The 72,089-nt window shown below is 34.7% G+C and overlaps 4 protein-coding genes, 1 non-coding gene and 3 pseudogenes across 6 annotated transcripts; 3 read left to right on the top strand and 5 right to left on the bottom strand.

Moving 5' to 3' along the window:
• Positions 1 to 21,098: 21,098 nt before the first annotated feature.
• On the bottom strand, positions 21,099 to 21,877 carry LOC148543859 (uncharacterized). The gene is made up of 2 exons (XM_088498742.1): positions 21,756 to 21,877; positions 21,099 to 21,639 (listed from the first exon to the last, which is right to left on the bottom strand). Exons 1-2 carry the CDS (start codon positions 21,875 to 21,877, stop codon positions 21,099 to 21,101), a joined length of 663 nt encoding a protein of 220 aa, XP_088354868.1.
• A 15-nt stretch (positions 21,878 to 21,892) lies between these two features.
• LOC148543858 (uncharacterized) lies at positions 21,893 to 23,559 on the bottom strand (annotated as a pseudogene).
• Positions 23,560 to 27,570: 4,011 nt separating this feature from the next.
• On the top strand, positions 27,571 to 31,478 carry LOC107619706 (uncharacterized). Of its 2 annotated transcripts, none has more exons than XM_016321999.3 (6): positions 27,571 to 28,552; positions 28,811 to 29,006; positions 29,095 to 29,211; positions 30,254 to 30,347; positions 30,666 to 30,735; positions 30,883 to 31,478. In XM_016321999.3, exons 1-6 carry the CDS (start codon positions 27,902 to 27,904, stop codon positions 31,060 to 31,062), a joined length of 1,308 nt encoding a protein of 435 aa, XP_016177485.1. In that variant the 5' UTR covers positions 27,571 to 27,901; the 3' UTR covers positions 31,063 to 31,478. The 2 variants fall into 2 exon arrangements, with proteins under 2 accessions (XP_016177485.1, XP_016177487.1); XM_016322001.3 differs by having other exon boundaries at positions 27,585 to 28,552; positions 30,296 to 30,347; positions 30,883 to 31,476.
• A 6,256-nt stretch (positions 31,479 to 37,734) lies between these two features.
• Positions 37,735 to 38,316, bottom strand: LOC107615125 (uncharacterized). Its single transcript, XM_088498741.1, has one exon. It carries the CDS (start codon positions 38,314 to 38,316, stop codon positions 37,735 to 37,737), a length of 582 nt encoding a protein of 193 aa, XP_088354867.1.
• A 7,988-nt stretch (positions 38,317 to 46,304) lies between these two features.
• On the top strand, positions 46,305 to 49,554 carry LOC107615126 (pentatricopeptide repeat-containing protein At1g03540 pseudogene; annotated as a pseudogene).
• Positions 49,555 to 52,920: 3,366 nt separating this feature from the next.
• LOC148543857 (secreted RxLR effector protein 161 pseudogene) lies at positions 52,921 to 53,565 on the bottom strand (annotated as a pseudogene).
• A 3,230-nt stretch (positions 53,566 to 56,795) lies between these two features.
• Positions 56,796 to 57,116, bottom strand: LOC148543856 (uncharacterized). The gene has a single exon (XM_088498740.1). The coding sequence runs from the start codon at positions 57,114 to 57,116 to the stop codon at positions 56,796 to 56,798; it is 321 nt and encodes a 106-aa protein (XP_088354866.1).
• A 9,301-nt stretch (positions 57,117 to 66,417) lies between these two features.
• Positions 66,418 to 66,525, top strand: LOC148543855 (small nucleolar RNA R71). The gene has a single exon (XR_015901057.1). It is a non-coding gene; the product is annotated as a small nucleolar RNA R71 (small nucleolar RNA).
• The last annotated feature ends 5,564 nt before the right edge of the window (positions 66,526 to 72,089 follow it).

Here is a 72,089-nt window from a genome sequence, read left to right as displayed (position 1 = left end):
AGTCTCAATATCGGAAGTCTAGTGCTTCAAAGTCCCAAATGTATGCTCATGAACATTTATGCCAATTATATCAAGTAGATATACTAACAGCACATAACACATTTACAGAGAATGCACAGAAGCATAGTCAGTCTATTCCTCAGGCTCTACAGGAACGAACTGCTCTGATACCATAATGTAACACCCTACCATACAGAGACTTATGCTTAAGTCATAATTCAGAGATGGCAAGGTATTACGACCTCTGAAATAAAAATTTAGTACGTATAGTAGTATGAATGATTGATTATAACTAGGAGCCTTGTAGAAAAAGGGGTAGACAAAAACCGCAACTCGAAAGCGCAACACTCCGATCACTAACACAACGAGCAAAAGATAAGCTAACGCAAGATCATATATATAAAGAGTATCAAAAACAGGAATATCAAGACTCAAAATCTGGCGGCGAAGATAACCGGTTCGAGCATAGCAATATATACATATGATAAAATAAGGAAACTCCAAAGGAAACCCAAAGGGACACAAATACAGAAAACCTATTCTCCAAAAATCCCCTCTAGAAGGAGTCATCACATTTTGTATTATTTAATGGAGATAAAAGTATCTAAACAAGATATATAACCCAAAACAGAGTCCCGAGAACAAAGGATCTTCGCTAATCCAGAAGTCTCCAGCATGCCTCAACGAGAAGCCTCGCGTCCTGCATCTGAAAACCACAAAATCCGCATGGGTGAGAACCAGAGGTCCCCAGCACGGTAACAGCTTCCACATATATAATACATAATAATAGAGGAAAGCCGAAGGCAATCCTAGAACTTCCTTCAGATAATATCAAAGCTTATAAACAAGCTAAACCGTAAGTGGCAACTGACTAAAGATTCTTCAGTCTAACTAATACTTCCCTTTCCAATTCCTTCAGACCTCCCAACCACCAGCAGGAGTATAATATAGCAAACACAGTTATATCAGACAAGAGATTTACAAATAGGAACAGATAAGGCATTTAGGCAATTAGCAAGTAATATGCAGTCAAATAGGCAATCTCAAACAATTCATGTAGTATGCTTATGATGCATGCCTGTCCCTAGTGGCTGATGATATCATCTGTCGGTTATAGAGCCAACCCGACAAGTCCTGGTAGCTAGCCATTGGACTGTCCCTCTGTCGTGCATCCCCAACTCGAGTTATACTCATCATAAACTTGATCATAATCATGATCCATATCCATCACCCTCACTGGTGAATATTTATCCATCACCATCACTGGTGAATATTTATGGGGGCGAGCTCATCCGGGCCTTTCACAGTGCCCGGCCACACTTACGACATTGGGTTAACAGAGCTTCGAGTCTCAACCTGGAGCACATGGTGGCTAGCCATTGCTACTACCCAGGGAAACCCTCATCTCCAATGGTGGAAGTGCCAACATTCACAATTCATTCAACAGCATATATGCATTTATACTTAGCCATAAACATGGCTCCGCCGCCACACGGCATAATCCAGCCATCCGGCTCACGGTTAAATCCATAACCAGCCAATTCATTAACAATTACGGCCATTCGGCCCATGGCATAACAAGCACTTCCACCGCCATCCTCCACATCTCACATAATCATCTTTGATCCTCATGGATCATTCATTTTTCCCTTGCTTCACTCGCAAGTTACCACATTCACTAGCCCTTTTCCTCATGCTAGGCATATCATAATGATTTAAGACATAAGTGGTGAGATTGGAGGCTTAGAAGTATGAAGTTTGGCTTTTAAAACTCAAAAATCAACTTTGGGATGAAAACAGGGCCACACGTACGCGCACTCCACGCGCACGCGTGGATGATGCTTTCTCGAAGAACGGCGCATACGCGCCAAGTGCGCCTACGCGCGAGGGGTCATTCTGCTAAAAATTTTCTAAGTTAAAAGCTGCAGAATTCACAGATTCAACCCCCAATCTTCCGACGGTCATAACTCTCTCATTTTAAATCATTTTTCACCCGTTCTTCGAACGGCATGGACATCCCGGATCCAATTTCATTTCTAAACAGAATTGGCACAAATCAAAGATCCGTAGTCCAAGTTATGTCCCGTCAAACTATGCCCAAAAACCATATTTTCATTCAAAACCACAAAGTGCCATTTTCAAAACAAGCCACTTTCAACTCTTTTCAAAATCAATTAAAACATGCCAATTTCATCCCTTTTCTTTGAAATCAATCAAAGTGTACCAAATTCAACAACAAGCCATCCTCAACTCACGCATTGACATTTTACCAAAATTCTCAAAACTACCTCCAACCATTTTAACACTTCTCAATCAAAAGGCCAAAGGATAAACACAATATTATGTCATACATCCTTCTCATCCCAATTTCTAACAATATCAATTTTCAATCAACCATCATTATACATAATCATCATACTCACCAACAATATGGCACCACCCATCAATTCAACCTCAATCATTCATCAAGCATATATCACAACATGCATTTTCTCACATATCACACAATCAAGGCATCAATATTCATAATCACACATATGATCACATCATATATCTCAACCATTCCACAACATCATCAATTCAATACCTATCTTAGGGCCTCTAGCCTAAGTATTTCCTACCACATTACATATTAGATACGGGAAACCGAAACCATACCTTAGCCAATTTCCCAAGCTCAACCGGAGCACTTCCAAACCACTTGTCCACAAGCTCTCAAGGTATCAACACCTCCAAGAATAGATTTTATCACACAAAACCCTCTTCCAAGCTTTCCAAAATCACCAATCAAGCTCCAATATTCACATATACACAACCTAAGCCACAATCATCATACCCATACACAACATCTCAATGCCCAAACCTCATAGAACAACAAATTACACTAGGGTTGAGAATCTTACCACACCCAAGGTCCAAAGAGACAAGATTAACCTTCTCCTTCAAGAGAGTTGGGTCCTATAACATCAAAGAACCCAAAATCTCAACATTTTTACTCATGAAACTCGAAATCAAGGGCTGGAATTTCGAACAGTAAAACGTGGCTTACCTCAAGATTAATTGTATGGGTTTTGTAGAGCTCTCCGCGGTGAACGCGTGGCCGCAAACGGAGCGGCAATCGGAGCTCTAGATCAAAAGTTATGGTGGTTTGAAGATCAAGTGAGAGATAGAACTTGAGAGTGTTCTTCCCTCCATGGCCTCCATTTCAGCGTGTTTAGTGTCTCAAATGAGGAGAGAGAGTGCTGAAAACTAGGGTTTTGGTTTAGTTTAGTTGGGCCAAGGGCCCACTTTGGGTCCGGTTGGCCCGGTTTGGCTCGTTCGGTCCAATCTTGGTCTGATTTCTATAAAATTGGTACCGAAATTCTCGTCTCAATTTCCTCTATCATATTAAGCCATAAAAATAACATTTTTGGCTTTCTAGAATAAATTCTCATTTATGGGTTAATTAGCCGTTAATTAACCGGATCTTACACTTTTGATGAGCGGGCCACTTCCATGCCTAGGAAGTACTTCAAGTCCCCCAAATCTCTAATTTTGAATTTTTGATCAAGTAGTTGCTTGATTGAATCAATCTCAGCAAGGTCATTGCCTGTCAAGACCAAGTCGTCCACATAAACCATGGTGATTGTAACCCCCTGAGCTGTGAGTTTAGTGTACAAAGAATGATCCGATTCTAATTTGGGGAAACTAGCCGAGCTCAATGTTTCAGTTAATTTCAAATTCCACTGCCTACTAGCTTGCCGCAGACCGTAAAGCGATTTCCGCAATTTACACACTGAGTTCGCTGCCAGTTCAAATTGTTGAAGCCCTGGCGGAAGTCTCATATAGACCTCTTCATGTAGGTCGTCGTGCAAGAAAGCAATATTCACATCTAGCTGCTTGATATGTCATTGTTTTGCAGCCGCCAAGGCCAAAACCACTCTCAAAGTTGACATTCGAACTACTGGGCTGAATGTGTCAATGAAGTCAACACCTTCAATTTGTGTGAAGCCCTTTGCAACCAACCTGGCATTGTATCTTTCGATGGTTCCGTCAGGGAGGAATTTAATCTTGAACACCCACTTGCATCCTATAGCTTTCTTGCCCTGAGGGAGTTGTGATTTGCCAAGTTTGATTTTTCTTCAGAGCCTCAAGTTCACTTTGTATAGCTTCTCTCCAGCAAGGGTGAGTAGCATCTTCCTCATAGTTACTAGGTACAATGTTTGCAGCAACAGCCAAAGAAAAAACCTTGTTTTGGATTGAGTGCATCATAGGAAATATGCTGCAAAATAGGGTACCTGCCAAGAGGATGAGTGGAGCTAGAAACTGAATTGCTCACTTTACAATGATAGTCTTTGAGATAGGCTGGTAACCTTTTAATTCTTGTATATTTTCTAAGTTCAAGTGGCTGTGGATTTTGATGTGATGCATGTGATGTAAGATTTTCTCTTTGTTCAGCAAATGTGTGCTGAATGTGCAGGTTCATTTACGGTGTGATCAACAAATTTAGAATACAAATTTGATGGTGTTTGAAAACGTTGATAGTTTTGATGATGTGTAAGTGGAATATGAGTTTGAGGCATGTGTAGTTGATGCGAACTAGGAGCAAATGAGTCAGTGTAGTGAGAATCATAAGTGAATGGATCAAAGTTGTAATTTTGCTATGAAATTTCATTATAATTGTGCATATCAGAATCATCATGGGCACAATATGGAAAGTGCTTTTCATAGAAAATAATATCTCTAGATGTGAAAATTCTTTTGGTTTTCACATCAATGAGTGTGAATCCTTTTGTTCCTTCTTTAAAACCGAGAAAAGCACATTTTTGTACTCTCTGGTACAATTTAGTTCTTCCATTTGTAAGAGTTGATGCATAGGCGAGACAACCAAAAACCTTTAAATTGGACAGATTAGGTATTTTGTTGAAAAGAAGTTCAAAAGGTGATTTGTCATTGAGAAATTGGCTTGGTAATATATTGATGATATGCATAGCATGTTTTACAGCAAAATTTCAAAAATATTTAGGCATAAATGAGTGGAATAGCAATGCTCTAGCCACCCCCAAAATGTATTGGTGTTTTCTCTCCACTATCCCATTTTGCTATGGTGTTTCAACACATGAAGTGTGGTGCACAATGCCTTGGGATGCATAAAATGATTGCATAGTAAACTTAGGACCATTGTCAGTCCTTAGGCACTTGACAGTGTGACTAAATTGAGTTTGAACAAATTTTATAAAGATTTTAACCAAGTCTGAAGTTTCTGACTTTGCTTTCATACAAAAAATCCAGATGTTTCTACTTTTGTCATCAACTATGGCCAAAAAATATTTGTGAGCATTAATGGAGGGGACTAAAATTGGTTCCCAGATATCAAGATGCAGCAAATCGAAACAAGCATTAGATTCAGAATTGCTATAAGAGAAAGGTAAGCGTTTTTGCTTTGCTAAATGACATGAGTTACATGGGTTTATTTGCTTATTACAATCAATGAAGGGATGTGTTTTGTGCATTACATGCAATCTATTTTGAGGGATATGACCTAATCTAGAATACCAAAGTGCATTTATTTGAACTGATGATGCAGTGCAAGTTGCAATGGTATTATTGGTGTAAAGTGCTACTGTGAAAGTGAGCGGCAGCTTTGATGAATTATGCGTGCTATGATTATTGTGTGTTGTAGAAACAGAATTAAAAGGTTGGCTATCCATTGTATAGAGACCGTCAGCACATTTAGCTACTCCAATCCTCTTTGAAGTAGCTTAGTCCTGAATCTCACAGATTTTATCATCAATTAATATTTGACACTTCAATCCATCAGTCAATTTTGAAACAGAAATCAATTTGAATTCAAAAGTTGGAATGAATAGCACATTTGAAAGAAATAATTGATTTGAAAATCTAATGGTGCCAATGATGCTACTTGTCGTGTGGCTGCCATCAGACATTCTAACAATTATAGGTTTTACTTGGTAGTGTGAATAATAATTATTTATGTCAAAAGTGACATGATCAGTGGCCCCTGTGTCTATGACCCAGAGGAAAAATTTTACAGTAACAAAGGATGAAATATTGCTACTGTATTTTAAAACAATAATTTTACCTTGATTCATGGGAGTAGCGTTTGGAGGGTGTTGAACCTGGGTTGTGACTTGAGGTTGCTGTTGAGTTTCTTGTCCTTTGAGAAATTTCATCATTGCTTCTTTTTGGAGTGAATTGAGATCTTAACTTGGCTCCTCATTAGCTTCCTTATGGAAATTGCCCAGACTAACTTGGATGAGATCATCATTTCTCTTCTCAGCATGTGGTTCAACAGTGGTGAAATTGATGCTGTCAGTTTGTCGTTGCCTTAGATGGGGTGGCAAGCCATGCTTTTTGTAACATGTAGCAATGGTATGTCCTGATTTGTCACAGAATGTGCATTACATTCTGGTGCCTCTGCCTTTACCATTGCCTTGGTATCTCCCTCTGCCTTTGCCTCTCCCTCTATTTCTGTCATCATCAGTTGGTTGATAAGGAGGTATTGATTTGTTAAAGAAGATCTTTGAATCTTGGCAATCATTGAATTGTCTTTCCTGTTGTGTCAACATGGAGAAGGCAGTGTCTATATCAAGCATGGGAGTCATCAACATTAGTTGCGATCTGACAGCAGTATACTGGTCATTCAGACCTCTCAAAAATCTTGTTGTGTAATCCTCTCTTCTGAATTCTTGCATCACATTCAGTCCACATGTGCATGATTGTTCACAATGAGTGCACTCTGGAATTGGCCTGAAATTCTTCAAGTCTTCCCAAATTGATTGTAGCTTCGTGTAGTAAGCAGTTATAGTGCCATCTCCTTGCCTGAGTTGGAAGAGCTCTTCTTGTAGCTCAGCAACTCTGAACTTGTCACCTTGATAGTACCTCTGTTTCAATTCTTTCCACAAGTCTGAGGCATTGTTGCTCCAAATTACACTTCCTGAAATTTCTAGGTTGAGGGACACAGTTATCCATGACACCAGATAGGTGTTGCACTTCTCCCAGGCTTCAAATAGTGGATCGAGTTAGTTCGGTTTCACAATGGATCCATCGATAAATTTCAACTTGTTCTTTGATTTCAGAGCTAAAAGCATGCCTCGGCTCCACGAACTATAATTGCTTGCATTCACTTTAATAGGTATGAAAGGATTACCCGGACTTTCACTCGGATGGATGAAATAGGGGCTCGCTGGATCTTGCATCGGATTCACAGTAGTTCTTGCCACATGAGCTTGAATGGCAAAGATCTGACTCAGAAAATTTGCAATTGATTGTGCGTCCATAGGAATGGCTGGATTTGATTGATTAGTTGTCATCGTCGATTGGGGAATTGATGTAGATTCAAGAAATTGAGAAATTGAAAAAGAATTAGGTCTAACAGCTTCAAAACGAAAAGCAAGAAAAAGAGGAAGGTAATCGATGAATCCGGTTTGGTTTCAAATTCAGATCTTTCACCCTCGGTCTCGTTGATCAGAGCTGCGATCTCTCCTCCACGTTCACCGCCCCATGTGAAATTTTGTGGTTGGAGAGATTTGGGCTCTCATCAATCTCTGTCAGGTGAGTCCAAAGGTGAAGGGTGAAGAACTTGGAGAAGGGAGTGAGAGAGAGAGAGATGAACAGAGGAGGAAGGTGCAAGTGAAGAAGAAACTGTTAGTGAATTGGAATCTGGATAGGGGCGGAGCCACATATAACAAAAGGGGGGCCATGGCCCCTCCCAAACTTCAAATTTTTTTTATAAATTGTGTACAAATTTTATTTTAGCCCTCCTTAAAAATTTTATTTTAGCCCTCCTTAAAAATTTTATTTTACTCATTTTCTATTACAAGATTAATTTTTGACCCCTCTCTCAATTTCAACCTAGCTTTGCCCCTAAATTCGGAGAAGGAGAGAATTGGAGAAGATGAGAAAGAGAGATCTTGAAAAAGATGAAAGTTGTGTTCATTTATCATCTAATTCTGTATTATATGCTTATCTTTATATAGTTACACAAAAGCTAATTAACTTAATCTGCCTAACTAACTTTGCTAGCTGACAATTCTAACTGACTAATACTAACAGCAATAATTAACTAACTAATTCTAAGTCTGTTATATCATGTTACAGTTTTCGTTGATAAAGACGAATTTACTTCACGTACTCTAATCAATTTTATCACCATTTTAAATCTTTTTTTGTTGACGTTTTTAAATTTTTGAGAAATACCTCTGGTCATTTAAATATATATACACGGGCGCCAGCTAATATAAAAATATCACTATGTATTTATGTATTGTTATGCACATATTTTTTTTTTATAAAGTAATTAACCAAATAAAATAATCAAATTTTTTATGAATACAAAAAATCATCTACCATTATATTTTTATAATTTTATTCGTATTTTAATTATTATAAATGTAAAACTAGTTCAATTATGTTATTTATGTAGTACTATGCAGCGTTACCTCTTGAAGTAACCTAATGCCATGTAATAGTTGCTAGTATGATATTTACGTTTATTAGAGAAATAATATTTATCTTTTTATTTTTTACCAATCACTTTTAATATAAGTCACCAAAAAAAAAATCACTTTTAATATAAAAAACAAAAAAAAATACAAAATAAATAGTACATAAAAAATACTGCAAATAAGATTTTTTGATGTTTATTTGTAACAGATACTCTTAATTCATGAATTAGGAAAAATTAGGTCAATTTAATTCTAATATAATATGAGAGTTTATATATATATATTCACCAAAACCCAGAAACTTTGAAAGATGTAGACAAAGTTGGTAAATTTGTACCAACTTTGTTTACTGAAATTAGGGTCCTTTGTCCACGTAGATTATATTATTCCTTTGAGAGGTTGTTGAATAAGCCGGACTTTTACCTAGGAATCTTGCTTTGTATACTTTAATTTAATTGCAATGCGCTGCTAAACCCCACTGATTTGATTCTACCACTTGATAATGATATTTTATTAGGCATGCAGCTATCAGAAGGGGGAAATATCTATTGTTTACATCTTTGGGGAGGTAATTCAATGGTTTTAATTAAACTTGAGTTTTCTTTAATTCACTAACAGAATTATAAGAAATCTTGTAAGACAAAGTATGTCCGAACATGTTAGAATAGTTGACATTATTAATTATACTTCCAACAACGATTACTCTCTATACATACTCAGAATTCAACCCCAAAATTATTAGTTAAAAACAAAGAATTATATTCCACCATATTCACTCATGTATGTGTCGGTGACGAGTGTAGTTGATAGATAATTATTAATTACGAAATATTTAGGACCAAGGGTCATAGTTAGCAGAACCAGTCCGGACCGGCCGGTTCGACCAAAAAATCAATGAACCGGATTTAGTATCGGTCTGATTTGATATTTGAACCGTACAAAGTATAGAACCGGAACGAATCGGTCAAACTCGGAGTGAATCGGTGAGAATCGGTCAAACTCAGTAAGACCGGTCTGATCGAACCATTTGAAAGGCAAATTATCCAAAATGTGTGATATGGGGTTCGAACCCCTATCTGTTGGAAGATCAAAACCTCTCCTTGCCGCTGAGCTGTGTTGAATTTCATTAATATATATGCAAATTATAATGTATATAGATATCTTTCATCAAATAGTTTACTTTTATTTATTTTATTTTAATTTTAGTTATAAACTCACTCATTCTTAAATTAATTATATTTTTATTTAACAATAATTATAAACTCACTTATTTTTTCTTTTCATAATTATATAATATATTAATATTATTTTTAATGAATACATATAGCAATTTTTTATTTTACTTATATTCAATTAATTTTAATTTTAAAGTCACTCATTTTTAAATCAATTATATTTTATTTAACTATAAATTTTATTAATATATATATATATATATATTAAAAAGATAAAAAAAATTATTAACCATAATTTATTTTTTCTTTTTATGATTATATGATATCTATTAATATTATTTTTTCAATAAATAATTGTATCATATAATAATAGGTAAAGACTCACATGCAGTTATCTTCATATGAAGTTAATAATTGAAAATCGTTAGATGATATTTATTTAAACTTGTCAAATCATCTAACTGTTTTTAAATATCAACTTCACATGAAAATTAACTGTATGTAAGTTTTTATTTATAATAATATAATAATACAATAAATATAAATTAATTAATAAAGTATTAAAATTTGAAAATAATTATTATTTTTATAAAAAAAAATAAAAGTACATAATTACTTAATTATACCGGGTTAACCGGTTCGATCAGTGACCCACCGGTTGAACCAGTAATCCAGTGACCCAGTGACCTCACCGGTTCGATCACCGGTTCGGTTCTGACAACTATGCCAAGGGTAGTTTTTTTAATGCCGTGCTATCTTTTAATTTGGCAAATCAATGATTAATCTATCGTGAATTTAAATTTTATTTAAATAATTTTTACTAATCAATAAATATTTACTTAAATAGACGAATGAACTAATTGACTAACTCAAATTAGTTAATCAAAAGTAGTTATAACATGTCTTTCGTAACTTTTGTTTATATTCATTAATTAATACTAAAATAATTACATAATATTAAATATAATAAATATATAATTATAAATATTAAATTAAATAAAATAATTTTTGTTCATATCCTGACCCCTAAATATAGTCAGGTTCAAAAAGAATAGAAGTTCACACAAAAGATCATGTCTCCTCCACACTGGTCTGAGATAACGGCAGTTCAGTTTTAGTATCTAAATAAGTAACTAATTCGTAAGATATCTCTCATTTATCTAAAAGGGAGATCTCAACAACTTCCCAAGAAAAAGGGAATAATTATCCATTAGCAAAGGTGAAACTACTCTAAAAGATGGTTATCTTTTCTACTATAAATACTAACAATCTCAGATATATTCAGGTCCGAATCTACTAAAAATTCTGCTTAAAACCCTTGCTAACTTAAGCATCAGAGTCCCTTGCAAGTACCACCCCCACCTCTTCATTAGGAGCTCTGACGGCGACACCGTAACACTAATACAAGTCGGACGTTGCCTCAAAAGGAGTCTAGATCTCACGTCTAAGCTCAAAAGTACCCAGTTTCAAGTAATTCCAGGGACCTAGAAGTCTACACTCAATCATGTCGGACGATCATTTTAAAGACAAACACACTGCGTCTGAATCGGAACCAGAACCCCATAACGATGAGTGAACACTCATGATACCTTTACAGCGTGAAGGAACAAGTAATCCTAATGGAGAAGGAACATAAAAAAAATTTTCAAAATTGACGACTACAATCGAAGGTACATTCACCTGAGAATGAAGAGCTTCCGCACCCAACTGAAATTGTAGGACTCGTACACGGGCATCACGGCCGACTGGAACAACTCGAGCAGGAGATAGGGTGACAAAGAGAAGCTGAAAGAGATTTGTGCAAGGAGGTACGACGTTGAAGAGAACTTGAGGAAAAGCACTTTTGGAGGAGAACATCCATTCATAGAAGAGATCATGCGGGTCAGGGTTCATAGGAATTTCAAAAGCCTCGACATGAACCTCTATGATGGCACAATCGACCCAAGACATCATCTTAACAATTTCAAAAGTTGAACATACCTAGTCGATGCGTCCGTTGTGACTCGTTGTAAGGCGTTCCTAACAACATTAACCAAAGCAGCAATGAAATGGTTTGATAGCTTAGCACCTAGGTCGGTGACTTGTTTTGATGACCTGACAAAAAAGTTTTTTACCCGATTTTCAATTTAAAAAGACAAAGTCAAGCATACTCCAAGTCTCTTAGGGGTAAAACAAGAAGTCGGAGAGACTCTCCAAGATTACAAGAAAATTTTCAACAAAACTTGTTTAGAAATACAAAATTTGTTTCCGGAAGCAGTAATAATGGGGTTAGTCAATGACCTTAGAGAAGGGACATTTTCTCAATCCATATCAAAATGGCACCCGACGTCTTTGTATGAAGTACATGAGCGGGTAGAGAAGTACATCAACATGGAGGAGAAGTTCCGACTTAGAGATCTAGTTTCAAGGCCGAACCCTCCTTATCAAGCTCGAGATAAGGATAAAGAGACAAAGAAAAAGGAGAAATATAGCTTAAAAAAGTCTCAAAGATACCACAACTACTCTTCGCTCCAAGTTTCTCTTGTTGATATTTACAGAAAAATCTGTCACACCAAAAAATTTTCACCTCCTCAATCCATTGAGCACAAAAAACTGAAAGTCGGATGGAATATTGTGAGTATCACAAACTATATGGGAATTCTACCAACAATTGTTATGATCTGAAAAATATTATAGAAAATTTGGTCAGAAAAGGCCGGCTAAAAAGATACCTCGCGAAAATGATGGAGGTCGGCGAGATCGGCCACCACAAACCCCTAATAGACACACACACATGATAAATGGAGGATTTAGGGTTTGAGGTTTAGGATTTGCAGGAGGAGAAATTACTAAGTCCTCTCGCAAAAAACATCTTAAGGAGATATATCAAGTCGGTGAAGATTGTGACACTCCTAATTTACCCAAAAATTCACTCACCAAAGAAGATGTTCATGAGGTAACACCTGGTCATGACAATCCCGTTGTAATTACGATGATCCTTGCTAATGCAAACCTCCATAGGACTCTGGTGGATCAGGAAAGCTCAGCTGATATATTGTTCAAACTTGCTTTTGATAAATCCGGGTTAGAAGAAAAGGAATGGAGGGCTTATTCAGACAACCTCTTTGGGTTAGGCGATACGCCGATCCGATCTCTTGGTTTCATCTCATTGCATACTACTTTTGGCAAATGCATGAAATCAAGAACCTTAAGCATTGACTACATTGTGGTTGGCGTGACATCAACCTATAATGCCTCGATAGGTCGGACTACACTGAACCGACTATGTACGGTCGTTTCTACACCTCACATATGCATGAAGTATTCAACTGTAGAGAGAATTGCTACTATAAAAAGAGATCAAAAGTTAGCAAGAAAATGTTACAATGAAAGTTTGAATCTAAAGGGCAGTATAAAGGGTAAAGAAGTCAATACTATTGAGTTCGGCGGCATTCGAACGCGGGAAGAACTACATCCACAACTCGAAGGAAAAATTAAAAAGGTTCAAATTGGAGATCAGGCAAAAAAGACGACGAGCATAGGGGGTAACTTGGATGAAAAATTAAAGGCAAATCTCGTTTGCACTCTTACAACAAAACTCCGACCTCTTCGCCTGGAAAGCATCTGACATGCCTGGCATACACCCCGACCTTATGTGTCACAAGCTCACCGTTTATCCAGATTCCCGATTTGTTCAACAAAAGCGATGGAAGCTTGGCCTTGAGAGAACACAAGTTAGAAAAATAAGTGCAAGCTGTACTAGAAACCGAGTTTATAAAAGAGGTAAAATATTATAGTTAGTTAATGTGGTCCTTGTGAAAAATAAGAATAAAAAATAGAAAAGGTATATTAATTACATCGAACTCAAGAAATAAAGTCACAAAAATAGAAAAATGTTGAATAAGAAGGGAGAGGAGAAAATAGGGAAGGGAATGATTGCTACATGCAAGCTCAGTCACCACAATCTCCACAAGCTCAGTCGCAACAAATTAATATTTGTTGTTGAAATGATAATAGAGGTGAAATTTTTGTGATGTTAGGGAGATGACAAGGTGGGAGCAGTAGGAAGGATTGGGGTTGGGTTGGTGAGGAAGGGATACGAGTGAATGGTCGGTGTTGATAGGTGGGTTAGAGTGGCAATTGGAGGTTTACGGTCAGGGATGGATGCCATTGGGGGGTTACGTGGTGATGTTTTTAGGGTGGAATAGGTCCACTTGGTATTGTCAAGGCTAATGATGTAATTAAGTACTATTATATTGCTCTTACATATAATTGGTGCATTAGACAATTTGATTTTGATAATTTTTTTTAATACAGCATTATCAAAAAATGTCTATATGCAACAGCCAAATGGGTACAATTCATAGCAAGTTAGCAACCATCTAAAGTGTGCAAACTACAAAAAGTCATATATAGCTTTGAGCAAGCTCCAAGGACTAGGTACACCACTTTGGCTAATACCTTGAAAGACTTAGGCTCCTATAACACAGCATCTGATATAGCTTTGTTCATTAGAAAATTTTCTAACTCGGTTGTGTATATGTTGATATATGTTAGTGACATAATTGTTATAAGATCTAATTCGAATAAAATTGATGTATTAATACACTAACTGAATGCTATATTTCCATTAAAAGATCTTGGCTTATTTCATTATTTTTTGGGGCTTGAAGCACATTACCTTTTTAACAAGAAGCTATTGTTATTAACTCAAACAAAATATGCACATGATTTGTTAAGAAGAGTAGGAATGGAGAATTCAAAACCTATCCCAACTCCGATCCTATATATGATGACTTCTCTTAAATTAAGTAAGGATGATTCAGAATTATTTGAAGATCCAAAAAAGTATAGGTCAGTAGTAAGAGCTCTACAATATCTTACTATTACAAGACCTGACCTATCATTTGCAATAAATAAAGTCTCTCAATTCATGCACTCACCTACAGTTCAACAGTAGAAAATGGTCAAGAGAATATTGAGCTACAATGTACAGTAAATGAAGGTATAATATTCTCTAAGTGTATTGATGATAAGATTATTTTTTTTTGTAGCTGCAGATTGGGCATTAGTCTTGATAATAAAAGATCTACTAGTGGATATTGTATTTAATTAGGAATCAATCTCATTGCATGAAAATGTGAAAAACAAGCCAAAATCAGTCATTCCACCACTAAAGCAGAATACAGGGCATGTGCTTTAACTCAAACTAAGATCATGAGCATCTAAGAATTGCTGAAGGAGTTTAGAGTACTACAGAGTATATCGCCTATCATTTATTGTAATAACAATAGTACTTGTCTCTTAGCTGCCAATCCTATTCTAATAGATGCAAATATTTGGAGATGAGTTTGCACTTTATAAGAAAATTAGTCAACAATAAACAGCTGTATGTAGTGCATATTTTATCATAAGACTAAGTATTAAATTTATTCACCAAGTTTTTGGACATCACTCTTTTTGAAAAATTCAAGAGCAAACTCAAACTAGGGTCTAAACTCTCACCAAGTTTAAAGAGAGGTGTCAAAGATAATAATGTAATTAACTAGTAAATTAGTTAATGAAAGATAGTTAAAAAAGAATTATATTATTCTGTTGTGTCTTGCTTGTGTGGCAAGGGTCATCACAGCTCAGCATACTTTTATATATATATATATTTGGGTGAATATGTGCTAGTACAATGTGTAAAATACTTAGATAGATATTTTCTTTTCTTTAATTCGTATTTCAAGTATCTTTCTCTCTAAAGTTCTGTATTCTTGATCCTTAGTTAGTGTTCATCTTTTTCATAAAAAATTCAGAAATTAGTGTAAATTGTAACAATTATACAAATAAGGTGGAGAGATAATTTTGGTTTTGGAAAACTATAGGGGACCAACTCCCCATCTACCAACTTTTATACAATACAATCTAATAATTAATTTAATTTTTTTTTTAAATTCATAATTTTAACATATCAGCCCAAATCTTTCTCCAATCTAACCCTAATCTCACTTTTCACTAAAATTCAAAAAACAACCTCATACTCATATCCCTTCCTCTCCCACTAGCACCTTCTTCCGCGGCAACCCCTAACTGCCACGTCATCACTCGCTCCTGCGTCTTCCCTCACCCCGACATTAGTCGGCATTGCATTCTCTACCTCTACCGTTGTTGCCCCTGCACGATGTGCCGAACATGCTGTCCACGAAGCCACTGCCCACATTACGTCTCTGTGATTGCCACGTCCCATCCCCTCTGCCACTGTCGTCACGCTGTGCCTTCTTCACCACCACGCGAAACCCCCCTCCTTGTGGAGCTACCGCTGTTGCGTCGCGCCGTTAGTTGCAATGCTTGGAATGCGTGATGTGGTTCGCATCTACGCCGCCGCTATGGCCTCCACCCTGACGATCCTCCGGGCAGTGCCGGTGCCCTCCGCAGGACCACCGCGGCATCCTCCCCCTCACAATCTGCATCGCCGCCGTCCACCGTAGCACGCTCCCTCTATTTCGTTTTCACCTTCTCAATCCGATTAGAGGTACCTCCATTAAAAAATAAATACATAAGAAGATACATTCGGGAGACACATCTACAAAGACACTTCCATTAGAGACAGTCATAAAAAGGACACGGTCCAATAAAAAAACACTTCCATTAGAAGTTCGGTACAGCGGTGACGGTGACCTTCGTGTGGAGCCGCAATGGTGACACTGGGCACAGCAATAGTAAAAAAAATAGGAGAAAGTAGTAAAATATAATTCTAATTATGGTAAATTTGAGTAATTAAGGTGTGTTTTTTTTTGTTTGATTGGCTTTAAAATCCAAACCAACAAAAATTGACCGGAGTTGGTAGAACCCTTTTTAGTTAGTAGCGGGATTGGTTCTTTTTATTTTATAATTATTTGCACTCGGGGTAAATTGGTTAAAAAAATTAATGTTTGGTAGAAAGAGTCATTTAAAAATAATTATAATGTTAAAATTAAATTAAAAAAATATTAGAGATAATTTTGATTTTAGATAAAAATTAAAATAATACTTTATTATTCTAATTTTAAATGTATTTGACAACTTTTTTTAATATTTTTTTTTCAAAAAATATAAACGTTTGACTCTATCTTATAAATCATCTTTAAAAAGAAAATTCATGTATCAATCCATAATTTTTTTATATCTTTTATATACTTGACAAATATAAACGAACATAATATATTTTTTTAAAATATAGATAAACCAAAATTTTGAGTGATATAAAATTTTACTACAATTACTATTTAATTTAACTCACATATACACACACCCGTGTATATATATATATATTGCCAGTAGTGACGGATCTAAAAATCTTATAAAGGAGGGGTCAGAAAAAAAAAATTGAAAGTGCTATATTAAAACTGAAAATTTTAATAAAAAAATAATTATATATTTTAATATTATTTTAAATTAAAATTAATTTTAAAAAATTATTTATATTAAAATTTTTTTTCATAAAATTTTAATTTTTGTCCTTATTAAAAAAGATATAACATAAATAATATAAATTTATTTCTCTAATACTTTTAATATATGTATTTAAAATAAATTAATGAATATAATATATAAAATATATTTATATTAATAAATAATTTACTTAATATATTTTTATTTTAATATCATAAAAAATAAAATTTAATCTAATTTATTTATATATATTTTCTTATTACATTCAATTAGAAATTATTATAAAAATTAAAATATTTTTATATAATAATAGATAAAAAAAAATTACAAAAAAAAAGTTGAAAGAACAAAAAAAAAGTAAATTTAAAATACATAAAATAAAATTTAAATCTATATTTTAGAGTATAAAATATTTTTTTTAACTATTGAATTAGAAGGTATATTATTAAAAGTTTTAGATATTATATCAAATATATTTTAAGTTTTAAAATTTAAGGAGTTCATAGCCTATGGTCCATAGCCCATAGCCCATACTTTTTTTTGTGGTAATAGGGGGATCACAGATCCCAACAGGAAAGAAAAGAAAAATAAAAGAAAACCAAGGACAAGCTTAGCAGCCCCTCAATCTGAGGGCGCCTATGCTGTCGACATATAAACTGTGAACAATCTCAGAGGGAGGGAAATAAAAAATCTGGTGTCTGATAGGAAGGTTTTGTCCTATCCTTGCAAGGATGTCCGCAACACTATTAGCCTCACGCAGGATATGCTTCCACGACACTTGAGTTAAGCGTCTTCTCAGCACCTTAATATCATCTAACAGAGGAGAGCAAGGGTGATGTCTCGGGCAATCTGCCTTGATGAAACCGATGGCTATCATAGAGTCGGATTCTATAACAATACGATTATAACTGTTGTCGATAGCGATTTGCAAACCTTTGATAATACTCCACAATTCCGTATGCATAATAGAGCAGCTCCCTAGGTTGCAAAGCAAACCCTTTCACAAACTTTCCAAGATTGTCATAGACAACTCCACCACAAGCAGCGTTACCATTATGAGCGTAGAAGGACCCATCCACATTAATTTTAAGGTAGTCAGCATCAGGTGGGTACCATCGGATTAAGCTGTCCGGTTCCTTGGTCATCTTACGAGCCAAGCCTTGCTTCTTCATCATCTTGGTATATTCTCTACACCGAGACTTGATTTCTTCAACAACCTTTACAGGTTGAGAATTGGCGCCATCAAAAACAAGCTTATTTCTCTCGTACTAAATAGAAGAAATGGCCATGCCAAATTTGTTTGCCCACTCCTCGGTGCTAGCCAAATTCTTCAATAACCAATTCCTTCTATCTTGTTGGAAGAAGTTTCTATCATGATCTTGATAGGTCAGCCTTTTCCATATTTCGGTTGCAAATGGACAATCTCGGAGCACATGGAGGACCGTTTCGTTATTATTGTTGCAGCAGGGGCATCCAGGATCATTAGTCATATGTCTTCTCTTCCTTTCAGCATTCGATAGGATTGCGTCGTGGGCCACGAGCCAGAGGATAAATCTACCTCTTTCCGAGTCTTTCCATTTCCAAACCAGCTTGAAGAGTTGATCATTTAATCCATCATATCCTTTAATCACTTGGTAAGCTGTTTTTAAACTAAATGCACCATCCGGGGTTGCGGCCCACGCAATGTGGTCCTCTTGCTTCCATGGAGAGGGCGGAGACATGAAAATGATCTTATGTACCGTATCTTCAGGAAGCTATTCCTTCAGTTTATTTATGTCCCAAGCACCTGAAACCAAAAGGAAGTCCGTTAATGAAGATCCAAACTCTGAGTAATTAGTTACCTGTGGAGTTTGTTGATCTAGTCGCCCAATACTAGGCACCCATTGATGATTCCAAAAGTTGATGTGGGATCCATCTCCTATCCTCTAGATGGAATTACTTTCAATTGCTTCCCAGGAAGAACATATGCCTTTCCAAAGGTTAGAGTCATTTGGTTTCCTAGTCACATTTGGAACAATGTCATTTCTGCACCGATACTTAGCTCTAAGTATCCGAGCCTATAGTGAGTCCTTCTTTTCGATAAGACCTCATCCTGCTTTCATCATATACGCACGATTAAGATCCTTAGCGTGCCGCACTCCTAGTCCTCCAGCTCTCTTAGGTTCACCCAATGTTTTCCAATTCAAGAGGTGAACCTTTTTTGAGTTTTCAGTTTCTCTCCAAATAAAATTCCTGCATTTACGATCAATAATATCACAAGTAGATATAGGAATAAAGGCAGTTTGCATAGTATAACTCGGAATAGTAGAAAGGACAGATCTCACCAGGGTGGTTCTCCCAGCTAGGGAAAGGGATGAGGTTTTCCAGTTGTTTAGTCTTGCATTAATCTTTGCTTCCACCTCTTTATATGTATTTCTTGTGACTCTGGAATGGATGAGAGGGACGCCCAAATATTTACCAAGGTCCTCCGTTCTCCTGAAGCTTAAGAATCCACTTATTTCTTCTCGAATACTATTTCCCACATTCTTGGAGAAAAAATTCTGGTTTTGTCGTTGCTGATCTTTTGACCAGAGCTCAAGCAAAACGCATCCAAAATCTTCCTAATGACTTTAGCTTGTCTCATGTTAGCTTTCGCAAAGAGGACAAGATCATCCGAAAAGTAGAGGTACGAAAGTTTTGGGCTGTTTCTGTTTAATTGAATAGGTTTCCAGAAATCATGTTCTACTGCCACATTTATCAATTGGGATAGTCTTTCCATGCAAAGGACAAAGATATACGGAGAGATGGGGTCGCCTTGACGGATGGCCTGAGAGGGATTGAATTCGTCTAGAGCTTCTCCATTCCAAAGGACTTTCATTTTCACAGTTGAAATGCAACAATAAATTAAATTGATAATATGATCCAGAATACCTATATCAATTAGTGTGTCTTTGACAAAGGACCACTTCAATCTATCATAGGCCTTTTCCAAATCAATCTTAATAGCCATCCACCCTTTTCTGCCTTTTTTGTGCCTCATGGAGTGAATAACTTCTTGTGAAATAATAATATTGTCCGAACTCTGTCTCCCTGGAACGAAGCTGCATTGATTTGGGCTGATAAGCTTGTCCATAATCTTTCTCAGGCAGTTAGCTAGAACTTTAGTAATCACTTTGTTAGAAACATTGCACAGGCTGATTGGTCGCAATTGTTTTAAGTCCGGTTCCACCTTCGGAATAAGGGTGATTAATGTTTCATTAACTTCTTCCACGTTGTTCGGATTTCGGAAAATACCATCAACTAGCATGCAGAGGTCCGAGCCTACCTTCTCCCAAAAGTTCTGGTAGAAAATAGCTTGGATTCCATCTGTACCTGGGGCCTTCAGGCTGCCCATGTGAAAGATGGCATCCATAATCTCTAGGTTGTTAAAAGACCGACCCAACATCATCAGATCATCATTGGAGAGGGGGGGGGGGAGTTGTTGTTCAGTACATAAGGACTATCCGGAGTGTCATCGGTGAAAAGGTTACTGTAGAAGGATGTTGCCATACATTTCAGAGTTGGTTTATCAGAAACCCAGCTGCCATCTGGCCCTTAAAGAGACTCAATTTTATTTTTCCTCCTTCTTGCTATGGTACTTCCATGGAAATATTTTGTATTACGGTCACCAAACTCTAACCATTTACATCTTGACTTTTGGTACCATAAAACTTTTGCAACTCTTGGAGAAAAGTGTTACTTTCGAGATTCATGCACGCTGTAATCCCTTGTAACCTCCTTATAATTCTGCTCTTTCTTTTATGGATGTTACCAAAGACTTCAGAATTCCATGACTTAAGAGACCTCTGAAACTCAGTGATACAATGGGACCAAGAGTTCTGGACCTTCCAATTACCTTTTACCCATTCAGCAAAATCTGGATGCGTTAGCCAAGCTGCCAGAAATCTAAACGGTCTTTTGCCCTTGTTTATTGAAGGAGAAGGGTTGAGTTGGAGACAAAGAGGTGAGTGATCCAATTTGAAACTGGGTAGGTGTCTGATCTTCGATTCAAGGAAGGTGTTATGCCATTCCAAATTACAAAGCGCTCTGTCTAACCGCTCTACTAGGTTACCCCTTTTCCAGGAAAGAGCCAGCCACAGTAGCCTAGATCAAAGAGGCCACAATCTGAGATACATGTTTGGAATTCAGAGCAGGCACCTCTGGAATTGCTTCCAATACTACCTTTCCTTTCAAAATCATTGAGAATAGCGTTGAAGTCGCCAATGAGACACCAGGGTTGGTTAATGTTGCTGCTTAGATCGCGAATCTCATTCCAGAGAGCTCTTCGACTCGCCTTCTGTGGGGTACCATATATGGCCGAGAGGAACCAGGGTGGTGACTGCCCCTGCTTCAATTCCATGTGCACCATTTGAGAGCTATGAAAAGTGATATCCACATTCCAGGCAGAATTGTCCCAAATGCACCATATGCCACCAGAAAACCCTCTAGCATCCTCAATGTAAAAATTATCAAAACCTAATTTTTTACAAACAGTTCTACCACGATCTCCACTGATATGTGTTTCCAACAGAATACAAAAACTAGCATTATATTCTCTTTTAATATCTTTAATAAGTGCCGGAAAAGTTTTACCCCCTGCTCCTCTATAATTCCAAGCAATAACATTCGTGATGACTTCAGAAGAAAAAAAGAAGGGTAGAAACATACCCAAGTTCAATTTTGGGTTTTGACCCCGGCAGCCATCATCGGCGAGTCTAACATAACATCATTTTCATGTCTCGATGAGTTGCTATCAGCGTTACCCATATACTCCGGTAAGCTGTCCGGTGGTTTTTCCTTCCGCAGAAGGCCTCCCTGGTTTCTCCGCGCTCCTTCATTCATGAAGCTCTTCGGCAATTAGGAGAGGAAACCATCTCTTACCACGTGCTCCTCCAGCACATTCTTCGCAATTTTTGACACTTCGTGGGATTCATTTTGTTCTTGCTGTAGTCTCCTCATAGTATCGAGCATTTCGGCTTCCATAGCCACAATTTCACTATTCTTTGTTGCTGAACGTTGTTGCAGGGGCGCTTTAGATGAGCTTGTAGAGATTTCCCTTTTTCTTGCAGCATCTTTCGCTTTGGGCTTGTGATTTTTAATGATACCCGATGGCCCATTAGAAACAATCTGCTTCTTTTTTGAGTTTTGTGGGTTTTTGCCCGCTCCGAGCCTTAATACCCTTTGGGCCATTTGGGTTTTTGACCCACTCTCCTTGGGAACACTAGGGAGCCTTGGTTCATCTTGCCTGGTCCGTTGCTTTTCGCTAGCGTGGATAGTATTACTATTTCCTTCAATTTCGGCATCCTCATATAGGATATTGTAGCGCGATCCTGTTTCATTTAAATGTCCCGTCTTGGTATCTCCTCCTTCCCTAACTGTAAGGGATTCCTTTCCGATGACAATTGATTTCTTCCCTATAATTAACCTTTCTAATTTTTTCCTTATTTGTCGTTTCACCATCATCCACGGTCCAAAATATGGTGGCCTTTGATTACGCTGAGATTCCTGCGCTATATCCGTACTTTTCATATTGATTTCGTCCATCAACGCTGTTGCAATTTTCTCACCTGAGTTAACCCCTTCGCCGGAATATTCCTCCGCCCGGTGATTATTGTCATCTGCAAGGTTCTCACTACATTCCTTCGATCTGTGGCCATAGAGACCACATGCAAAGCAGATAAGATGAAGGCCTTCATATTCAACATTCAACGTGCTGTCCAGCACCGAGATACGAGAATCAATTTTTTCGTAAGATCAATTTCTACACAGATTCTCGCAAATTGCCCCCGGGAATGGATGGACGTAGCTCTATCAATCTTAAGCATCGTTCCTAATGCTGAACCAACTCTCCATAGGAACCGATGGTTATAGAGTTCGATAGGTAAATTCGGAATTCGGATCCATACCGCGATCTTCTTTACTTCTCTTTCTGATTCCAAGAAGAAAGGTCTCCACCTTTGGACAATCAAGTAATGTCCAGCTATCATCCACGGCCCTCCTGTGAGCGCGAAGGAGTAGTCCTCCTCATGTGAAAAATGAACCAAGAAATAGTCACGATCCATATCAATGACATTAATCTTACCTTTCTTTACCCAGTCCCTTCCGAGGCGTTGCTCCATGAAGCCGAGATTTACTCGCTTTCCCAAAACTTTGACAATGAGTGAAGCATGCCAAGGCTTGCACCAGTCATCGAATTCTTCCTTTGTCACCTTGATCTCAGGACAAGGATCAAAGGGTTTATCTTTCCTTTGCAAATTTTCCTCGTCCATATACCAGCGATCCTGCGGATTCGGCTCGCTCTCATTAGAGTTCAGAGAGCGCGGGCTTGAATCTTCATCCATAGTGCCTGGGGTTACCAAGAGGGAGTCTCTATATGAGACTTTTGGCCTTGTCGAATTATTTGTATCATTCCCTTTCGTGGGATCCATACTCTCACCCGGTTGATTAAGATCAGTCACGCGAGTTTTGACCTTTTTGGTACTTCGTTGCATTAGGTCATCCTCCTCGTCCATAATCCATACCATACTAGTCTCCCTAAATCTGTCTATCATTACCGAATGAAAAACCGAGACGATAACTTTATTATTAATTAAGATTCTAATTAAGTCCGCCCAACCTAAATAAAGTACTTAAAAGAGTAAAAGTCTCCCAATGAGAATCTTTTATGTTAGAAATCAATTAATCAATGAACTATAATAAACTGAATGATATAGATGGATATATATAAACTCTACACTACATTGGTATCTTACAATAAAATATAACAACGAAAGCAGTAAATATAAACAACCCTAGCTAGTAGCTAAATTCTATTCCATATAGCATAGGATCTAGGCTAATTGTCTAATACACACCGCAGCTTATTATGAAGCACAAAAACAAATTTATGCTTAATTACTTTTGTGGTATACACATGCATGTGCCTAAGCTATGAAAAAGTTTTTCGTTAAGTGTGTATTAGCGTTTTCACATGCAAATCCGGCGGTCGCTTTTTTTAATTTTTATATCAATATAATTTATTAAATTTTTATTTATTACTAAACACTTTTAAAATTAAAAAAAAAACAAAGAATATACTACTAAAATAGTATTTAAAAGTTTGTAATACTGACAAAAAAAATTCTAAAAAATGCTAATAACAAATAAGTTTTTAAAAATTTAAAAACAAGACAAAATAATTAAATATTAAATATATATTTTAAAAAATAATTTTAAATATTAAATTTTGATGCAAATTTTTGTAATTATTATAAAAAATAAGTTATTTTTATCCTTAAAATTTAGTATTTTTTGTCAAGTAAATTTAAAAAACAATTATTGTGAATGATCATTTTTTTGAAAAATACAAAAGAAAAATTTAGAAATCATATTTTACTCTGAATTTTTATGTGGACCTTTTAAATATTTATTCAAATGTTGTCACAAAAATTTAAATATAATGAATAAGTTGTTTGCTAAATATAAAAGTTTGTTTGTTACTTGCAAAAAATATAATATTTATTTATTGATTCTTTTTATCGTATTTTCAAATTATTCAAGAAGTTATTTTGTCGATAATTTTTTTTAAAGATATTTTTATTAATGGCTGAATCTTTTGAGTGTCAAATTAGTAGTTAATCCAAAAATAAAAAATATGTAAACAAAATAAAAATAGTACGTATTACAAAACGTACTTGAAACGGACTTATGAATAATGAATTTTGTTAATAAGGTCGGAGGTAGAGCGTAGATATTTAAGATAGTTTTATATCAATTTTAAAATGACGGATAGAAATAAGAGACTCTGACATTTAAGTTAACAAAAATTTAAGTAAATTATGTATAGAATGAATTAGATAATACATAAATTTAATAAGATATTTATAGAAAAGAGTGATGATTTGATTATCACTTTTGAATTTTTCCTTTATAAGTAGTGGACGATTTTCTTTCCTTAATGCATGGGAAGTTATTTCTACATTGTGTAAATATTTTCATGTGGATAATAATTAACGGAGATAGTGATGAGGAGTAGTATCTTCTCCAAATTGAGTCGGACACAGGTCAAAATATCTGTGTCGAATAGCTTAACTCGTGTCTCTTAAGAGGCACCTTATAATTAGTGGGTATGAAATGCTCCTTTTGATTAGAGCAAGTCCATTTTTTAGTAGACCAACTTGTTTAAATTATAACCATTATTATTTGGACCATGATATAAATTATAAATAGTACGTATAATATTTTTATTTTCAATAAAATAATTGACAATATATATATATATATATATATATATATATATATATATGAAAAGAATAAATACATCTAGAAAATAGTTATAAATTTTTTATTATTTTATTAAAAAATATTATATGTACTACTTTTGTTAACAACTCTTTTTGTTTTTTATTTTTTAGTATTTAATGTGATTGATAAAAAATAAATAAATAATTTTTTATATTATAGAAAAATATACACAAAAAATATAAAAATATCATTTTTTTAATAAATAGAAATAATTTATTTTTATCTTATACACTAAATTGATAAAGATATCTTTTATCATTGTAATAAGTTGAAAACCTTCAATGTGAAGAAGTAGAAATACGTGCTAGAGTTGTAAACATTTGTTAGTGGAATTTAAGATATGTATGTTTTGAATGTATCTCTTCATTTTTTACTTTATTTCTGTAAGGAGTCATCACTAATAGTAAATCCTTGGGTCTGAAGAGTTATCACTAATAGTAAATGCTTGAATCTGAAGAGTGCATAAGTAAAAGGTAAATGACTTGTTATCAAGAATACCAAGAAATGCACCAAATTAAAATAAAAACATAAAAAAAAAAAAATTGGAGCATCAGCACTAAAAATAATCCTTTCCATAAAGAATAAAAATAGGGGAAAAGATTGTCCATGTGATTCAAGTGATATAGGATCCAAGAATGACAATGGTAAACAAATATGTCTAAAGAACAATCAATGGCAACAAGGAAGTGACATAACATAGAAAGCTGAATATTTGTATCCATCTTTTTTCTTTTTTTTTTTTTTTAGCTTTTGATAATGGAAAGTCTATTATGGTTGCTGAACACTATATAATGAGAATTTTTGTAGTTAAAGTTCCATTGTGCTTTAAAGACGAATATTAAAATTAGTTAAACTTTCTGGTAATTTCTGATACCCCACTACTTTGCAAGATGCAGTGCTATAGGTATTGAGACAAAATAATTTTTTAGACTTATAAAATATTTTTTTCTTTTTGGGGAAAGAAAGATTCGGCCATCTATCTCTATATATTTATCATCCCTATAGGTGGCTAAAATATTTCTTCCAAATCCATTGTAAGAATAATTGCAGATTTATTATTATGTGAATTTATGCTGGTATCTTTATCTAACATTATTAAATTATTTCACACTCTAGATGGCCACAACAAGAAGATTCTACTCCAACTCCTAATACGATTAATAATTAATAATTATATTACTACTTCGTATTAATTTGTTTGAGGCCAGTTGTTAACAGTATCCGTCAACCTTGCAATTGTTGTCCCAGCTTTGACATTTTTCCCTTGTCTTGATTAAATTGTTGGCATCAGAATTTTTCTTAAAAGAATTTGATTAAATCGTTTGATCTCGTTTAATTCTAATAAAAGAGATAGAAGTCTTTTCATGATGATTTTTTCTATAAAAATATTTAGAGGATAATAAAAAATTAATCTAAAATCATTTAAAATTTTTATTTTAATTTCTATTTAGTATAATAAATATATAATTATAAATATTACATACATAAAATTATAGATATTAAATTAAAGAAAATAATTTTAAATTATTATCTCTCTAACACTATGAAGCACGGACACTTCGCTGAGTTGCCGTGTCCGCGTGTCGGACACATTTCGTACACGACACTCACGGACACTCTTCCAACATGCGTGCCTATTGTGTCCAACCGTATTTTAATAAAAAATTCTTCTCTAGACATGCTTGGACACACCTAAATACCATCACGTGTCGGTGTGTTCAGTCTTATTCTTAATATATATTCTTGAAATAAATTTAGATATAGTATATATTATTATTTATTAAAACAAAAAATATTTTAAATACTTGATATGATTAAAATGAGATATTAAAAATAATTAAAAAATTAATTTATATTTTAATATTAATAAAATATCAAAATATCATTACAATTTGTCTAAAAATACTTTATATTTTATATGTATACGTGTCCCCATGTCTTATAACATTTTAAAAATTGCGTACAGCGTATCCCGTGTCATATCATATCCCGTGTGCGTGTGAGTGTCTGTGTATCATACCTCTAGCATTATAGTTTTACCAAGTTGTATAACTTGTGGTTGATTTTTGAATTTTGATTTAAATACATTTGAAGGCAACATTAGACCATAACCTATTTGTTTGTTGGCAAGAGAGCTTTGTTCGTTTCGATGTTGTGTACTTTGGTAATGTCAATTTAATTATATTATTCAATTCTATCCTTCCTTTTAAGAATAATAGGCTAAGGACATTGCATGGTAGCATTTAGACAAATTAGATTCAAATCTTATTCCATAAGCCATCAGGAATATAAAAAAAAGAATTTTATGCCATAAGGCTTCCAATTCAGCACTACTATTCTATTAATAATTTTCATTTTCCCACTCTCTCCCATTCTTGTTCTTGTTATTCTCTTTTCTTTCCTTTTTTTTCTTTACTTCCCCTTCTACCACTTGTTGCTCCTTAAGAGTGATGATCAACCTTTCTTAGAGTCATTTATTCTACCTAAGAAAGTTTGAAAACATTGGAACGAATTTTTTGTTTCCTTGAACCTTTTTCTTGCTATCCAAGTTCAACTATTGGTTTTTTTTTTCCCCCCTTGTAAATGAATGAGAACAAGCTTGATTTTCATTCTGAATATGGCAACCGTTCTTCTTGTCAATATTTTGGTATTAGACAACAACCTTGGAACATGGGACCATGCAATAACCAACCCCTCGGCGCGACTTGCGTCAGCGTTGGAGTTGGCAGAGGAAGAGGAGGAGGAGGAGGAGAACAAGAAGTAGTACTACCATACTCGGCTCAAGCCAAACCATCTAGCACCATCATAAGCCGATTCGAGTCGCCGGCTTCGGCCTTTTACGCGACGGAAATCTTCATGGGGTTCCCACAATATGATTCCCATCAAGTTGGTAATCCATCCAATTTGATGCCTCATCAACTCTCCATCAAGAACATTAATAATGATATGGAGTTCCCTCTCTATCAATCTTCAAAGGAAAGCCTCTTCTTTGATTCATCAGTTAATGACCAAAATAGCCCCAACAACTTTGAGTTGCCAAACACCTTGCAAGCAATAAAATCTCAATTGAATGGTGATCAATGTAATGGATCACCTGAAAAATCTAATAAAATTCCATGTGGGAATTTTCCTGCCAGCAATTTCCTTCCTATTGAACAACATAAGTTGTTCAATGATGATGCTGCCCCAGTCACTAGGAGCATATCAATTCCTAAAGCAAATCAAGAATCTACGGTAAGTGTTTTTCATAAATATCTTATTTAAATTTTTTTTAATAGAAAAGATAGACAATCAACTTTTAATTAATCAATGATTTTAGAATTTAGATTTATAATTTAAGACTTAGAGTCGAGCCTTTATAATTTAAGATTTAGATTTAAGATAAACAAAATAATTTTAAAATAGTTGACTGATGTTGGCTGAAAAAATTGGTTACCTAACATTACTCGATTTTTTCTGCCTTTGGACTCATTTTCAAATACTAAAATACAGGTTGCTTGTGGCTCATTCAATTCCCCTGTTCAACAGCTGAGTTTCTCTTCTCCTCAAGAGAAGCTTTCTCCGACAATTTCAGCCGGAAACCTTGTCGGTAATGGACCGATAGCATCGAGTAAGACGCGTATAAGATGGACTCAGGATCTTCATGAGAAGTTTGTTGAATGTGTCAATAGACTAGGAGGCGCAGAGAGTAGGTTATTCTAAGTAGATTTGATCAAATTCGAAGTCATGTGTCTAAAGTCTAATATCTGAATGTGTTCTTGGTTTCTTGATTGTAGAGGCGACGCCGAAAGCGATATTAAGGCTGATGGATTCAGATGGATTGACAATCTTCCATGTTAAGAGTCATTTGCAGAAATACAGAATTGCAAAGTATATGCCAGAATCAACTCAGGGTAATTTCACTTTCTTAGGTTCATTTTATTCTTCTTATGTATGTTACTATTTGTGTGATAAGCCATATAACCTAACAGGGTAAGACATGAATCTAAATTCCTCCAATTTGAATCCCTAGTTATATTGATGTCTTCATACTTAAGATAACAGAGGAAGTAGCAATGCAGATGAAATAAGTTGAAAATTGAAATCCTTTCATTTTTGTTCCAATGTAAATTCAAGCATTTCTCATTTTTAAGTAACTTGAATTGCTCGAACAGTTAGTTAACCCGTTTGTTTAAGTAAGTAATAGCTCATGGATGGACAGACTCTTAAATAGAGTTTCGATTCATAACAAATTTGACATTGACTTGTCAGAATGTGGAATATGACCGCAAAAAAACCAAAAGCATTTGGCATTTGGGCAAGAATAACTACCACTTTGGTTTTTAGTTGGTCAAAATATCCATAATAAATGTCAGTTAGGTAGCATTTGGTGGAGAAATAGAGATGAAAAGATTGAGACGGAGAGACAGAGACTAAGAGACAGAGATTAAAATAAATCTCAGTATTTTGTTTGGTACAAAGTGGGAGACAGAAACAAAAATGAAATTCTAATTTAATTTGTACAAAGGGTAAAATTAGAATTAATTAATTAAAATAAAGATATTTTAGGTATAAAATGTTATTAAAGTTTCAGTCTCTATTTCTAAAAATTTTAGTCCCATGTGTCCCCACTTTTTGAAAGTACTGAAATACTAAAATTTTAGAGATAGGGATAGAAATTTTAGTATTAGTTTCTGAACCAACAAACATGATACTAAGTTTCAGTCTTTCCATCTCTGTCTCAATACCTTAAAACAAAGGCTACCTTAGAGTTAGTTTTTACGAAAACACCATAATTCTTTCTAAAATCGCCATAACACTTGGCATTTTCAACTTCTCTTATGTAACTTATTTCCCAAGGAGAAAACTAAAAAACAAATTTTAAAGAAAAAATCTTTTGAAATTAATATCAGTTCAATGAATTGATGTTACTATTTAATATCTTCTAATATGCAGGTTCATATGCTTTGCCTAAAAAGTACTTCTTCCCTTTTTCAGGGAAATCTGAGAAAAGAACCAGTGCAGAGAATGTGCATCTTGATGTCAAAGCGTAATGCTACTTCTTTTCTCTGAAACACTTTTATGTTTGTATAAAGTTTTATTTTGAATAAAATATACATAATGAGATAAGACATTGATATAAACACAATGAAAATAGAAATATTAGTATTATTTTTAAAAATATATGCCAAAATAGTGTATTTTGATTTAACTGTGTCTAACCAATTTTATTAGTCTGCTTAAACAAATATCATTAGTCTGCTTAAACAATTGTCGAGAATTCAAATTAAATCACATTATTGGCATAATGTGGTTACTCTATAAAGTAGTAAAGTACTTAGCAACTTTTAATGTTGTTGGTTTGCAGTGGCTTGCAGATTAAAGAGGCACTTCAGCTGCAATTGGATGTGCAGAGGCGTCTTCATGAACAGCTAGAGGTATGATTCACGCTATCTTCTTCTCTAGTACTTTATGAATTTAAATAAAAGAATTATATAAAATTATATAATAGTTGTATATAGTAGCAGTATTATTATAATATTCTCTGACTCTAAATTCTCTTTTAATTTGAATTATTGATCCAGATTCAGAGAAAATTACAGTTGCAAATTGAAGAACAAGGAAAGCAGCTGAAGATGATGTTTGACCGACAGCAGAAGTCAAATAATAGTGAAAGAAGTTCTAAAGATAATAATAATGATGATAATGAGGTTACAATTTTAGAAGGGACTGGAATTTCCCACTTCCCTTCAAAGATAAGTTAGCCCAATTTCAAATCCCTTAATTCCATAATAATAATAATAATAATAATAATATCTATACATACAAAATTAACTATTACATTGTGCCAACAAATCTTGCTCCTCAATCTCTTTGTAAGTGACAGTTAAAAAACATACACCAGATCATGCAATTTTGTTATTATGTGAATTATTAAAGCACTTTTGTTGAATCCTTCGGCAAGTAGTAAATTAGGACATAAGATTGGTCTGCTCCATTATTAATTTATTATTGTACCCTACAAAACCAGTCAAGAATCACCGTATTACAGAAAAACATTGTAATTGTATTCCCCACCCCCCATCAAAAAGAAAAAAAAAATAGAGACAGCTTTTAATTTGCATCTTCTTTTTTTTTCCCATGTAGAGAAGCCAATTAATTTACATATATAGGGTTAATGTATTTTGTTTACCATTAGATGGTGCATCTAATGCATCTAATATCATTAATTAACATTGGCTTATATATAGTCCACCACATTTTTTTTTTAACTAAAGATAGAGAGATTAAAATGAATATCGAAAGATTATGTCATTTGAGTTGTAATTCGTTGACATACAGTCCACCACACTTGCTCGTTCAAGTGGCTTTAATTTTATTAGAATAAAATATGCTTTCTTCTTCCATAATAATATTTGGCGAGAGGTTTTAAAATTGTTTTTAATGTTCAATTTATATTAATTTTATTCTCAAATTTTTAAACAAAATTAAAAATTTAATTTTGATGTATTCAAATTCTTTTGGAAAAAATCTTTCTTCACCACTCTCCCTCCAACCCCACCTCATCACACCACCCCCACCAAAAAATGTACCAATGTAACTTAAGTAAATATTAATGCATAATTGCTTAATTAATACCAATTATGCAACAATATATCCTGATAAGTTTTTTGAAGTACCACGAGGTCTCTAACAGAATTTTTTTTTTATTTTTTATTTATATAATTAGTTGACATAAATATTTTTATTTATTGTATCTATTTTGGATAAAATATTGTATCAATTTTTTATTATCTATTATAAAATAGAATATACATTTTTTTAATAATAGTAAATTTATATGAATGATGATGGTTAATTTAAATTGAATGTGTCTAAAACTTAACATAGTTCTAATAATTTATTATCTTAATAATTTTTTTAAACAGCAATAAAAATATTAAAAAATATATCATCTATTTAATTTCTATAAATAAAAAATTTAAAAATTAATAATATTTCTTAATTTTTATACAATAAATTTAATTAATTTATATAAAAAAAAGACAAAAAAAAATTTTAATCTCACAAAAATAAAGATTAAAAATTAAAAAAATATTTTTTTATTGAGAATTTTTATTATCTTTTAAAGTAATTATCAAAAAATGTGTCCTCTAAAACAAATTATAGCCGTCCTCCTTGAAAAGACTGGAATCTTTCCGCCTTGATTTGTCCAAAACTGATTCGCTTGAATGAAGATCACTGTCTTACCTTGTTGTTTAGTTGTTGGAAAATTGTAATTAAATAAGATGCACTATTTATCTTTTTATTTATAATGAGGGTCATAATAATAATAATAATAATAATAATAATAATAATAATTTGTTTATAAAATGAGTTAATACACTGATTTGTTCATATTTTGCTTGCTGCCATCCAGCAAAATATGAGAGAAATACTTGTATGTATTTCGCTGGCATGCAAGTCAGTGAAATATATGTAAATTAATCTCGGTGAACATCCAATAAAATGCTCTAAATATAACACACAAATATCTAAATATTTTAGATTTTAAATTAAAAAAAAATCACCAGCTATATGTGAATGTTTTATGCCGCAAGAAAACTCCAGCAAGCTAAGGAGTGCTTTAACCATGTTAGAGAGAACCTATACCAAAAGTTGCAAGTGACTATGACGAAGTGATGATTGACGTATGGAATTCGCTCAACGAATTGGGAGTGTTATTGAACTTGGTGAGTGCTTTTATATTTTTTTTTCTAAAATTTTATAAAAAAATAAAAATAATAAAATTATGCTTTCACTATTTTTTTCGATACTCAAATAAAAAAACTTATGAAAAAAAAACATAAAAAGGCTGCTGATAGTTTTCACAAGTAATACTCCAAATCAATTTTCAAAATTTTTTTAACACATTTAGTTAGTTTCACGTCATATTCTTTTAAAAGATAAATTAAACCATTTGTCATCGAAATTTAATAAAGAGTTGAAAGTCTCTATTGAAAGTGAGCTTAAAGAGGTGTTTTTTCGTGTGTCCTCGTAGAGGTGAGAGAGAGATGAATAAGAGAGATGAACGAGAGAGAATTTGGTAAAGGTGATTTTGAATGAATGAAAATCCTAATTGAATATACAAGCTACAGTACTTATTTGTACAATGTACAATTACAGCTGTGATCCTATAATTACAAATCCACCCTCTAACAATATCAAGTTTGTTACAATAGGAATTAACTATGTGATATCCTCTCGCAAGCTGGGAATGAAAAGGGATGAAAAATGATCAATGATTACTGGTCATGTGATATCCTCCCGCAATCCAGGAATGCCATGAATATCTGTCAGTCCCAGTTTGAGATAGAATTTGGAGAAAGGTCCAGGGGAAAGGGTTTTGTGAGAACATCTGCAAGTTGTTCTTCACTCTTAATGGGCAACAATCTGGTTAGTCCCATTTGAGCTTTCTCCCGTGTAATATGGCAATCAACCTCGATGTGCTTAGTCCTTTCATGAAAGATAGGATTCGCAGCCAAGTGAAGGGCAGATTGATTATCACAGTAGAGGTTTATAGATTTTGTAAGAGGCAATTTCAATTCAGTAAATAAATTAAATAACCATTATTGGGCCTCACAAGTTGCAGAAGCAAGAGCTCTATATTCAGCTTTAGTGGACGATTTCGCCACTGTTGCTTGTTTCTTACTCTTCCATGAGATAAGTCCTGATCCATAGAAAAAACAATATCCAGAGACTGATCTTCTGGAATCACTGCAAGACGCCCAATCAGAGTCGGTGAATCCAACCACACTGTTGTCCGAATGAGAAGGAAATAGGAGACTAGTTGCTGGATAGCCCTTGAGATACTTCAAAATTCTAATGGCAGCACTCATATGATTCTTCCTGGGCTGATCAAGGTACTGACTTAATTTTTTCACAGCAAAGCAAATATCTGGTCTTGTGTTGGTTAGGTATAAAAGCCTTCCAATTAATTTTCTGTATTCAACAGAATCAGCTAAATCATCACCATTGTCTTTGCACAATTTGGTAGTATAGTCCATTGGAGCTGAGCTTGGTTTACAATCAAGCAATCCATGATCCTTCAACATGTCTAACACATATTTCTTTTGGTAAATAGCAATCCCTTTGGAAGATCTAGCTACCTCCATACCAAGGAAATACTTTAAATCCCCCAAATCCTTGATTTTGAACTTGCTGTCAAGAATGTGCTTGATCCTGTTGATTTCTGTCAAATTGTCCCCTATCAAGACTAGATCATCTACATACACCAAGATGATGGCAATACCGTCATTGTTATGCTTTGTAAATAGAGAGTGATCAAGTCTTGATTGAGTGAAACCTGCCTCATGTAGAACTGAACTCAGTTTGGTGTGCCATTGCTGACTAGCTTGTTTTACGCCATACAATGATTTCTTCAATTTGCAAACCAAGCCATTACCATTTACCTCAAGACCAGGGGGCAATGTCATGTACATTTCCTCATCCAAATCTCCATGCAAAAAGGTTGTGTTTACATCAAGTTGTTTGAGAAACCAGTCTTTTGCAGCAGCAAGTGACAGAACTACTTTTAATGTAGTCATCTTGATAACTGGACTAAATGTGTCAAGATAATCTACTCCGACAACTTGGGTGAATCCTTTTGCAACAAGCCTAGCCTTGTGCCTTTCAATTGTGCCATCAGAATGGAATTTGTTTCGAAACACCCATTTGCAACCAATTGGAAACTTCCTTGCTAGCAAAGAAGTAAGTTCCCAAGTTTGGTTCTGCTCAAGAGCATTTAGCTCAGCTTTAATAGCACTTCTCCAACACTGTTGAGTTACAGCATCCCTATAGTGTTTCGGCTCAGGTGTATTTGTGATGGCTAGAGAGAGGTGTTTGAAACTGTCACTCAAATTGAAAAGAGGCACACGTAATGGATATCTGGGATGAGTAGCTGGAGCAGCAACTGAGTTTATGCAATGATAATCTGCTAAATATGCAGGTGCATGCCTAGTTCGAGTGGATCTTCTAAGGACTGGGCTAGAAGTATCTACTGTGACATTAGCATTATCTTGAATGTTTGAGGAAGATACAGATGAAGATGTATGATAATTATCATTATTTTGAGTATTTTAAGGAAGATGCAGATGGAGATGCATGATTGACATCATGAGATGAAATGCTAAAGTCAGAATGATTTATTTCAAGTCCTAATTGTGGAGCATTCTCAGGTGGATCTATGCTATCAGTCCCAAAATGTGTATAATTATCAACAGGAGGTGCAGATATATGAGTGATATGTTGATAATTTGGTGATAAATGATGGCTGTAATTAAACAAATCTTCAGATATATGAGAATTGTTTGTGTGATTTAAGTTCTTGTCAATGAAAGGGAAATGATTTTCATAGAAAATAACATTTCTTGAAAGAAATATTTTTCTCGATGGTAATTCTAATAAAAGATAGCCCTTAGTTCTTGCTTGATAACCCAGAAAATAGCATTTTGAAGCCCTAGCATCTAGCTTAGTCCTTTTTGAAGTTAGAGTACTTGCATAGGCAAGACAGCCAAAGGTTTTCAAATGTGAAATATCAAGTAATTTTGAATAAAGAACTTCATATGGAGAAGCATTTTTGAGAATAACACTAGGAAAACAGTTGATGAGGTGTACTGCATGCTTAATAGCATAGCTCCAAAAACACTTTGAAATGTTTGAATGAAACATAATGCTGTGGCTAATTTGTAATATGTATTGATGTTTTTATTCTACAATTCTATTTTGTTGAGGTGTCTCAACACAAGAGGTTTGATGTTCAATTTCATTAGAATTGTAAAAAGAAAGCATCTTAAATTCTGGTCCATTATCTGATCTGATAGCCTTAACAGATTTTTCAAATTGGGTTTTAACCAGTTGAACAAAAGATTTAATCAAGTTTGATGTTTCAGCCTTATGTTTCATCAGAAAAATCCATGTGAACCTACTTTTATCATTAACAACCGTTAAAAAATATTTATGACTATTAGTAGATGGAGTTCCCAAAGGCCCCCAAATATCCATATGAAGCAAATCAAAACAATTGGCTGCCTTACTAGAGCTTAAAGGAAACGGACACTTCTTTTGTTTACCAAAATGACAAGCACCATGAGGAATTTTATTGAAATTCAAATCACAATCTATAAGATTGTATGTCTGTTTTATTACAACAAGCCTATCCTCTGGTATATGACCTAATCTAGTATGCCAAATGTGTGTAAAATCTGCGGCATTGAAGCTAATAACAGAATTCATTAAAGATGCAGATGAAAATGCATGTTGTGTTGAGATATCCAATGCATAAAGTCCCTCTGCTGCTCTAGCTACTCCAATCCTCGTCTTTGATGAATCCTGTATTTCACACATTGTGTCAGTTATTTCCAATTTTCATTTTAAATTTGATGTAAGCGATGAAACAGAAATAAGTTTATAGTTAAAGCTAGGTATGTATAATGTGTTGGTAAGATAGCGTGAATCAGAAAATCTAACTGTTCCTATGATGTTGCTTGTGGTGTAGGAGCCATTTGGAAGCCTAACTATAATTGTAGGAATATGATGGTAAGTGTCAAAATCTTGAAGATAATATGATACATGGTCAATGGCCCCTGTATCAATGATCCAAGATTTTGACTTTTCTATTTCATCACCACTTCTCTCAGCCAAAACATGTAACTTAAAATGCAATAGTTGAATCACTCGGTTATTGTTACCTCTCATTGCTGGAGTTTGGCCAACTATTTGGTTGGTGCTGTGGATGGACTGTAACTCGTTGCGCTGAAGAAGGGCTAGTAAAACGATCTTCTGATCTTGAGTGAATTCCAAGCATTGCTCGTCACTTCTTTGCTGCTTCTGATCTGCATAGTCTTCATCAGCATGTTCATAAGTGGCTGCATAATTGAATGTTGCAGCACCACCACTATTATATCTCTGCTTCAGATGTGGTGGCAGACCATGTTTCCTATAGCAAACATCTATTGTGTGTCTAAGCTTTTCACAATATGTGCAAACAATTTTTTCTCTACCCGATTCTTTGCCTCCATATGTTCTGCTATTTCCTCTGCCTTGTCGATTAGCAGCAACAATATCACTCTTAGTAGAATCTGATCCTTTGTTGGAGGTGGTTCCTTGTGGAGATTTGGGTTATACAATATTGAGAAGTATTTGAGATTCTTCTCCATGAAAGCCAAGTTGCCTTTCTTGTTTTCTTGTTGTGTGAGTAAGGCAAAAGTAGAATCAAGATTGGGTAGTGGCTCCATCATCATGACCTGTGAACGTATAGTTGAGAATTGATCATTTAACCCCCGTAGAAATTTCACCACACATCCCTCAGATCTATATGCTCGAATAACTCCAAGACCACAGGAGCATTTTGGAGTGCATTCACAAGCAAGTACTGGCTGAAAACTCTCTAATTCCTCTCATAATGATCTTAATTTCATGAAATAAGCGGTAATAGAAAGTTCTCCTTGCTTGGCAGCATACAATTCTTCCTTCAATTCAGCTATTCTGAACCTATCACCATGATAGTATCTTCTTCGCAATTCACTCCAGATCTCATAAGCTAGATTATTCCACATTACACTTTGTGAAATATCTGGACTCAGAGACAGGTTAATCCAACCTATAACATAAGTGTTGCAACGTTTCCATTGCCTAAACAAAGGATCAGATTCAAGTGGTTTCTTAATCGTTCCATCAACAAAGTCAAATTTGTTTTTAGATTGTAGAGCTAAAGTCAATGCTCTACTCCAGTCACCATAATTTGAGCCATTCATAATTATAGGAATTATAGGAATACCAGGGTTTTCAGACGGATGAATGTAGTAAGGACTGGTCTGATCAATGCTTGGGTTTGAGGTTCCATTGTTGCGTCCAAGTTGAGCAGAGAGTTGGTTGAGAAGAGCAGCTACAGATTCGGCACTAAAAGTGCCTGGGTTTGTTGCAGATTCGGCACTAAAAGCGCCTGGGTTCATTCCTGATTCTGGGTTGCTAGCATCCATGTTTTAGGATTCGCAGATCTGAGAGTCAATCTATGAGCAACCAAAAAAAATTTAAAAATCACGTCCTTGATCTTCGATCTTCAAGCACTCTCGTCACACACAACCTCGATCCATTCCATGCTCACCGCACCATATTGAAAGTGAGTTCAGAGAGGAGTTTTTTCGTGTGTCCTCATAGAGCTGAGAGAGAGATGAATGAGAGAGAAGAAGAAGGAATTTGGTAAAGGTGATTTTGAATGAATGAAAACCCTAATTGAATATACAAGCTACAGTACCTATTTGTACAATGTACAATTACAGCTGTGGTCCTATAATTACAAATCTACCCTCTAACAATATCAAGTTTGTTACAATCTGAATTAACTATGTGATAGTCTCTAAGAATTTTTTAAAATTCTTATCTCCATCTTTTTAATTATATGTGAAGATTGATTATTTAATTTGGGTTAATCCAGTGGTCAACTCACTCGTTTGTTTAAGCAAATATTAAAAGTTCAAATCTCATTTTGTGCATCTACACCAACTTGGTATCATTCTATTTTTCGTCAATTGTTTTTGTTAAAAGGGTGAGTTCAAAGAATTGTAAAGGAAGAGAGAACCCTCATAAAGCTGGAATTTGTGACTAGAGATTGTAATCTTGAATCTCAGTCTTTGTTTTTGTTACTTCTCTTCTAAATACACTTAATTATTAGCACACTTACTGCCACATCAATCTAACTAATTATAGTTAATCTAACTTCCTACAATTAGTCTCTACAATTAGTTATTCAGAAAATACATAAAAAAAAATAGCTCATATAACACCCCCTCTCAAGCTAGAATGATCTTCACTCATCATTCTAAACTTAGAATTGCACTGCTGAAACAAGTTAGAGATTATTGTCTTGGTCAGAATGTTTGCAATTTGGTTGTTTGTTGAAATTGGTAGCAACTTAGTTGTTTGTTCCTTCCGTTTATCCCTTACAATGTGACAATCCATTTCTATGTGCTTTATTCTCTCATGAAATACTGAATTTACTGTAATAAGTAGAGCAGATTAGCTGTCACAATAAATGACAATTGGTCTTCTCAACTTCACTTTCAAATCTTGCAAAATGTAGTTGATTCACTGTGCTTCTCGAGTTGCCATGGCTGGAACTCTATACTCAGCTTCACAGAATGAGTAAGCAACTATATTTTGTTTTTTGCTCTTCCACTATACAATTGAATTTCCCATAAAGAAACAGTAACTCGATAGAGATCTTCTTGAATCGAGACATGTCCCCCAATCACCATTTGAAAAATCAGTTGGCTCAAGGTCAAATTCGGTTGAGAATATTAGGCCTAGTGTTGGATCTCCTTTAGAGGACGTGTGGTTAAAAGAATATTTTTACATTCTTGGAAATTTTTACACCAAAAGCTTTACATCGGAATAATTTTACAATGTAAGATTCCTAGGAATTTGAAAAATTTTCACGAACCATATACCTCCTTAAGGTATTTTAACACCCTTACTGCATCTTTAAAGTGCTTATCAGTCGCAAAAAATCTAGGTACTGACTTAATTTTCTAACAGCATAGCTTATCTCTGGCCGAGTATTGGTGAGATACAATAACCTGCCGATTAGCCTTTGATATTCTGAATTCGATTGAAGTAGTGTTCTTGAGTGCTTTGACAACTTGGTGGTGTAGTCCATAGGAGTTATCACTGCTTTTGTCCATCAACCTATACTCCTTTAATAGATCAATGCAGTATTTTTTTGGCACACATAAAATCCCCTCTTGCTTCGAGCTACCTCCAAACTGAGATAGAATTGTAATTTTCCTAACTCTTTAATTTTGAAAATTTGATGGAGATGCTGCTTGATGAATTGTATCTCCTTGCAATCATCACCTGCTACTATTAAATCATCTACATACACTAAAATAACAGTAAAAAAAATGTTGGTAGATTTAATAAAAAGGCTATAATCATATTTCGACTGTTGATATCCTGCAGCTACTAAGGTGAAAGCCAGCTTCGTGTTCCACTATATGTTGGCTTGTTTCAAGCCGTATAATGATCTGTCTAGTCTGCACACTAAGTTGGGGTTAGCGAGATTTAAATCCAGTGGAGGTTTCATACACATTTTCTCATATAAATCACCATGCAAAAAAGTTGTGTTTATATCTAATTGATTCACTATCCAATTATTTACTGGTGCAATAAAAAGAAGAATTCAAAGGGTACTCATATTTGCTACAGGGCTAAAGGTCTAAAAGTAATTAACTCCCACTATTTGAGTAAACTCTTGAGTTACAACGCGTGCCTTATACCTCTCAATCGTGCCATCCAGGTTCAATTTCAATTTAAAAAGCCATTTGCATCCCATGACACTTTTTCTAGTAGAAAGGTTAGCAACAGTACGAGTTTTATTTTCTTTTAAAATAGTTAATTCCACATCAATTGCCTTTTTTCAGTTAGGACTCTTTATAGCCTCATCGTAACATTTTAGTTCAAAATATTTTGGTTGGTTTGTGTTTGATGTGGTGGAAGATAAAGATGATTTAGTTAAGGGAATAAGAGGTGAGGTTGTGTTTGGAATTTGTGACTCAAAAAATAAGATGCAGGACTATTCAAAGAAATTATTTGATTGATCTATTGATAAACCAAGCTAATTTAAAAAAAAAAATCAGAAAAATATGATGTGTTGTCAAGTAAAAGATTTAACTTAGCATTTTGCAAAGTAGTGTATGAAGTCATGTATTGATAATCATTCAAGTATGCTGGTCTTTTTGTTTCTCTAGTTGATCTCCTAAGTTGAAGGTTGTGTGATGCATGTTCAATATTATTGAATTCAGTTTGTGTTTGAGAATGCAGTGTGTCTTGATTGTGCAATGATGCATGAGAATGCATGTCAGGTGTTTCAATAATGGGTATTTCAGAATTTCACTCAATGTGTATAGATGAATGTTGTGATCCATGTGTGTGTGCTTGTGCCATACTACAACCCAGATTGCAAAAGGGATAATCAAATGCAATCAAATCTTGCATTGGAACATTGGGAATAAATTCATATGTAATTTGGCTATTATGCATGGATTCTTGTAGAGCAAATGGAAGAATATGCTCATAGAGTGTTACATTTCGTGAAATGAAAATGTCTCTGTTGCCTAAGTCATACAACATATGTCCTTTAACCCTTTTCTTAGTTCTTAGATAAACACACTTTCTTATCCTTTTATCCTATTTATTTCTATGTGCTATTAGAATAGAGGCATATGCCAAACAACCAAATATCTTAAGATATGAAATGTCTGGTAAATTTTTATTAAGAATCTGATATGGTGAGACATTGTTCAACAAGGTATTAGGAATTATGTTAATGAGATGCATTGAATGTGCTAAGGCATAGTGCCAGAATTTCTTTGGCATATTTGAATGAAATATTAATTCCATTGTAACTTTCAAAAGGTGTTGATGTTTTCGTTCAACTATGCCATTTTGTTGAGGTGTCTCAACACAGGATGTTTAATGTAAAATACCTTTCGATGCATAGAAATTAGCTAGTCTAAACTCGGAACCATTATCAGTTCTAACTTTCTTTATTTGTGTTGCAAATTGAGTTTCAATGAATTTTACAAAAATTTTAACTAAATCAACAACTACTCCTTTTGTTTTCATGAAATACAGTCAGATAAACTTACTTTTATCATCTATTCTAGACAGAAAATATTTGAAACCTCAAATTGAAGTGGTGCCTATAAAGCCTCCAATATCCATATGCACAATATCAAAAATATTTTCACTTTTAGAAGTTCTTGGTACAAATGGTGACCTTTTGTGTTTTGCATAATGGCATGAGTCACATTGTTACTATAAACTCTGTATAGTATGGTGTTACATAATACACATTAAAAATTAAATGCGACAAAAACAATATAAGACTAATTAATTTCATTGGCTCCATCATCCTCATTTCCAAATTCAAAATTAGAGTCATCTATATATCCTGAAATAACACAATTTATTAGCAACACACAAAGAACCTCAAAGTAGCCAATAAATAAAATATCAAAATTGAGGAATATCTTACTTGATCTATGCTGGATTCAAAACTAGAATTTACCGCATCATCAAGACCTTCATCTTCATCATAAATGAAATCCTCTTCTTCATCCCACATTGTCCTCATATGCATTATCATCTGTAGGTAGACTATGCCATTCATGTGAATCCCATCATACTTATTACGATTTGGACATGTAGTTTTGTTATGCCCGAGCTCCTGGCATATACCGGAACGATTCTTAACCCTTCTACGAAAGGTAGGTCACGAGGCTCTGTATTAGTGGCAGAAATTACACCACTAGAAGCAACTGCACTGGCAATATCATGAGCTTTCTGTTCATCCGCTGTATTTATCGCCCAATCCCTCATGCTCTTGAACCTATTGTATTTATCTGCTGACAGTGTAGCCACCAATCTAAACCAGTCCATCAAGCATCAATATTGAGTAGACTTTAAACAATCCCAAGTGAAACCCCTCACATCTTGTATCTTCTATTTGTTGTTCCATTTTTTTGGTCCACCTATCTAGAACTAAACATTTTGGCAATTCACAAATGTCAAGTCTAACTAAAATAGATAGAATGTGTTTGCAAGCAATGGCAAATGACTCCATCCTCATACCAGAGAAGGTAAACTCAATTGGTAAATCCCTATGCCATGTATCGTTAGGACTACCATATTTAACCACCGTGTATTATATATAAGAATCAAGATCAATGCAATCTAACACTTTTATTGAACCAGGCCTTATAATAATAGGGCGAAATAGAAAAAATACTTCTCTTGTATATAAATTAGCTGCATACTTCTTCAATGACAATAAATGAATTTGCATCACAGGTACTTCATATGCACATTCAAAGTCTGCTAGACTATTCTTAAAACAAATGTAGGCAACACATCTATCAAAATGCTCTACAAAATCTCTTAAATTATACTTGGACTTGACATACTTTGCAATAACTGAGTGCAAACTCTCACATCGAGAAGAGGTCCTAAACCCAACAAAGAACTTTCCATGGATATGTGTCATTGTCCAACTATACTGGTTATCATACATGTCAATTATCCATTGCTTATCTTGCACATGAAACTCTTCAACCATCCGATCTTATTTACTATGGAATACTCCAACCTCGTAATCATCCAACATGCACTTCTTAAACCGCAATATGAACCTAGGATTACCTACATTACTTGTGGAATTGTGAATAAGGTGCCAAGCAAAAAATTTTTTATTACATTTTTCATTGATAGGCCTTCCCCTTCATTGGTTCCAGCAGACTTTTTAACAAACAAACATATGTTTGCTCTGACTCATCACACACAAGGGCAACTGCAAAGACAAATGTGCGGTTATGGTTATTAACACCTAAAAAAGCGACAAGAGGACGATGATATTTGTTCTTCTTGTAAGTAGCGTCAAAAGCCAATACATCACCAAACAATTGATAATCCATTTAAGTTATTTCATCACACTAAAATAAATTATTTATCGAGTGAAACCTATCAACCTCATATCTTATAACCATGACAGGGTCAATGGACTTCATCTTCTTCAAAAATTGGCTTCAGAGTGCTACAAAAATATGTGCAATGTCCGATCCACCCTTTTTTAATATATTTAATATTTATTTGCTTAATGTCTGTAGCAAGTTTTTTTGAGTGACCAGGAAGCATGCAGTAAAAATTGGAGGAAGAAGGTCATGATTGTGCAAATTAAAAATTTTTAAAACAATCCAGCGACCATTAATGACGTCAAATGACACCTTAACCTTTGCCTTGCAGCCACACCTAGTTTCATTTCTAGGCTCTTGTTTCTGGTTTGCATATTATCCATCTTTTTTCTGTCGGAAGCCCTCGTGACAACAAACAAAATTCTATAGATTGCTTATCCCATTGTGCTTTTGCATCTTACCTTTTTGACCATTAAATCCCCTTGACTTAGCAAATGCACGGTAAAAAATCAAAATCCACTCTAAGATCATTGAAATGATATCTTTTTATATCAACATCTACAATATTCAAGAACACAATCTGTCGTATGTCCTCTTACCCGTCAATCTTATAGGATTCATCCAATTGACCAAAATGGGCACCTTCATTGGGTTCAGAAGCACTAACTTCTTCATTTTTCAAGTTAGCATCCATAAAGATCTCGTCATCTAGGAGCTCATCATCGTTTCTCAACGGATTCTCAAAATTTCCGTAGAACCCGTCAACATTATTATTGTCATCTACATAATCCTATATGGACAAATTAATTTAAGCTAGGTATTTAAAGCATGATGCAAGAAATCTATCAAAATTAATCCTAAGAATATGACTTAGGTTTTAGATTGATAAAAAATCTATGAATTGGAATTCAAATTGCTTCTTCGCAGATATTGAGAGATAAGATATATCTCATAAATTTGATGAAAAAAATAAAGTATAAAATATGAAATTTAAGAAATGTATAACTGGATATCTGTAGAGTTAAGATTAGAATAAAAAGAATGATGATATTAATGCTGATGCAGACAGACAATTGTGAGTTTAATTAGTTAAAATTATGAAATTTAACTTTGTGTGGGTTAAATTTAAGATTTAACAAAATTTTTTTTATCAAAATAATAAATTCTATTAGGCGATAGTTCATATAGCATTAATTGCAAAAAAAAAGTTGATTATAATTAACAAAACATAACACACACCGTTAGATCAAATTTAATAGTATCTAATCCTTGATTTAAGTTTTCACCATAGTTAATAAAAAACAAATGAGAACCACGGAATTGTTCACCATTCAATATTGTTCATCCAACTTAACGATAAAATTAAAGAAGCTACAATTATGTTTTTGTGATAGCATTTCTTTTTTTTTTTTAAATAAAAGCTCAACACAGTAGAGTGGAGCAAACATAAAAGATATCTAAAACAGACAAGCAAATCTAGAAAGTAACACAAAATAAAGTACTCCCCTGTTATCTCCGATCTAACCATCAACAACATGAAGAGAGTGCACTCCTCCATTCGTCGCAGTTAAACATGGACATACTGATTATTTCCTCAACACCTCTGCTTTTATTCTGAAATATCCTCTTATTCCTTTCCATCCAAATATTCCAAATGATCGCAGAAAAGCACCTTAATCGCTGCTTTCGATCCTCCTTCCTACGCGGCTCTTCTGTCCAACTTAGAAAATTGTCCTTCATAACTCGCGAAAGAGATATTTGACTCCGCCGGCAACCTAGAAGTTTGAAAGAATCCCATTACCGCTGTTGTGAAGTCATACCCAATCTCATTCCAACATCTCTTTATGAAATTCATATTGTATCCATCACAACCTGGCGCCTTAGAAGACTCACAATCCCATACCGCCTCTCTAATCTCTTCAGTCGAAGGCAATGTCTCCAAGGTTACGGACTCGACCTCCTCTATCCTCTCCATCAGACCATCTCTGAACCTCAACACCGGAGAATCTTCCTAATGATAAAGCTCTTCGTAAAACTCTTTAATAGCTATTTTAATTCTAACTTGGTTCCTTACCAATCTACCATTAACGACCAAAGAATCAATCCTATTATTTTTTCTCCTTGCCGACGCCATACTGTGAAAATACCTTGTATTCTTTAAATCCTTCACCATTCTCATCTTCCCATCACTCCGTAAACCCCTAACATTCCAAGAACTGAAAATCATTTAGAACTATTATGACACACCTTATTTTTATTTTTATACCTACACTGTCTCATCTTTTTCTTCTGTTTAGCCAGCCTTTTCTTTTGTGCAATTTTCTCATTCTGCGCATGAAGAATGGCCATTATGTCTTCCTCCTCATCATACAACACTGCCCCTGATTCCATTGCCAGTGCCAAAGTCAGTTTGTTCTCCAACATCTGTTCCTCTAGTCCCCGAGTGTCGCCCTCCCCTTCCACCTTCTATTCTGTCTCATGATTCTCCCACTCTTTGCTATATGATTCCTAATATCGTTTTTGGTGAAACTCAACTTGTCGTTACACCAGCTACATTTGTTAAACTTTGGCAAGTATTTTGTTATTCTTTCTCACATTGATCATTGACCACTATGATTTCATATTTCATATTTTTCAAATATACTAAAATATCCTCGTCATTACCTCCTTACAGTTTTTATCGAAAGTTAGATTTCTAACATTGAACATAGTGAGGTTTGTATATTATTTGCCCTTTCTTATTCTATTTAGTGGATTGTACGTTCCATAGAAATTCAATCTTTATTGTATAGTTAGTATAAAATGCTTGGTAATTCTCCTAGAGAAATGACATTCTCGCAGTGGGACATCTTAATTTGTGATATTTGATACCATTTGAAATATATATGGATAATTAGCCTACTAAATTATAACGATCAAACACTTAATTTTTTTTAAATGTGATTTGATTTTGAAAATAATCAAGCATATGAAAGAAATAGTTGATTAGTAAAACCTAAGGGTAAGTTCTTATTGATTTAAAGACTGAATTTTATTTATTCATTTGTTACTTAGAAATATGTTACTACTAAATATACTAATATTTGTAATTTTCTAATGAAAAAATGGCAAAATCAAATAAGAATAACCTAGCAACTAGGATGTTTATGAGTCGGGTGAAATCGAGTTTGATGTGATTCAAATCCGATCCAAAATATATACTGGGTTTATTTGTTAGACCTGAATTCGGTTCTAGACCCGATGAAATTTACACACTTTTGGGCCACAATTATATCCAGTAAAAACCGAATGGAAACCGGACCGTTAACATTACCTTCTTGTAAGTTAATTAGTATGTGAAAATATCCAAATTTTCAAGACTCCAATCATTATTTGACATGATAAAATTCATTTAGAAAAATATAACAAGAACCAACCCTTTCCTAAAATTGAAGCATAACCACAATCAATATTAATATTGTCTAATAACACCAAATATTTAAATCAATACAAATAACATAATATTATGCGTTAGTCTAAAGTCTTATGCATTTTAAACATAAAACACTAACTTATAGTCTTATAATGACTAATAACACAAAATATTAAGGTTTACAATACTTCAATTCCACATAAAAATAGACATCATCCATCACTAATAACACAAAATATTAATTGTGTATGATGACCGGGCTACCGGGCTGAGTTCGGGTGACCCAAGCTATAGCTCAGACCCGATCCGAAATAATGACCAGGTCTATTTTTGAGACCCTTACCCGACCCTAGACCCGGTAAAATTACACCAAATTAGTCCCTAAGAAATTCGAGACCGGACCGGGCCTTCCAATCGGACCGGGCCATGAACACCCCTACTAGCAACTAGGGGTGGCAAACGGGCCTAAACCCGCCGGGCCGGCCCCGGTAATCCGCCAAAAAAGGCGGGCCGGACTGAAAAATTGGGACCGCCAAATAGCAAAAGCTCGCTTAACCCGCACCACTTAAACCGCGGGTTTTGGCGGGCTTTGGCGGAGCGGGGAAGACTTTTTCGCCAGGCTTAGTATTTTTTTGGCAAGAGGTATTTTTACAATTTTTGTTACCAAAACCCAACTTCTCCCAACACAACTTACAAGAGAATGAAGATGGAAATTGAGTGTTTTAGATTATGTCTATTTTGTTTTAGAGACAATATTGTTAATTATGTTTTGGATGAAAACTTGGTTTATAATTATGTTTATTAGATATTTATAATTACAAAGATTAATGTTTGTGAATATAAAAATTATAATTTGTTTATACTTTTAGAAATTATAATAGTTAAAAGTAAAAAACAAAAGAGATTTTTTTATATCTTTATATATATTATTTAATAGTTAAAAGTAAAAAAAAAAAAAGATATTTAGCGGGTTTAGCCCGCTGGTCCGTAGCCTGCCGTTAGACGGGACGGGTTGGGATTCTGGGACCGCCTCACTAGGCAGGGTGGGGCGAGCCAGCCCGCCAAAGAGCGGGCTTCTGGCGAGGCGGGGCGGGGCGGGCGGGCTTCCCCGCTTGCCACCCCTACTAGCAACATTGAAAGCTCTCCACCACTTGAAGCGCCACAGCTTCCTCTCCACCACCACCACCCCACCACCACCATTGAACCACCAACAAGAGAATCCCAGATCCTTCAACACTGCAGAGATGCCTCACTCTCCTCAACAAAACCCACAACATCTCCTCTTCCCATAAATCTATCATCTATGCCTCTCTCCTCCAAACCTCCACTAAGACCCACTCCTTCCTCCACTGCCACGTCATCAAGTCCGGCCTCGACACCGACCGCTTCGTCGGCAACAGCCTCCTCGCCCTCTACTTCAAGCTCGCCCCACACTTCTACCAAGCCCACCGGATCTTCGACGGGCTTCTCTTCAAGGATGTCATTTCGTGGACTTCCATGATCTCAGGCTATGTTCATGTCGGTGATCCCAAAAGCTCACTTATCTTGTTCTCTCAGATGGTGGGCCTTGAAGGCCTTCACCCTAATGCCTTCACACTTTCTTCTGTTATCAAGGCCTGCTCTGAACTTGGGTTCTTGAGGCTCGGAAGGTGCTTCCATGGGGTTGTTGTTAGCCGTGGGTTCGACTCGAATCGAGTGGTTTCTAGTGTGTTGATTGATATGTATGGGAGGAATTTTGGTGTGGAGGATGCACGCAAGATGTTTGATGAATTGCTTGAACCGGATACTGTGTGCTGGACATCAGTTATTTCAGCTCTTACAAGGAATGATAGGTTTAAGGAGGCTGTGGAGTTGTTCTATAGGATTCATAGAGGTTGCGGGTTGGCGCCGGATGGTTTTACCTTCGGGACATTGTTGGCTGCTTGTGGTAACTTGGGGTGGCTGAGACAGGGGAGAGAGGTGCATGCTAAGGTTGTTACTTCTGGGATATGTGGGAATGTGGTTGTTGAGACTTGAGAGTAGTCTTTTGGATATGTATGGTAAGTGCGGTTCGATTGGCCAGTCTAGGATTGTTTTTGATAGGATGAGCAATAAGAATTCGGTGTCATGGACTGCTATGCTTGGCACGTATTGTCATAATCGAGAGTATGAGACTGTGCTCAATCTTGTTAGGGAGAGTGGGATTGTGGATATTTACAGCTTCGGGACTATTCTTCGCGCATGTTTGGGACTGGCTTGGGACTGGCTGCTGCGAGACAGGGAAAGGAGGTTCATTGTATGTATGTGAGAAAAGGGTTGGTTGGAGAGACATTATAGTCGAGTCAGCCTTGGTTATTTGAATAATTAATACGTAGAAAAATAATGTTGGTCATAGTAAAAAATAGTATCAATTAACATCATACTAAAATATCACTTCGTTTTAGTAAATTGGTCATTTGATAATAAATGTTCATCGAGTTCTTTAGACCTTCTGTAGTGATATGTAAACTTAATAGTATTTATATATTATATTTTTGGATATTCTATAAATATAATATGGCATAACCATAATAAACAAGCTTTATAAAAAAATTTTTGAATTAAGTATTTTAATATAATTAGTATGAAAAATAATTTTGAATAATTAATACTCATTATTAAGAGAATATTTACCAAAGATAAAAACTAAATTAAAATAGTGCAGACAATACTAAGATTAAGTAAATACATATAAAATAAAGAAAATACTTCAGTCAAATAGAAAAATACTTTTACATAAACTTATTTTTTATTACATATTTAAAATATTAATTGAAAATGTTATGATTATGTTTCAAGAAATATTTTTATCATATGAAGTATACATAAAACGAAAAAATATAATAAATTTAAGAGGAATACTAGGGGCCAGTAATTTTGGTGTTTTGTAACCATCAATTGGCCATCAATAGTATTTTTAATGGTGTGAGATTACATCTAATGGTAGGAGATCACTCACTTTTGTTTTGATGGTTAAGTGTTGGCCAAAAAACACAAAAGTTACTGGCCCCTAGACTTTTCTTAAATTTAATTGTGAGGTGAGATTATAAAAGGAATTAAGATAAATAAAGTTTAAAAGATTATGTTTATTTATCCAATCACTTAATTATAATCACCTATTATTAAAATTAATTATACTAAATTTTGTTAAAATTGAACTTAAATAAAACTATAACCTACCAACTTAAATGTATGTATGTTATAAAATTTACAATGCTATTAATTTTAATATATAAAACAGGTATCTCAAATAATTTTTAATTATATTACATATACAAAGTATATCAGCTATTATAAGAAAGTATATATTTGGTGTTTATAAAAAGTTTAATTATGTTATTCACTCGTGATCAAGAGAATATTTTTGGCATTTTAAAATTAAGAGATAAAATAATAATATTATTTTATTTAAAAATTTGAATATTAGAAGAATTATTATATCGATTTTGGATATAAAAAAATCAAAAGTTTGTCTAAAAATTAATAATACTAAAATGGCAGCACTCATAAAATTTATTGGGTTAAATGAGGATATTAAGAAACCCAAAAGTACTCTTAAAGTTCATTAAAAGTCATAAATTTAGCATTAATTTTTGAAATTATGTAGTCATATTTTAGTTTGATTTGTTGTTAAGATTTGTTAAAAGACTTGATTTGGACATTTGATTTTGTTTAATAGTATTTTTAGATATTTTAAATTTAAATCAAATTTAATTTAATTTAATAAGATCAAATCTGATTTAAATTAATTATCATATTTTTAGTATCTTTTAGTTTAAATCATATCTGATTAAAATAAATAAGATCAATGTTAGTCATATTTCACTTTTAGGCTACTCTGTTAGAGATAATTTATACCTTTTGATGAATAAATTTTTGTGGTTGTTTTATAAACATTTTTCTATGTGTGATCAAGTGAAGTGAGTAATTTAATTTATTTATTGTATGAAAAAATTGAAGGATTCAACCTAAGATAATTCTTAACGTTAGTTCTTTCAATTTTCAACACTCCGATCTAAGTTCTTTGAAGGTCTAGTAAAAAAAAATAAAAATCTTCCGATGACCTAAGTTACTAAGAATAGGTTTCTTAGAGGTTTAGTAAAAAATCTTCTTTATCTATCTTTTTTTATATTTCTACTATATCTTTTCTTATCGTTCATTCTTCATTCTTATTTTCTTATCATTTGTTATAAAAAAAAATTGATTTTAGTGACTTATTATTTTATTAAAAAATTGTGTGAAGCATCTATATATATAAATACATAACTATATTACTCAAAAAACAAAATTTTATCAATATAATTAACAATCAATTTTATTACATGTATACTAAAAATCAATTATCCAAATAAAAAATATTTTAGAAAATAAATACTCATTGAAAATGAGTTAAGTACTATATATATTTATACATAAATATATAATCATTAATTTTTTTTGTGCACATAATATTTTTTATTAATGATAAAAAAAAATTTAATTTAATGATAAATTTTATAAATAAGTACTCTAATAAAATTTATTCAATCTTGTAATATTTATTTATTTAAATTTACAATGAAAATATTTATTTCTTCTATTAATAAGAGAACTAACAAAAAAACAACAACTAAGAAGCAATTAAATGAGAAAATAAAATCGTTGTACACAGTGACATTTTTTTTTTGGTGACTACACAACAGTGACATTTACATGTGTGTATGTGTGACTATTCAATGTTACAATGATGTTAAAATCAATCTGTTGCTCCACAAAAATTACATATGACTATGTTAAAATCGATTTTTGTGTGAATATTAGTGCATATTATAGTATAATTTTTAAAAAACTAAATTAATTCACTAATAATATAAAAGAAATTCAATTAATATCAAATTAATATTATTTTTCTCAATTATATATTCTTTTTAAACTGTTCAAATAAATTTAAATAATGTCTTAATTTTATTTTTAAAAAATTATACTATAAGATCACCAAGATAATAAGCACTTTGCTTTTTTAACCAATGGTCTTGAGTTTAAGTTTTAACAATGAATATTTTGTTCTTTAAATATGAAAAAGGGGATTTAAAGAAAAAAAAATAGTTGGAGACTATGAAAGAAAATTCCTTAATCCCTATATATATGATAAATTATTATCCGTATTTGTTTAATTATTTTTTATATTTTAAATAAAAGATGTAGCTTTTTATAAATAAAAGATGTAGTTTATTTAAGTTAAAAAATAAATTGGCTTTACTACTTCATGATCTTTATAGCAAGCATACAAAAGCCAATAAATTAAAGCTTTAGAGAAATGTTGTACAGTGAACAAATTATTTTTATAATTAAATTTAATTAAGTCTTTTTTTAGTTGAATGAGTTGATCACTCGATAAATTCAAGTTGGTTATTTTTCTTCTTCTTTTTATATGTCTCTTTTATTTCCTCCTTTAATTAAAATTTTTTATTATTAATCCTTAATTTATTGGATCAACTTAATTAGTTAAATTTAATTACTGTTAAATCAGCGATTTCAGAGAATAAGAAAAATGATTTTGTTTTCATTGAGTAATGAATAGCAGAGATTAGTTTTTATATACAAGTGATTGAAGGGTAAAACTTATTCTAACTGGCTTTTGTAACTAGTGTAACTAGTCTAATTACACATAATTAATTGGTAAATACAAGTGAGTCTAATATCCCCCCTCAAGTTGGAGCATACAAATTGTATGTTTCTAACTTAGACATGAGGAAAAGGAACTGAGGTTTCGAAATGGCCTTGGTAAGGATATCGGCTAATTGATGTTTGGTTGGAAAGTGCACTAACTTGATGAACCCGATTTCAACCTTCTCACGAATGAAATGACAGTCTATCTCAATATGCTTGGATCTTTCATGGAAGGTCAGATTAGAGACTAATTGGATAGATGAAAGGTTGTCACAAAAAAACATGGCAGAGTCAATGGTGATGTCCATGAACCTCAGTAAGTTGGTCAGCCAAACAACTTCATAAACAGCATTGGCCATAGCCCTGTACTCAACCTCGGTGGAGCTTCTTGACACGACAGGTTGCTTCTTGCTTTTCCACGAAATTAAGGAATCTCCCAAGAAAGTGCAGTAGCCAATGATAGACCTCCTAGTATTGAGGCAGCTCCCCCAATCTGCATCAGTGTAGATTGACAAGTTCAACTTTGAGTTTGAGAAGAAAAGAATACCTTGGCCTGGTGCCGCCTTAAGGTATCTTAAGATTTGGTGAACTGCATTGAGGTGTTGAACTCTTGGGTCAGACATAAATTGGGCTAGTTTTGTCACTGCAAACGTTATGTCCGGTCTGGAGATTGTGAGATACATGAGTCGTCCAATCAATCTTCAATAAGCTGATGCATCTTCAACCTTGTCACCTTCTTTGGCCCTCAATTTAATGTTTGCTTCCATTGGAATCAAAGTTGGCTTGCAGTGTAGAAAATTGGTGTCTTCAAGCAGAGACAAAGTATACTTCCTCTGTGTAAGTGAAATTCCTTTTCTGAATTTTGCAATCTCTAACCCCAGGAAAAATTTTAGATCTCCCAAGATTTTTAACTTGAAAACTGATTGAAGCCTTTGCTGTATCCGTTGCACCATATCATTGTTTGCTCCGGCAATGATTATGTCATCAACATAGACAAGTAAAAAGGTGATTGAGGAGCCTTCTCCTATAGAAAATAAAGAATAGTCACTCTTGCATTGGTGAAAATCATGTTGCTTGAGAGTACAACAGAATTTGTTAAACCACTGTCGGGAAGCCTGTCTTAGGCCATAAAGAGATCGAGTAAGTCGACATACAAGTCCTTGGTTCCGTTTTGGGTGCCCCAAAGGAATCTCCATGTAGACCTCTTCATCCAAACTCCCATTTAAAAAAGCATTATTTATGTCCAATTGCACAAAATTCCAGTTTCTCACTGCTGCAATGGAGAGTAAAACTCTAACTGTTGAGACCTTGGCTACTGGACTGAATGTGTCTTTAAAGTCAATGCCAGCTTGTTGCGTGTAACCTTTGGCAACGAATCTGGCTTTGTATCTCTCTAAACTACCATCAGCCTTAAGCTTTGCTTTGTAAACTCATCTACAACCGATTGCCTTTTTGCTAGGAGGTAGAGGAACCAAATCCCAAGTATGATTGGACTCCAGAGCATCCAACTCTTCCTTCATTGCCTGCTGCCACTCATGGTGATGTACTGCTTGGTGATAGAATTGAGGTTCAGGGATAATACTAGCTTGATGGATTGCTGCATGGTAGATGTGATGGAGTCTGTGGTTACTTATGTAGTTGGTAATAGGGTAGGGTGTATTGAGGTTGCACACATAGTCATTGAGATATCTTGGTGGTTGAATGGTCCTGGTGGTTCTTCGGGGTGGGTTAAAATTGGTGGAGGAGTGAGTTGTTTGAGGTGAAACACTTTGGTGGGAGCTAGAGGAGTTTGTTGAAAGATGTTGTGTGTTCTCTGTGGTAGGAATATTAGGGAGTGTTATGTCATCAGTGGCTTTTGGGAGTGGAATATGATCAAATGGGTCAAGGAGTATAAAGGTGTGAGGGCTTTTAGTGAAGGGTAATATCTCTTCATGAAAGATGACATCTCTAGAGATGAAGAATTATTTTGTTTTGAGATTGTAAAGTCTGTAACCTTTGTAACCAATAGGGTATCCTAAGAAGACAGTTGGATCTGCTCTAGGATTAAACTTAGGTCAGAAGTCTGATTTTGTAGCAGCATATGCAAGGCAATCAAAAACCCTTAGAGCTTGATAATTTGGTTGTTTTTGAAAAAGTTTCTCAAATGGAGATTGCATGTTGAGAAGTGGAGTTGGGGTTCTGTTTATTAGAAAAACAGCACTGCAAACACATTCTCCCCAAAAGGCAATGGGGACTTGGGATTGAAAATAGAGGGCTCTAGCCACGTTCAACAAGTGTTGATGCTTTCTTTCCACTACTGCATTCTGTTGAGGTTTGTATGGACATGAAAATTAATGGAGGACTCATCGTTCCTGTAAAAAATCAGTGATTGCTAACTCTTTGGCATTATCAGACCTGAAGCACTTGATCTTGATGTGAAATTGAGTTTCTATTAAAGAGTAAAACTGCTTCATACATGCTGCAGCTTCAGATTTGTTAGTTAACAAATAAAGCCATGTAAATCGAGTAGCATCATCAATCAATGTAAGAAAATATCTTTTTCCATTATAGGTTGGAACATGGTGAGGTCCCATACATCACAATGTACAAGATCAAACGGACATGGAGACAAATTATTGTTGGATTCAAAGGGTAGTTGCTTAAATTTTGCTAATGGACATACATGACAATGAGACTCTTTTGTAAGTGAACTATTTTTATTTGAAAATTCTAGAACCGAAGTGAGGGATTTCAAAACTTTATTTGAAGCATGGCTTAAACGAGTATGCCATAGCTGTGAATTATTGCACAAATTTATGCTATGAGTATCTTCTTGTATTCTCAATTGGTTGGAGGGAATTGAAACTTTTAGGATGTATAAGCCTCCATCAAGCTCACCCTTCCCAATCTTCTTCTGTGACTTGTTGTCCTGAATGGTGAAATTACAAGAGTTAATTGTTATTGTAATTGTAGTGGCTTTAAGGAAGGAAGACACTGAGAGCAAATTGACATTAAAATCTGGCACATATAAAACATTTTTCAAGATGATGGTTGAACTGATAATGACAGTACCGATGAATTTGGCTTGGAATTTGGCATTATTGGGGAGGGAAACAGAATAATGTTGAGATGTGTGAACTGAATGAAAAAGAGACAGATCACAAGCAATGTGGATAGTGGCTCCACTATCAAGAATCCAATCATATTTTGATAGTTTTGATCTTGAAATTGAGGTGTTAAGGACAATACCTGCTGGAGTAGCCACTTCAGTTGCTGCCTTTGTTGGTATTTCTTGAATCTTGTGACTATTTAACAGGTTCATTAATTGTTGGATCTGAGTTGCATTCAGAGTTAGGCTTGAATTAGCTTCTGGACAGTGTGCCTCAGTGATGTTATCAGTAATATTGTGCGCAGTTTGTCTGGTTCCTCTGCCTTTGCTATAGCTTGGTGGATAACCATGTATTTTGTAAAATTTGTCCATTGTATGTCCAAGCAATCCACAGTGTGAGCACAAGGTTCTATCCTTCTTCATGAATCCCCTTCCTTTTTCAAAGGAATTTGGTGTGTTCTGGTTTCTTGCTAAGAAGGCAAGTTGATTAGGGACTGATGAGCTCCCCAAAGAGTGGTGTTTTTCTTCTTGAACCACTAAGGACAGGACTTTGTTGATTGTAGGTAAGGGCTCCATAAGCAAGATCTGGCATCTGATTTGCGTGAAAGAATCGTCCAAACACATGAGAAAACAGTGCACATACTCAGCTTGCAAGAATTCTTGAAGTGGTTTAGCATATCCACAATTGCATTGAACTGGGCGATAGGAGTTCAATTCCTCCCAAAGGACCTTGATCTTCGTGAAGTATTGCGAGACTGTTAGGGCACCTTGGCATAAATTCATCAATTCTCTTCTAATTTCAAAAATTCGAGGGCCATTTCCATGCTAGAATATTTCTTTAAGATCATTCCAAAGCTCTTCAGCAGAATCAGCATACACTAGCGAGGTAGCAATCTCTTTTGATACAGAATTCAAAATCCAGGTACTTACCACATCATTAACACATTGCCAAGTCTCAAATTGTTCTGGATCGAGCACAGGATCAAGTCGAGGAACGATTCCGGTAACGAAACCAAGTTTGCATTTTGCATTTAGGGCTTTCTTCATGGCACGGCTCCAAGAATGATAATTCTCCTCCGTAAGTTGCTGTGTTACTAACACCAAGCTTGGTTGATCAGCCGGAACGAGAAAGAAGGGGTTCGCCATGGATGCAGAAATTGGCAGCAAGAAAAGGAAAAGAAAAGGTTTTAGAAGAAACTTGAAGAGGATAGAAGAAATGGCGGTGATAGCGGAAGTGAAAGGGAAGGTTAGAGAATTTCTTCTGATACCATGTTAAACCAGCGATATCAGAAAATAGAAAAAATAATTTTGTTTTCATTGAGTAATGAATAGCAGAGGTTAGTTTTTATATACAAGTGATTGAAGGGTAAAACTTATTCTAACTGGCTTTTATAACTACTATAACTAGTCTAATTACACATAATTAATTGGTAAATATAAGTGAGTCTAATAATTACTAAAATAATTTGATCATATAACATCACCAAAAATTTTATGAAGATATAGTTTAAGATTTATTTCTAAATCCTAAATTATAAACCGTTATTATATTTTGTTAAAGAGAAATGAAATTTCATTATGATCCTTAAGAAGTTAATTTTACATTCGAATTCTTTTTCTAAAAAAAAGTAAATAATAGAGATGAAAATAAAAATATATATTTTATAAATAAAAAGAATAAGAGTGGAATTAAACTATGTTTAAAAAAATAATATGTTTCCTAAATTTTGTTATATCATTCTATTTTATTTATTTTAAAATTAATATTTTATTTTTTTATAATAATTTGGTGACATTTAAATTATAAAATATAAACTAATAACTATTTTTTTTAAATTAGGTTAAATTTTGTTCTTAAAATTATATTTTTTTAGAATGATATCACTTATGCCACAAATTTCAGATAATAAACAATTTATATTCTTATCAAACATAATTTCTACGCGTATATATACACATAGTTAATAATAATAATTATGCCATGCACTACCTATTTTTGTTTTATCTAATAATAATAATAATAATAATAATAATAATAATAATAATAATAATAATAATAATAATAATAATAATAATAATAATAATAATAATAGTAATTTTTTTTCATATAAATTGGCATCCTTTAAAGGATTGAAGAATCTCTCTATAACTTCCTTCCATAATATACTTGAATTCTGGGGTAAATGATTTTTAAGAGAAATTAATTTTATGTGTATTTTTAAATTTAAAAACATTACATAAATGTCTCGTTGGATGTTTTAATATAAATCGAATTCATTAAATTCGAATTAGACTTCATAACACTAAATCGAATCTACTTAATCCTGTCATCTAAAGGTACACCGTGTTATCTTTTTATGTTGATAACATATCGATGGGACTGCACAACAATAACAATTTTTTTACAGCAATAACAAAATAGTGTTCGATTAAAAAAAATTCTAAAAACACTAAATATTGCGCACCCTAATTTATGAAAAAATGTTTACAATAACCATGAAAAAATGTTCAGATGAATCACAATAAAACGCTAAATAATGCATGACCTAATTCTAAAAAAAAAATTTAACCCAAACATATAATCTCACATGTTCAAACAAAAAAGAAAATACTAAAACTAAATGGGCTTAACACAACAAGAAATTATCGGAATAGCGACCGATTCTGGTGGTCGCTAAAACCTTGGTCGCTAACCATTAGCGACCAATTTTTAAACAAGGTCACCAAACCTTCACCAAAGAGTATTGGTTGCTAACATAATCGGTCGCTAAATGGTGACCAAATTTTCCGTCGCTAAATCGATCGTTGAGTAAATTGGTCGCTAAATGGCAACCAACTTTTCGGTCGCTAAATCAGTCACCAATTCCTGAACTAAAAATCTAAATCGGTCACTAATCGGTTGTTGTTCCTAATTTTATAATTAGAGATTTTTACTAATTTTACATTTACCACTATTAAAACTTAATTTTCATAAATAATTATATTTCCACAAAATATAAAAAAAATCAAGCATAGATTAATTTTCCAAATAAATACCAAAACATTCAAAGTATCTACATAGAAATATAGAATTTAAAATATTGAAAATTCCTAAATACATCAAATTTATGATCCATATTTTACACTAAAACATAGTAAAAATAATTCATGAACAACGTAACTATGCTCTATTCAATATCTACTTAGATCAAGCAACTGTATCTATCTCAACTTGTACACTCTGGTATAACTCGAGCCTCTTTCAAGGGCACCACGTCAAAAATTGGTATACTTTTTTGCTTTCCTCCCTCATTTTCTCTAATGAATCAACAGCTGCAAGAAGGAAATATTCAGAATAAAGTTGATACAGTTCGGCTACAAATTAACATCAAATTCAGCACACAACATTTTCACATACACATGGAAAATCTTAACTATCATGAAAGTCTCTCAGCAAAGGAAATAAATTCTTCTACCCCTTTTGTAAATACACTAGAAAAACCCAAGAGAGGAAGAATTAGTATTTTTCAGTTCTATGGATACCAATATGCATTCTCAGTATATCGTCTTTCTGAAACTCATTTAACCAAGCATAAGACAATATTCAAATGCAAATGAATTCATAAGCATACAAAGAACTATTATTAAACAATAAGAAAAAAATACAATAGGGAGAATAAGTTTTTACCTCTTGAGTCCAAGTTACAATGTGACCCTTCTTCTTAGATAATTTTCTTGCAAATATTTTATCTTACAATGGCCCCTGCAACACTCTGCTAATTGCACTCTTCATCTTCTTCTTCCCTATGCCATGTATCTTCCGTATGTGGTAGAGTTTCATGCTGAGCACCTCAGCCTCGATTCATCTTTCAATTTCAGCATCTTCACCTAACAAAACAATATTTCAGATTAAGAATTCTGGTGTCATAGCTTGCCTCTGATTTCATTAATGCTTCTTGTTTGCTTCAGTTGGTGGTTGATGTTAATTCTCGCTTATTTTTTTTATAATATTGATAAGCATATTGAATGTGAGAGTTTTATAATTCAGTGAATTCATACTTTTCATAATAATATATAGTGATTAGACTTAAATCAAAAGTGTGCTAAGAAACACTAACCCTATGAATAAATGTATTCAATCACAGTTACCCTTGACCTTAATTTTTCTTTTTCACTTTCATACAGTGCAGAAGTGGCCTATGAAGCTACAAATGCTGCTCCTCAATTGGCTTGCCGCTGTGAAGCCTGGGTGAAGCCCACTTCACTAGGTACTGCTCCAATAAGAAATAGGTAAAATAATAAAAGGCAAAAGGAGAAAATAAAATTTAAGTGCAAGCCACTCTCTTGATGAACAAGTACCTATTAGGTTAAACAATATAACAATATATATTAACATAATAGTAAAAATAATATTCTAAATACTATTAAAACAATGAAAAGTATATTAAATATTTGAAAATGATATAAAAATAAATTGAAAGCCAATAGATAGCCAGTGGTTTAACTAATAAATAGATAATGGAAGATTAAAAACTTTCCCAAAAAGTGGTACAGCTTGGTAATATTTTCAAGTGACTGAGTTTCATAGAGATACTAGACAAAAAAAAACTAGGCTATTAACTCCAGTGAAATGACGAACAAACATTAACATGTTACATAATTATAAGCATGCCTTCAAGAGAGAGCAGAGCAAAGAAGCATAAAAATGACAGAATTAAAAACCAGAAGAGTCCTGATAAAAAGTTGCACTAAGACCATAAAATTATAAGCATGCCTTCAAGGTTTCTCCTAGCAGAACCACAAACAAGAGAGAGCGGAGTAAAGAAGCAACGGCCCCAAGGAGCAAGAGAGTAGAATAATATTACAGCTATTACAGCTAGGATTTACCTCCAATTGTTCAATTTGTTCCTGGTGCACGAAATTGTGATCTCCATGCTCGACAAATCCTGGTAATGGCCCCAAAGATTGGTGCTCTGATCTTAATTTTTAATTGTCACAACTTCGATACAACTAACCAGCAAGTGCATTGGGTCGTCCAAGTAATACCTTACGTGAGTAAGGGTCGAATCCCACGGAGATTGTTGGTATGAAGCAAGCTATGGTCACCTTGTAAATCTCAGTCAGGCAGATATAAAGTGATAATGGTGTTTTCGAATATTATATAATAAAATAGGGATGGAGATACTTATGTAATTCATTGGTAGGAATTTCAGATAAGCGAATGGAGATGCTTTTCGTTCCTCTGAACCTCTGCTTTCCTGCTATCTTCATCCAATCAGTCTTACTCCTTTCCATGGCTGGCTTTATGCAAGGGCATCACCGTTGTCAGTGGCTACATCCCCTCCTCTCAGTGAATAATATGCTCACGCACCCTGTCACGGCACGGCTATTCATCTGTCGGTTCTCGATCATGCTGGAATAGGATTCACCCTCCTTTTGCGTTTGTCACTAACGCCCAGCACTCGCAAGTTTGAAGCTCGTCACAGTCATTCAATCACTGAATCCTACTCAGAATACCACAGACAAGGTTTAGACCTTCCGGATTCTCTTGAATGCCGCCATCATTCTAGCTTACGCCACGAAGATTCCGGTTAAGAGATCTAAGAGATATTCATTCTAGCTTATTTCATGTAGAACGGAAGTGTTTGTCAGGCACGTGTTCATAGGGGAGATAGTGATGAGCGTCACACATAATCATCACCTTCATCACGTTCTTGGGTGCGAATGGATATCTTAGAAGCGAAATAAGATTAATTGAATAGAAAACAGTAGTACTTGCATTAATCTTTGAGGAACAGCAGAGCTCCACACCTTAATCTATGGAGTGTAGAAACTCTACCGTTAAAAATACATAAGTGAAGGTCCAGGCATGGCCGAGATGGCCAGCCCCCTAAAACGTGATCAAAGGATCATAAGGTAATCCAAAGATGCCTAATACAATAGTAAGAGGTCCTACTTATAATAAACTAGTCACTAGGGTTTACATGAGTAAGTAATTGATGCATAAATCCACTTCCGGAGCCCACTTGGTGTGTGTTTGGGCTGAGCTTGAGTGTAGCACGTGCAGAGGCCATTTGTGGAGTTGAACGCCAAGTTCTGTGCCAGTTTGGGCGTTCAACTCTGGTTTTGGATCCTTTTCTGGCGCTGGACGCCAGATTTGGGCAGAAGGCTGGCGTTGAACGCCAGTTTACGTCGTCAATTGTTGGCCAAAGTATGGACTATTATATATTTCTGGAAAGCCCTGGATGTCTACTTTCCAACGCAATTGGAAGCGCGCCATTTCGAGTTCTGTAGCTCCAGAAAATCCACTTTGAGTGCAGGGAGGTCAGATTCCAACAGCATCAGCAGTCCTTTTTTCAACCTCTGAATCTGATTTCTGCTCAAGTCCCTCAATTTCAGCCAGAAAATACCTGAAATCACAGAAAAACACACAAACTCATAGTAAAGTCCAGAAATGTGAATTTAACACAAAATCTATTAAAAACATCCCTAAAAGTAACTAGATCCTACTAAAAACATACTAAAAACAATGTCAAAAAGCGTATAAATTATCCGCTCATCACAACACCAAACTTAAATTGTTGCTTGTCCCCAAGCAACTGAAAATCAAAATAGGATAAAAAGAATAGAATATACTATAAATTCCAAACTATCAATGAAACAGAGCTTCAATCATATGAGCGGGACTTATAGCTTTTTGCCTCTTGAATAGTTTTGGCATCTCACTTTATCCATTGAGGTTCAGAATGATTGGCATCTATAGGAACTTCAGATTTCGAATAGTGTTATTGACTCTCTTAGTTCAGTATGATGATTCTTGAACACAGCTTCTTTATGAGTCTTGGCCGTGGCCCTAAGCATTTTGTTTTCCAGTATTACCACCGGATACATAAAGGCCACAGACGCATAATTGGGTGAACCTTTTCAGATTGTGACTCAGCTTTGCTAAAGTCCCCAACTAGAGGTGTCCAGGGTTCTTAAGCACACTCTTTTTTTTTTTTTTTTTGCTTTGGACCTTGACTTTAACCGCTCAGTCTCAAGTTTTCACTTGACACCTACACGCCACAAGCACATGGTTAGGGACAGCTTGGTTTAGCCGCTTAGACCAGGATTTTATTCCTTTAGGCCCTCCTATCCACTGATGCTCAAAGCCTTGGGGTCCTTTTTAATTGCCCTTGCCTTTTGGTTTTAAGGGTTATTGGATTTTTGCTCTTGCCTTTTGGTTTTAAGAGCTTTGGCTTTTTCTGCTTGCTTTTTCTTTTTCTTTCTTTTTTTTTTTGCCTATTTTTTTTTTCTGCAAGCTTTGTTCTTTGCTGCTTTTTCTTGCTTCAAGAATCATTTTTATGATTTTTCAGATTATCAAATAACATGTCTCCTAGTCATCATTCTTTTAAGAGCCAACATATTTAACATTCTTAAACAACAACTTCAAAAGACATATGCACTGTTCAAGCATACATTCAGAAAACAAGAAGCATTGTCACCACATCAATATAATTAAGCTAAGTTCAAGGATAGATTCGAAACTCATGTACTTCTTGTTCTTTTGAATTAAAACATTTTTCATTTAAGAAAGGTGATGGATTCATAGGACATTCATATCTTTAAGACAAAGTTACTAACTACTAATGATCATGTAATGAAGGCACAAACATAGATAAGCACATAATTCAGAAAACGAAAAACAGAGAAAGTAAGAACAAGGAATGAGTCCACCTTAGTGATGTCCTTGAGCTCTTCTATGTCTCTTCCTTGTCTTTGTTGCTCCTCCTTCATTGCTTTTAGATCTTCTCTGATTTCATGAAGGATGAAGGAGTGCTCTTGATGTTCCACCCTTAGTTGCTTCCAATAATTGTGTGGAAGAAAATGTATCCCCTGAGGTATCTCAGGGATCTCTTGATTTGCAGTCAAATGTTCTACCACTGAGCTATAGACCCTTGATGGAAGCTTTTGTCTTCCCTTTCCTCTTTCTAGAGGTTTCTCTGGCCTTAGGTGCCATCAATGGTTATGGAAAAAACAAAAAAGCTATGCTTTTACCACACCAAACTTAGAATGTTGCTCGCCTTCGAGCAAAAGAAGAAAGAGTAGAAGAAGAAGAGGATATGGAGGAGATGGATGGCTGTGTGTATTCGGCCATATGGGTGGGATTGGGTGGGGAAGAGATGTTGAATTTTTTAAGGTAAGTGGGTGTATGGGTGTGAGTGGTAAATGGAAGACAGAAGGGATGAGTGTTTATTGGGAATAGAGGATGATTGAGAAGAGAGAAGAGAGTGAGTGAAGGTAGGTGGGGATCCTGTGGGGTCCACAGATCCTGAGATGATCCTGTGGGGTCCACAGATCCTGAGGTGTCAAGGCATTTACATCCCTACACCAATTTAGGCATGTAAAATGCCCTTGCACACAACTCTGGGCGTTCAGCGCCAGGTTGGTGCCTATTTTGGGCGTTCAACGCCCCTTTGCTGCCATTTCTGGCGTTGAACGCCAGAACCATGCTTGTTCTGGGCGTTCAGCGCCAGGATGCTCCCATTCTGAGCGTTCAGCGCCAGAACTATGCTCTGTTCTGGCGTTTGAACGCCAGACAGATGCTTCTCCAAGGTGTGATTTTTCTTCTGCTGTTTTTTTATTCCGTTTTTGATTTTTTTGTTTATTTTGTGACTCCACATGACCATGAACCTAAGAAAACATGAAAAACAATAAAAATAAGAATTAGATAAACATTGGGTTGCCTCCCAACAAGCGCTTCTTTAATGTCAATAGCTTGACAGTGGGCTCTCATGGAGCCTCACAGATGTGCAGAGCTTTGTTGAGACTCTCCAACACCAAACTTAGAGTTTGGATATGGGAGTTCAACACCAAATTTAGAGTTTGGTTGTGGCCTCCCAACACCAAACTTAGAGTTTGACTGTGGGGGCTCTGGTTGACTCTGCTTGGAGAGAAGCTTTTTCTGCTTCCTCTCCATGGTTGCAGAGGGAGATCCTTGAGTTTTGAATACAAGGGAGTTCTCATTCCATTGAAGGACTATTTCACCTCTGTCAACATCAATCACAGCTCTTGCTGTGGCCAGGAAGAGTCTTCCTAGGATGATGGATTCATCCTCTTCCTTTCCAGTATCCAGGACTATGAAATCAGTAGGTATGTAAAGGCCCTCAACCTTTACTAATACATCTTCTACTTGTCCATAAGCCTGTCTTCTTGAGCTGTCTGCCATCTCTAGTGAGATTTTAGCAGCTTGTACCCCATAGATTCCCAGTTTCTCTATTAAAGAGAGGGGCATGAGGTTTATTCCTGAACCAAGGTCACATAGAGCCTTAAAGATCATGGTGCCTATGGTACAGGGTATTATGAACTTTCCAGGATCCTGTCTCTTCTGAGGCAATGTCAGTTGATCCAGATCACTTAGTTCATTGATGAACAAGGGAGGTTCAACTTCCCAAGCATCAATGCCAAATAATTTGGCATTCAGCTTCATGATTGCACCAAGAAACTTGGCAGTTTGCTCTTCAGTGACATCCTCATTCTCTTCAGAAGAGGAATACTCATCAGAGCTCATGAAGGGCATAAGGAGTTGCAATGGGATCTCTATAGTCTCTAGATGAGCCTCAGAGTCCTTTGATTCCCCAGAGGGAAGCTCCTTATTGATCACTGGACGTCCCTGGAGGTCTTCCTCCTTGGGATTCACGTCCTCTCCTCTCCTCACAGGTTCGGCCATGGCACTTATGTCAATGGCCTTGCACTCTCCTTTTGGGTTCTCTTCTGTATTGCTTGGGAGAGTACTAGGAGGGATTTCAGTGATCCTTTTACTCAGCTGGCCCACTTGTGCTTCCAGATTTCTAATGGAAGATCTTGTTTCATTCATGAAACTTACAGTGGCCTTGGATAGATCAGAGACTAGATTTGCTAAATTAGAAGCATTTTGTTCAGAGTTCTCTGTCTGTTGCTGAGTTGATGATGGAAAAGGCTTGCTATTGCTAAACCTGTTTCTTCCACCATTATTAAAGCCTTGTTGAGGCCTTTGATCCTTCCATGAGAAATTTGGATGATTTCTCCATGTTGAGTTATAGGTGTTTCCATAAGGTTTACCTAAGTAATTCACCTCTGCTATTGCAGGGTTCTCAGGATCATAGGCTTCTTCTTCAGAAGATGCCTCTTGAGTACTGTTGGATGCAGCTTGCATTCCATGCAGACTCTGAGAGATCATATTGACTTGCTGAGTCAATATTTTATTCTGAGCCAATATGGCATTCAGAGTATCAACTTCAAGAACTCCCTTCTTCATAGGCGTCCCATTACTCACAGGATTCCTTTCAGAAGTGTACATGAACTGGTTATTAGCAACCATGTCAATGAGTTCTTGAGCTTCTGCAGGCGTTTTCTTTAGGTAAATGGATCCACCTGCAGAAGTGTCCAGTGACATCTTTGATAGCTCAGATAAACCATCATAGAATATATCCAGGATGGTCCATTCTGAAAGCATGTCAGAAGGACACTTTTTGGTCAACTGTTTGTATCTTTCCCAAGCTTCATAGAGGGATTCACCTTCTTTTTGTCTGAAGGTTTGAACATCAGCTCTAAGCTTGCTCAGCTTTTGAGGAGGAAAGTACTTGGCTAAGAAAGCCGTGACCAGCTTATCCCAAGAGTTCAGGCTGTCTTTGGGTTGAGAATCCAACCATAATCTAGCCCTGTCTCTTACAGCAAAAGGGAAAAGCATGAGCCTGTAGACTTCAGGATCTACTCCATTAGTCTTAACAGTATCACATATCTGCAAGAATTCAGTTAAGAACTGAAAAGGATCTTCAGATGGAAGTCCATGAAACTTGCAGTTCTGTTGCATCAGAGAAACTAATTGAGGTTTCAGCTCAAAGTTGTTTGCTCCAATGGCAGGAATGGAGATGCTTCTTCCATGTAAATTGGAATTAGGTGCAGTAAAGTCACCAAGCATCTTCCTTACATTATTATTATTTTCGGCTGCCATCTCCTCTGCCTGTTCGAAAATTTCTGAAAGGTTATCTCTGGATTGTTGTATTTTAGCTTCTTTTAATTTTCTCTTCAGAGTCCTTTCAGGTTCTGGATCTGCTTCCACAAGAATGTTCTTATCCTTGCTCCTGCTCATATGACAAAGAAGAAGGCACAGAAAAATAATAATAATAATAGAGATCCTTTATACCACAGTATAGAGATCCCTTTGTGAGTGGAAGAAAAGAGGGGGAGACAAAGAATGTGATGTAAAGGAAGAAGCACAACTGTACGAATGGAAGAGATGTGAGATGAGATGTTAGGATATGAATGAATAAATAGAATAGGATGGGGGAGGTATAATTTTCGAAAATTATTTTGAAAAAGAGTTAGTGATTTTTGAAAATGGTTTTTGAAAAATGTTAGTAATTTTCGAAAATTTTTTAAATCAAAAATAAAAAATAAAAATAATTAGTTAATTAAAAAGAAATTTTTGAAAAAGAGGGGAGATATTTTCGAAAATTAGAGAGAGAGAGTTAGTTAGGTAGTTTTGAAAAAGTTAAGAAACAAACAAAAAGTTAGTTAGTTAGTTGAAACAAATTTTTGAAAAGATAAGAAGTTAGGAAGTTAGAAAAGATATTTTGAAAAGATATTTTTTGAAAAAGATAAGATAAGAAGATATTTTTGAAAAGATATGATTGAGATTAGTTTTTGAAAAAGATTTGATTTTTAAAATCTCAATTAATGACTTGATTCATAAAAAATCACAAGATATGATTCTAGAACTTAAAGTTTGAATCTTTCTTAACAAGCAAGTAACAAACTTCAAATTTTGAATCAAAACATTAATTGTTTATGTTATTTTCGAAAATTTGATCTAAAATTAAGAAAAAGATTTTTGAAAAATATTTTTGGAATTTTCGAAAATAATTAAGAATTTTGAAAAAGATTTGATTTTTGAAAAAGATTTTGAAAAAGATAAGATTTTCAAATTGAAAATTTGATTTGACTCATGAGAAACAATTTGATTTTTAAAAATTTTTGAAAAAAGTTAACTCAATTTTCGAATTTGATGAGAGAAAAAGGGAAAGATATTTTTTTGATTTTTTGAATTTTTATGATGAGAGAGAAAAACAAAAAAAAAATGCAATGCATGAAATTTTTAGATCAAAACATGTGATGCATGCAAGAATGCTATGAATGTCAAGATGAACACCAAGAACACTTTGAATGTCATGATGAACATCAAGAACATTTTTTTGAAAAATTTTTTATGCAAAGAAAACATGCAAGACACCAAACTTAGAATTCTTTAATGCTTAGACACTAAGAATTCAAGAATGCATATGAAAAACATGAAAAGACACAAAACAAAAAATCATCAAGATCAAACAAGAAGACTTACCAAGAACAACTTGAAGATCATGAAGAACACCATGAATGCATGAGAATTTTCGAAAAATGCAAGATGCATATGCAAGTGACACCAAACTTATGATATGACTCAAGACTCAAACAAGAAACATGAAAATTTTTTTTTTTTTTTATTTTTATGATTTTCTAAATTTTTTTGGATTTTTGTATAATTCTTTTGAAAACATTTGGGAAAAAGGAAGTAATGAATTCATAGTCCTCAATCAAAATCCTGGGAATTAGACATGGCTTCATGGCCAGTCAAGCTAAAACATGTTATATGAAACACTAGAATTCATTCTTAAAATTTTTGAAGAAAAATATATTTTTGAAAATATTTTTTTTTCTTCGAAAACAGGTGAGAAGATTTTTGAAAGATTTTTGAAAAATTTTTGAAAATAAAACAAAAAGAAAATTACCTAATCTGAGCAACAAGATGAACCGTCAGTTGTCCAAACTCGAACAATCCCCGGCAACGGCGCCAAAAACTTGGTGCACGAAATTGTGATCTCCATGCTCGAACAAATCCTGGTAATGGCCCCAAAGATTGGTGCTCTGATCTTAATTTTTAATCGTCACAACTTCGATACAACTAACCAGCAAGTGCACTGGGTCGTCCAAGTAATACCTTACGTGAGTAAGGGTCGAATCCCACGGAGATTGTTGGTATGAAGCAAGCTATGGTCACCTTGTAAATCTCAGTCAGGCAGATATAAAGTGATAATGGTGTTTTCGAATATTATATAATAAAATAGGGATGGAGATACTTATGTAATTCATTGGTAGGAATTTCAGATAAGCGAATGGAGATGCTTTTCGTTCCTCTGAACCTCTGCTTTCCTGCTATCTTCATCCAATCAGTCTTACTCCTTTCCATGGCTGGCTTTATGCAAGGGCATCACCGTTGTCAGTGGCTACATCCCCTCCTCTCAGTGAATAATATGCTCACGCACCCTGTCACGGCACGGCTATTCATCTGTCGGTTCTCGATCATGCTGGAATAGGATTCACCCTCCTTTTGCGTCTGTCACTAACGCCCAGCACTCGCAAGTTTGAAGCTCGTCACAGTCATTCAATCATTGAATCCTACTCAGAATACCACAGACAAGTTTAGACCTTCCGGATTCTCTTGAATGCCGCCATCATTCTAGCTTACGCCACGAAGATTCCGGTTAAGAGATCTAAGAGATATTCATTCTAGCTTATTTCATGTAGAACGGAAGTGTTTGTCAGGCACGTGTTCATAGGGGAGATGGTGATGAGCGTCACACATAATCATCACCTTCATCACGTTCTTGGGTGCGAATGGATATCTTAGAAGCGAAATAAGATTAATTGAATAGAAAACAGTAGTACTTGCATTAATCTTTGAGGAACAGCAGAGCTCCACACCTTAATCTATGGAGTGTAGAAACTCTACCGTTAAAAATACATAAGTGAAGGTCCAGGCATGGCCGAGATGGCCAGCCCCCTAAAACGTGATCAAAGGATCATAAGGTAATCCAAAGATGCCTAATACAATAGTAAGAGGTCCTATTTATAATAAACTAGTCACTAGGGTTTACATGAGTAAGTAATTGATGCATAAATCCACTTCCGGGGCCCACTTGGTGTGTGTTTGGGCTGAGCTTGAGTGTAGCACGTGCAGAGGCCATTTGTGGAGTTGAACGCCAAGTTCTGTGCCAGTTTGGGCGTTCAACTCTGGTTTTGGATCCTTTTCTGGCGCTGGACGCCAGATTTGGGCAGAAGGCTGGCGTTGAACGCCAGTTTACGTCGTCAATTCTTGGCCAAAGTATGGACTATTATATATTGCTGGAAAGCCCTGGATGTCTACTTTCCAACGCAAATGGAAGCGCGCCATTTCGAGTTCTGTAGCTCCAGAAAATCCACTTTGAGTGCAGGGAGGTCAGAATCCAACAGCATCAGCAGTCCTTTTTTCAACCTCTGAATCTGATTTCTGCTCAAGTCCCTCAATTTCAGCCAGAAAATACCTGAAATCACAGAAAAACACACAAACTCATAGTAAAGTCCAGAAATGTGAATTTAACACAAAATCTATTAAAAACATCCCTAAAAGTAACTAGATCCTACTAAAAACATACTAAAAACAATGTCAAAAAGCGTATAAATTATCCGCTCATCAGTTCCCAAGGAGTTTAAATTCAGGTCACAATGCTTCAAGCTCATCTATTACAGCTAGCAATCTCTGTTATTAAAAAATGACATGCAAGACACAAAATCATTAAATACCAAATACATAAATTACTAAATTAAAATAGAGCTGATGTGAGAGGAGAGAATAGAAAACAGAGAAGAAGCTTCAAGATTTTGCTATGTGCAAAGAGAGATCTCAATCTTCTATTCTTGCCACTAATTAAACTAACTTGTAGATAAATATGGAGCTAACTATATTCAAGGTTTTTTTGCAGAAGAAAAAAGAATCAAAAGCTAACCATTACCTTGTCAGTTGCATATTCCCTTTCAGATGCACCGCTTTCAGCAGCTTCACAGCTCTCATCTTTTCCTTTGTTTTCATGTTCTTCATCCTGGTTATTTAACCAAAGCATGGTGTCACTTTGTATGAATAAAGCAACAATCTTATATCAACATTGAAAAACACATAAATGAACAACTGAGATAAGCAGGAAAAACACAGGCAAGCTTCTCGATTATCTCTGTACTAAATATTAGATGTATTCATTATTCAAATTTAATTTTCAAAATATAGTTAGCATACTGAGAAGTTGACACATATCTACTTTTCACCATCTATTAGTTCAAAATTATCCTTTTTATATACCTGAAGAAGGATTGATTCATTCAGGTCTTCCACTGAGTCACCTTCACTATCTGAGTTTGTTTCAGCCTCTGCTCCACCTTCAATGAACTGCACATAAATTTGAAAAGCATTGAGGAACAATTAAAAGCATGACAAATTGACACTCATGCGTATAAATAAAATAGGAAAAGCCAATCCACCAGTATGGAAGCAATTTCACAAATGAAAAACAAAGAGGGAAAACATCTTGCATTTTTCATTTAAAGAAAATGCTTCCATAATTTTTCCTTCCTATATAGAATAAGAAAATCATTATACCCTCTGAATATCTTCTTTATCCTTTTTATTAAAGCCACTAGCAGCAAGTTCCTTGTCTAAAAAACCAGCACTTCTTTCTATTTCAAAAAAACAGGGACTTCTGTCTTCATATTTCCCTTCATCAGAATCATCATTGTCATCAATGCTTTCTTGGAAAGAAAGATTGAACTTGAAATAGAGAAGTGGGACTAAATTGTGAAAAAAAGCCTAATTGAACATCAAAGATTAGATCCAAAATATTTATCTTCAGCAAACCAAGTTTGTGTTTGATGTACTATCAAGTTACGAGATGCAGTATGGTGAAAAGAGATGAACAAAATAAAAAAGTGAACAGGGAAAAAACATAATTTTTTTAAAGTAAACTATGGCACAAGACAGTGACATATATTAAGTAGAAACTTATTGTCTCTAGATATACCAAGACAAAAGTTATGATTAGATGAAGTACAAAAAGGGCAACGAAACGAGTTCACTCTTATGGACAAACCACATTGCATTGACATGGACAAGATCTTCAAGTATTCACAAATGAGAATGAGATTATCTAACAAAAGAATGAGATCCCATGTATATCATTTGTAGTATAAACCAAATACAAACAAGCATTTGAAAGATCTCACAACATTAATGCGAGCAGAATTTAATGTAAATGCATTTTACATAGAGAGAAAAAGCAA

This window comes from Arachis ipaensis, chromosome B9 (assembly GCF_059453495.1).
Source record: "Arachis ipaensis isolate K30076 ecotype BB chromosome B9, ASM5945349v1, whole genome shotgun sequence".
Lineage (NCBI taxonomy): Eukaryota > Viridiplantae > Streptophyta > Magnoliopsida > Fabales > Fabaceae > Arachis > Arachis ipaensis.
The sequence above is the reverse complement of the archived record's forward strand: the minus strand, read 5'-3'. Positions and strand labels throughout refer to the sequence as shown.

Coding starts and splice junctions, on each gene's coding strand:
- LOC148543859 (XM_088498742.1), bottom strand. CDS start 21,877: ATGAATGAAGGAGCGCGGAGAAACCAGGGAGGCCTTCTGCGGAAGGAA. Junction 21,640..21,755: donor AGACATGAAAATGATGTTAT/GTTAGACTCGCC, acceptor TTGGAATTATAG/AGGAGCAGGGGGTAAAACTT.
- LOC107619706 (XM_016321999.3), top strand. CDS start 27,902: ATGAATGAGAACAAGCTTGATTTTCATTCTGAATATGGCAACCGTTCT. Junction 29,212..30,253: donor TATGCCAGAATCAACTCAGG/GTAATTTCACTT, acceptor TCTAATATGCAG/GTTCATATGCTTTGCCTAAA. Junction 30,736..30,882: donor GTCTTCATGAACAGCTAGAG/GTATGATTCACG, acceptor TTATTGATCCAG/ATTCAGAGAAAATTACAGTT.
- LOC107615125 (XM_088498741.1), bottom strand. CDS start 38,316: ATGGATGCTAGCAACCCAGAATCAGGAATGAACCCAGGCGCTTTTAGT.
- LOC148543856 (XM_088498740.1), bottom strand. CDS start 57,116: ATGGCGAACCCCTTCTTTCTCGTTCCGGCTGATCAACCAAGCTTGGTG.